Source organism: Patella vulgata, chromosome 7, assembly GCF_932274485.2.
Source record: "Patella vulgata chromosome 7, xgPatVulg1.2, whole genome shotgun sequence".
In the NCBI taxonomy this organism is placed as follows: domain Eukaryota; kingdom Metazoa; phylum Mollusca; class Gastropoda; family Patellidae; genus Patella; species Patella vulgata.
In genome coordinates this window covers 13,265,281-13,337,369 of record NC_065885.2, presented here as the reverse complement: position 1 = coordinate 13,337,369, position 72,089 = coordinate 13,265,281, and the positions used below count along the sequence as shown (strand labels likewise).

General features: G+C 36.9%; 4 protein-coding genes across 5 annotated transcripts; 3 read left to right on the top strand and 1 right to left on the bottom strand.

Moving 5' to 3' along the window:
• Nucleotides 1-3,570: 3,570 nt before the first annotated feature.
• LOC126828135 (probable small intestine urate exporter) lies at nucleotides 3,571-18,393 on the bottom strand. Its single transcript, XM_050557716.2, has 13 exons — nucleotides 18,281-18,393; nucleotides 17,549-17,874; nucleotides 15,118-15,357; nucleotides 14,293-14,380; nucleotides 12,803-12,898; nucleotides 11,589-11,719; nucleotides 10,571-10,720; nucleotides 9,665-9,797; nucleotides 8,150-8,300; nucleotides 6,741-6,831; nucleotides 5,440-5,641; nucleotides 4,469-4,716; nucleotides 3,571-3,746 (listed from the first exon to the last, which is right to left on the bottom strand). Exons 1-13 carry the CDS (start codon nucleotides 18,324-18,326, stop codon nucleotides 3,585-3,587), a joined length of 2,064 nt encoding a protein of 687 aa, XP_050413673.2. The 5' UTR covers nucleotides 18,327-18,393; the 3' UTR covers nucleotides 3,571-3,584.
• Nucleotides 18,394-20,586: 2,193 nt separating this feature from the next.
• Nucleotides 20,587-33,538, top strand: LOC130010360 (amidase-like). Its single transcript, XM_050558307.2, has 11 exons — nucleotides 20,587-20,809; nucleotides 23,655-23,762; nucleotides 25,272-25,398; nucleotides 25,693-25,865; nucleotides 27,088-27,227; nucleotides 28,167-28,367; nucleotides 29,172-29,246; nucleotides 29,479-29,638; nucleotides 30,267-30,329; nucleotides 31,453-31,740; nucleotides 31,864-33,538. The coding sequence occupies exons 1-11, from the start codon at nucleotides 20,791-20,793 to the stop codon at nucleotides 32,055-32,057; spliced, it is 1,548 nt and encodes a 515-aa protein (XP_050414264.2). The 5' UTR covers nucleotides 20,587-20,790; the 3' UTR covers nucleotides 32,058-33,538.
• A 1,822-nt stretch (nucleotides 33,539-35,360) lies between these two features.
• On the top strand, nucleotides 35,361-47,589 carry LOC130010413 (amidase-like). Of its 2 annotated transcripts, XM_056102396.1 has the most exons (11): nucleotides 35,361-35,472; nucleotides 38,045-38,152; nucleotides 38,566-38,692; nucleotides 39,274-39,446; nucleotides 41,333-41,472; nucleotides 42,105-42,305; nucleotides 42,588-42,662; nucleotides 43,257-43,416; nucleotides 44,916-44,978; nucleotides 45,734-46,021; nucleotides 46,217-47,589. In XM_056102396.1, the coding sequence occupies exons 1-11, from the start codon at nucleotides 35,430-35,432 to the stop codon at nucleotides 46,408-46,410; spliced, it is 1,572 nt and encodes a 523-aa protein (XP_055958371.1). In that variant the 5' UTR covers nucleotides 35,361-35,429; the 3' UTR covers nucleotides 46,411-47,589. The 2 variants fall into 2 exon arrangements, with proteins under 2 accessions (XP_055958371.1, XP_055958373.1); XM_056102398.1 differs by lacking the exons at nucleotides 44,916-44,978; nucleotides 46,217-47,589 and having other exon boundaries at nucleotides 45,734-45,858.
• Nucleotides 47,590-52,639: 5,050 nt separating this feature from the next.
• On the top strand, nucleotides 52,640-70,836 carry LOC126828514 (amidase). Its single transcript, XM_050558309.2, has 11 exons — nucleotides 52,640-52,756; nucleotides 60,724-60,831; nucleotides 62,504-62,630; nucleotides 63,232-63,404; nucleotides 64,068-64,207; nucleotides 65,155-65,355; nucleotides 65,980-66,054; nucleotides 66,527-66,686; nucleotides 67,104-67,166; nucleotides 68,726-69,013; nucleotides 69,863-70,836. The coding sequence occupies exons 1-11, from the start codon at nucleotides 52,741-52,743 to the stop codon at nucleotides 70,054-70,056; spliced, it is 1,545 nt and encodes a 514-aa protein (XP_050414266.2). The 5' UTR covers nucleotides 52,640-52,740; the 3' UTR covers nucleotides 70,057-70,836.
• The last annotated feature ends 1,253 nt before the right edge of the window (nucleotides 70,837-72,089 follow it).

Sequence of the window (72,089 nt, the reverse complement as noted above, 5' to 3'; positions counted from 1 at the left end):
GTCGACGTTTTTTCTGATATTAGTTTGAATCTCACGCCGCTACAGGCTGCACTTGATTAAATGTAAGCACCCTTTTAACGTTTAAAAATAGTATTATCTTCTTTATGTGGCTGTGGTAAAATCCGGAGCAACCCTCTTGTAAATCGCACATTCTAACTGGAAATATGACGAAGTTCCTATTTCTGCTATGTTTATGTAATTAAGTCTTTAGTTGTGCTTTAACATGCAAGGAGATAACCCAAGACTATGACTGGTCTATTTCATATGTTCTGCGGTACCTTTACATTAATAAAACAAGCCATACGGATCATTATAGGAGATTAGCTAAAGAATTGACAGTTCTCGCTACAATAGTTAAACATACATTATGCAAGAGCTAAACCCGTCTATTGCGGGTCTTTCTTTAGGCCTGAAATGTTATCTAAATTATTAATTAGACATTAATTAACTTATCCAGACCATAATCAACTCTACATGGCATCGCTAGCCTGCGATTTTAAGTGGATTGTGAGCCGATTTACTGCATAACTTTCCTTCTCGATTAAACGATTAAATGGATAATCGAGACTATGCTGTTTATCGTACTGACTTTAGTAATGATGACCGAGGCTAGGCAGAAATTTCATTCGTTTAGTTCTCGGTTCATAGTGGATCAATTTGAATGAAATTTTCAGCAAATTGTCTTTACGTTATGTAGTTTTTAATTATTATAGTGAGAACTGCCAACTCGTTATCGAATCTCCCATAATGTATCTTTAAAAAATAGATAACGTAAATAGAATATGCTGAAAATTTCAGTCAAATTGCTGTACTCTGAACCGAGACATTAACTTTTGAATTTTAGGCAAGCCTCGATCATCATTACTAAAGTCGGTGCGATAAAGACAAAGTCTCGATTATCCATTTTTACGTTTAATCATCCTTCATAAAATGTATTCCAATCCGCTAAATATCGCAGGCTAGCGATGGCATCGAGAGTTGATTATGGGCTGGATCAGTTAATTAATGTCTAATTAATAATTTAGATAACATTTCAGGCCTGAAGAAAGACCTGCAATAGGCAGATTTAGATCTTGCATAATGTATGTTTACACATTTTCCCCCATTAATCTGGACAGTTCATGTGTCTCAATATTATAGGAACGGTGGGTAGGGAGTTATACTCATTGAAATGTTTTGCAATTTGTTTTTCTTTATCGAGTCCGTACATCGTCAAGTATTCTGTCACTCAACAACATATTGTTTGTCACATGGTTACATAAAATTGAATCAGTTATGTTGGAATAATTATAGTGAGTCGTTCTTTATTTTTGTCCGCTTTTTTTATTTCAAAACATGTACGTTTGTAGAAGATATTTGCATGTACCACACTGTGAGCTGGAGTCAATTCTTTCGTTTTAATTTTTGATAAATCTGAGAAAAAGCATCAAATAACCTGCCAAGGACCCGACTGTGTGTATTCTTAAAGTCATTGGTTTCGGTCCATATTCCAGGCCCGTAGCTAGCACAAAAATGTTGGGTGCAAGGGCTTCTGGGGGGCGCCGATGGGGCTTCTGGGGGCGCCAATGTACCTACACGTGACGGTCTAGGGTGCTCTCCCCCAAGAATATTTTGGAAAATAGGGTTTGCACCTGAAGGGGGGAACTATGAAAACGCCGGAAAATGTCAATTTTGAGGCTGAATTTGCGATATTAAGACACCCCACAGATCACGCCGTTTTAAGCGTCCCATCAATCAAGTTGTGATGTTAATTGTGTGATTCATTATGAGGCGCCTTACAATTTGGGGAACATCTCATATATAACGACATGATTGGCTAGGCTCCCATAAAACCAAGCGACATTGGTTGGACACGTTGGCCGTTGGCTTCGTATTGCAGAGGTACTGAGTTTATTCCACTCTCATATACTGGATGGGATAAATGATTTAGATAAAAGTTCAGTACGACATCGAATTTCTTTTATTTTAGTGCGTAGTGCGTCGATTCGAAGCAATTCGGAATTATTACATAGGTAGCCAGTGCATCCGCCCAAATAAGATCGACATAGTGCGACAGAAAGAAGGAAGAATATAAGATATTTAGCGAATTCCTATTTAAACGATATTCCAGCAATCGAAGGCAGTATTGATGTCATAATAATAATAATAATAATAATAATAACAATAGTAATAAAAACTTTATTTAACGAGGTAACTTATTTAGTTTGCAAAAAAACTAATCTTCCATAAGTCCCTCCTAAGCTACAAAGACATATATACATGTAATATCAGGATAAGTTCAAAATCATTTGAAATGCAATGGCATTTTAAAGTGAGAATTTTAGCAAGTCACTCCTCAACTACAAAATATATATATTATACAAGTAAAATATAGGAAGAACACTATAATGAAATACTTAGATCGATTAAATCCTTCTGAAAATTGTATCAATGTCTTTCGATCAAATAATCAATCTGATATTCGATGGTTGTTCATATTGGTCGATGCGCTAAGAAATTTTCTTTTTTTACTTGACAATTATCAAGGAAGGCAATTATTTGAAATATAGATTTTTAAGGAAACATCGGATAGAATAACTATATATAAGAGGCTTACTGGATGTCGAATTAAAAAAGGTGGGCTATCAACACGACGCAATAAACGAGTTTCTAAATATGTGACGTCAACTATCACGTGTCGCCATTGATGTCGAACAACATGGCTAAATATCTGTTTAATTCGTGAAGGTGTATATACCTCTATGGTTTAATTTTGATTGTAGACGTATATTTCTATGTTTTGATTTAATAAGGACAACCAAATATATACTCTTTACCCCCACAGAGATTCATACATTATCTACTACATTCTACTTTTGTTTTAGCACCTGGATTAAATTGAAGCGAATATCATTGGCAATATATGTATATGATAATTATCAATTTTTCAACTCTTGGGACATTATGACGCAACAAGGTATATAATCAGTAACTTGTTAATTGTACCTTTGCTGGGCCCCGTTCCAAGTCAAATTGTAAATTTATGTCAATACCATCATCAAAACCTCTACATCGTTGCTAGGGTAACCATTATTATATAACACTTGGCCTTAGACATACTAGTGTCATCAGAAATGGGGTTTAACGTCCTACTGTTCTGCTCCGACTGGGCTATACGAGCATATGCCATGCAATGTGCTATGAGGGAATTTTTGCCAGGACCTCGGCGCTATAGCCTACCCTTTTATCTAATTCCAACTGCCAAAGGATCTTTTAGGTGCACGCCAATGTGTACACGGGGCTACGGTTTTTCGTACCATCAGAACGACTAGACAGCTGTCCTTGTCAAGCTCTCCGTCCTGCACCACGGACAAGGGGTAACCACTCCGGAAAATCCCGATAAACTTTCTTGGCCAACGCCAGGATCGAACCCGCGACCACCTGGCTAGCGAGCCAGGGTCTTACTCACTTAGCCATCTTGGTCCATTGGAATGACAAAACACCATCAATAAATACAAACTCCAAATGAACAATGTTTTGTTTTATAATTTTATCAAGAAATAAATACTATAAAATATGCATAAAAATTGATTAAAATAAAAAGACTAAAGGTGTGTCTTATAAGTTTCATCGGGTACATGGTCAGTATTAATCTGTGATTGGTTGTAATCCATAGGCCTCTTATCTGTATCTAGCGGTATAACTGATGACGTTATATCTAGACCGTTTGCTCGTTTCTCGCAGTTGGGTGAAGCATTAGCATGAACCTGAAAATAAATAATTAATTAAACGAAGTGGAATAAGTTCCAGGGCACAGACGACATAAGTAGTTATATATATATTGATGAGGTATTGTTTAGATTTAAAAAATCAATCTGGGGTTTTAAAGAGTGACATTATTAACTCCGAGGGAACATGTTTCATGTCAGATTCCCATTCTCGTGCGATGCGTTACGATACGATTGTCTTTATTGAGTCCACGATCTGCTACGGTGGGATAAGTTTCGATACGATCATCACGATTGATACGACTGGTCTCACGTTTCGATACGATCATCACGATTGCTACGACTGGTCTCAATATATGATAAGACCCGATAGGATCACCACTATTATTCCATTACTCCACGATTAAAACCACGACTTCAATCGTAGCACTTCGAATCGTGATACTTCGAACCTAGCATAAGCAAGGGAGCTACGATGGCTAGGTTGGTGTGGCCAAGAATGACCCACGGGGGATTTGCTAGTCTGGACTTGCCTTGTCAGTGGTGCAGGACGGAGGACAGGTAAAAGAAATGCACAAGTCTTACGGAGGGACAACTAAACCCAGATGGAAATGGATATAAGAGCCATCCTACCAGTAGTGCAACATATCCCCCACAGATGACTCCATTCCCAGCTTTATTGAATGCGTGTGCAGAAGTGCACGACGTGAAACTCCATTTCATTTAATTTCCTTATTTCATCGATGTATATTTATATTTACCATTGGCTGTGTGAAGAAGGGCGATTTGTCTACAGCTGACTGTGGTGACTTGGGTGTTTGTATGGGTTGTTTAAACTTCATCACCATCTGTGGAGTTCCAAATACTGAAGGCTGAACAATGGCAACAGAGACTTCGGCTGTTCTCGGACCACTGCTACAACCCGTAGTCGTACTAATCGTTCTTATACGCCTTACTGATCCATTTGATTCTCCTTTGTCTTTCCTCATCCCATCAGATGACGGTATATCTATATTAAAATAAAAAATATATATTATATCATAAAACAAAGGGTAATTAGGTTCGACCAAAACATGATTCTGCCATTGACTTCATCGTTAATTCTGGTCTCTTTGCTGGGCTCTAATTTTTCCCAAAATGTTCGTTTCGTTGTAACTCGCTCTAGTTAAGACTTAGTACCATCTGGCAATGTCTTGTTCCAAAGCTTGCATATGAGAGTGAAAAATGTGAGATTTACAAATTTCAAGTCACAGGTAATCAGCTAAGGTCTAAAGAAGAGAAAAAAATCTTCCTTCTCAGAACCAACAACTAAAAAATTTCTTGTCATTTCGCAAAATTGATTTAGTTTAATCTGATCCGTCTACATCTTAAGTATCAAGTGAATATTGATGAAGAGGCTGCCTCTTTACTCACGAGGTCTGGGGATTCTTCCAGGTGATTCCCGTCTTATCAGTGGTGCAAGATAATACGGAATGGCACGGAACAGCGTCTGTACGTTTGAATGAGATCCCGTTTATACACTGATTATCGATGAAGATACTATCTCGTTAACCAGGAGCTAGGTCTCGGATGGTTTCCGGTGAAGTTCGAAAAATATATGGAGTGGTTTTCCCCTTGTCAGTGTGCAGGATCGTGGGAATGACACGGGACAGCGTCTAATCGTTCGGATGACACGAATAAAGTTTATTTGCATTTTCATACTATAGGTGTGGCGATATAAGACATGTTATACCTATTTCAAAAGCCATATTATCCAAACCATCACCATTAACATCTTTATCCTCCACGTCTTCGTCGCCAATTTCTTGATTTGACTTTTCATCTGCCCAACTTTGTAATTCAGCACTACCCATTATATTGAATGTCAGCATACCAGTAGTGTAGAAACCAGCCAGAATAAAAAACACAATTCTCCATTCTACTTCTCGCGTACCCTGTAAGTTACATAGTAACATCAATAACCATATGTTGGTCTTAAAATAACAAAAGGATAATGTTGATAGGAACTTGAATTCCCGTGCGTTTCTTTCCCTCAATATTTACCTTGAAGTAGCTAAGTCTCTAACTTAATATCATCCAAAGTCTTCGACATTGAAAACACGAATTATTTGTCAATTTAAATCAACATAAATGTGGTGATCTTACCGGGAAAAGATGGGCTTTCTAATATCCAATATATAAGACAAAATAATCATTTTACTATTGCTACACGAATAAAAATATATGCAGTGTCTGTTTCTATGGTTTAAAGGAGCTAAGTCGCTAATATCTTGGACCTAGACATTGACACAAATGGGTCGCAACGCATAAAATAATGTAATATGAATGTATATAAACTGATTTACATTCAATCGTTTCCCTTTTTACTCTAACTTCAAATCAGTTATGTTCGGCGAAATACGCTATAAGTCTCAATGGAATGGCAACCTCTAGCGCCTGGTTATTCCAATCTACATCGATAGTATCTATTGTGCATGCTCCCCAGATAAGAATATGCCGTCACAGTTAGACATGACTTGTGGATTATGTTAAGCCTCGTTCTTCGAGTCCCTTGTTACAAATGACGCTGAAACGCATTATCGTGTACCAATGGTAAAATGTTTATTTTGTCTTAAATATTGGATATCAGAAGCTCACCCTTTCCCGGTAAGATCACAACATCAATGTTGATTTAAAGTGACAAATAATTTGTGTTTTCAATGTCGAAAACTTTGGACGATATTGTGTTAGAGACTTAGCTACTTTAATCTAAAATATGCAGTCATTTGAACTTCAACAGGTAAACACAGTCGTGAGGGAAAAGCAGGTCTACCTCAGAGCAGCGAAGTATAATGACGGAAGAAAACTGTCTTCACGGTTTAGCCCTTGGAGACCATTTCTTCACTGTTTTTGGATGTCTATAAATTGCATCTACACGCGGTACATAACAATGTACGAATGTATTTGTTGTCATAAACTGACGTAGGCAGATTATATAAGGTAGGCAACTATATTATTTATTCACAGCTGTTTCAGGATTTATATAATACTTACACCATAGATTAACATGGATGTTACCATTGGCGCTAATATACCCAGAACAGACCCCATCACAACGAAGCCACCAGTTATAATACCAGCATACCTTTAACACAAAAAACAACAAAACAACTAGATTTAAGAAACTGCTTATATTAAACGGTGGAGTTTAAATTATGGATAATTTCATCTTCGGTAAACCCAGGGGGTGTCATTCCGTTCGACTTCACTAACCCCTGGGTTCATTCACGAATTCAAATTATCTGCCCTTGATGATTCCATTGGCCGCGTAGATGGATGCTACGAACCAATCAAACAGCAGTTTACAAACCAGTCTTAGCGTTATTATTTACGTTTTCAACAAAATAGCGACACCCGGTTATGAGAATGTTTGCAAGACATTTTATATCACACCCTTGACATACACACCAAAAAAAAAGATGTCATAAAACAAAGCAAAGTGTATAACAGCTAATCAGATTGTTGGAACAAGATGCGAGTTACTTCCCTCACTGTATTTCTACTTATCGAAGTTTTTGATTTTTCGACAAAGTTAGACAATTATACACAGCGGGTACTTTGAATACGTGTCTCCCCTGTGAATGGACCTGTTGGTTAGTGGAGTAGAAGGTAATGATACCACTGGGGATACCGAGACAATATAGGACACGACTCTAGACTTGATTCAGTCAGAGTGTAGTGAGCGGCACTGATGAAGGCAATATCAAAAATATATATATCTTTAAGAGAATAAGAGCCTTAAGGTAATTCCATATGAAAATATTAGACAAAATCCGTGGTTTTGTTTTTAATTTGACAGCAACCCCGTTTCTAGACTTGTCAGACTTTCAGAGACCTGCCAGTAGAACATTTGATTCAATATAGTCTGGCTCAAAGGAGTGCCTCACTTTTCGACATATGCTCTAGCTTAAATATTTGCGTATGTAAATGTGCGCTGTGTGAGACCAAGGTGGCGAAAGGCATGGGTCCGTAGTTGGGTGACACAGGGGTGTCGCAAAAGCTGTGTCGTTTTTGAAGGTTTTGCCAAAATCCGCGTTATCGTAAAGGTGACGCAAATACTTACGCCATTGAAATATATAAAGATTTCTATTTCTATAAGTAACACAGTGTTGTGAGATATGACGCATCAGCTGCCGGAGTACTTGGGGTATGTTTGCCTTACTCTTTGCCGCAACCGACCGTCTAAAACCCCTTGCGGCGAAACTGGGTTGGCACCAGAGTGATGCTATGGTTGCGTCATCTGCCGTAAATGTTGCGTAGGTGTTAAGTTTCGTCACTGTGGCGCCACCACGAAGTCTCCCTACCTATTCCAGTATAACGCCCGCCCGTATGAGAATATTGGATGGCGGTAATGGAGTCATGACGGGAGATCAACACAGATCATTATATAACTTAAAGCTAACCTTGGTGCGATGTCTAGAGGGATTATAGCGGATGACGCCATTGATGCCGATTGGAAGAACATCAGGATAGCAATTACAGCAATGGCGACCGTTCGATAGTCTTCTGGTATAAATGTTAGTAAGCCTGCTGTCGTCGCACTGGTTGTAAAACCTATAAAAAATACAGAATATTAAATAGAAAGACGCTTCGTAAAGAATCATGTTAGTATCTTCATAAGTCTGATAATTCACCTCATGCTCATTAATGCCCCCGCCAGACCGGGGTCGCGTCCTTACTGCGCTGCTGCGACCGTACGGTGACCAGAAAATGCACAAGGTCGCCGACAAACGTGAACACAACGCTCAAAAATGTCCCCAAAAATTAAAATCTTCAAAAAAGGTCGTGTTCTCATAGCTTTCCAGTTCAGATCGCAGAACCTTGGCGTTTGTTTTGAACATGCTCAAAACAAACGCCGTGACTCGGCGATCATTGGTGACAATGGTGACCACAGCACGATAGCTGGCGTTTCCACCACCCTTATGGCAATCTTAAAGCGCTCTAAAACCATTTTCCGTCGCCATAGCAGCGAAGTAAGGACGCCGCCCCGGTCTGACGGGGGTATTACATATACACATAGGAACCCGATTTGACGTCTTACGTTTCTAACCAATGTTTACTGTGAAAGTTCCTCGTGTTTCACCTTGTCAGTGGTGCAGGGTCTATCAAGGAAAAGTGTCCTGTGATTGTTAGAAATCAAAATAAGAGTTTGTCGTAACCCCATTCCATTACATGTGTAGCTTTGATTTGTTTGCATTAGGAAAATGTATTTGCAAGGCAAGAGTAGAATGCTTGAGAGTAGTTTTGTCTTTGTAGATAGTTCTTTAGTAATTCAAGAGTGCTTACTGGTGAGTGAATTACGAGCACGTACTGTTCACCTTTTGTGTCTGGAAAAGCCATTAATTTAAACATTTAAAATATTCAAAGATTATCGTTTGAACTGACTAAAACAAACTGTAGCGATATTAAACTGGCCTGTTACTCTCGCACAATGGTCTTTTAAAGAAATAGTTGCATATTATCTAAGAAAGTCAAAACACGATCATTTCTGTATTTTATTTCATAACAGCTTGTCAATTCACTATTATACAATCATAGGATTCATTCTGATATTGTTCTAATAATATCATAATCGCAAATTACCTCCCTTGTTTTCAATTCTTTCCCCCCCCCCCCCCCCCCCGAAAAAAAAAACAAATTTCAAACCACAATGTTTGCGTTTCAAATTGAAAATGATTTATTATTCAATTTTTCAACTGAGAATAGTGAATTATATAATTAATGTTTTTTTTATTTAACAATAAAATGTAGGACTGTAGAGTTTTCATGTGTTTTAAGACTTTATTTTACCATATTTTAAATAGAATTAATAAATACACCTATCGCTTTAAACTACCTAAATTCTAATTACCAATATTTTTTCAAAAGATTACTGTTTTTAAATACATAGCATGATTTTATTTGACAATTTTACTTACCAATAGTCTGGATAATTTTTCTGATTTTAGTTACACCTAACTTGGTCTTCCTGAGAAGCAGATCTGATATATATCCCCAAAATAAGGATCCAAAAAATCTACACATAAAAGGTATTGATAATAACAGGCCAGTCTGGAATAAATAGACAAACAACAAAATATTTCCATTCCTATTCTATATGGTGATTTGTTTTACAAGACAATGTTAAAACCATGGTCAATTTACAATCAAAGCTATGTAACACCCTGAAATGGAATATTGTCAGTTTCTAAACTTACTGTCGGATTATAGTCCATTAATTCGCACAACAGCTTATAAACTCGCCTAACCCTACTATGTCACACTGACTTTTCTTGCTTAACAAACATTTCGTTATCTGAAATCGTCATGTCGGCCATGGAAGTTGTAGTTGTAGAATCCGTTAGTATCAATATGAAGGACAGGAACTCGGTCTATAGAAATAAAGTACGACGTCAATAGATAAACTCGGGATACTGTTAACATACACTGGTAAATATACAAATAACCTACCACGTCAATAGATAAACCCAGGGTACTATTAAGATACAGGAGTCAATATAGAAATAACCTACCACACCAATAGATAAACCCAGGATACTGTTAACATACACTGGTAAATAAAGAAACAACCTACCACGTCAAGATAAACCCAGGATACTGTAAAGATACATTCACTGGTAAATACAGAAATAACCTACCACGCCAATAGATAAACTCAGGATACTATTAAGATTCACTGGTAAATATATAAATAACCTACCACGTCAATAGCGAATCCCAGGATACTGTCAAGATACACTGGTAAATCCAGAAATAACCTACCACGCCAATAGATAAACTCAGGATACTGTCAAGATTCACTGGTAAATATAGAAATAACCTACCACGTCAATGGGGAATCCCAGGATACTGTTAAGATACACTGGTAAATACAGAAATAACGTGACAGCACACCACATGTTACAGGTCTGAACAAACACAAACGCCCATACTGCTCGAGATGTGAGAAGTTTACACCATGGTGGACTTACTTTCTGTAAATACAAAAAAAGATAATGACACAATAACCAATGTTTATTCAATCTGATTAAAATACATATATATATTTCGTTTCGTTTTTTATACTTTCGATGACCTACACTACATGGAGATCTGATCGGTTGCAGTGGAAGGTCGCGTCAGAGGTCATACGAGTGGCTTTTGACCTATTGATTAACCACAGTTCCGTGTACCTCACGCCAAGAACTCGCCGTAACAGACCGTTTCATTGGCTAATCCTTCACATCATCCAGAACGCGAGTTATATAAAAACTCTTCCAAGTCCTAGTATAGTAAAGACAAGTAAATCGAAATTCTGAACTATAAAAAAACGGAACGAAATAGGATCTGTGTTTTAATCAGATTGATGTTTATTCCTCTTCTTTCCTCCGATTGTCCTATAAAACAACAACATACCGTGGCATTTCGTATTAAATAAGCTAAATCGCGATGTTAAGTGGTCTTTGAAATTGGACAAGATACACAAGCGAATAAAGTCCGATTGGGTCAAGATCTGTGTGCTAAATGGACGATATTGTGGACTACATGAACTAAATAGACAAAATGCTGTTACAGTGTACATTGTGTAATTTGTGCTGTTTTCATGGGTTTTCCTTAAGAAACAGATTATTCATGACATATCATAATTCAACCATTTTGTATTTTTGCCATGAATGTATCTGTTTCTTAGAATAATAAATAAATAAATAATAAGTCGAAATTTGTGGACTAAATGGACAATACTAAGTCAAAATCTGTGGACGATGTTGTCACTGAGCCGAGATCTGTGCACAAGTTAACGAATAGCATTGAACATTATCTTTTAATTATGCTAACTTTACCGTGATGGAGCAATCGTTTTACCTTCTTATTGCCCATACCGGTTCTATTCTCTTTGATATATTGCTTCTCAGCCTCTGATATAAATGGATGTTCTTCCGGTGTGTTATATACAAACACCATCCATAGAATACTCCACAATACGGTCGTGCCACCTGTAATATACCAATATATACTTTAAAGCCTATTAAAGAGAGAGAGAGAGAGAGAGAGAGAGAGAGAGAGAGAGAGAGATGGGGTTTAACGTCCACTCGACACAAAATAGGTCATTTCGGGACTAACATTTGGTTTTTAATTTTATTTCAACAATTCGCTTGCGCGTAAGGGTCTTTAGCAGTGTGAGGAAACCGGAGGACCCGGAGAAAACCCACGAGGTTGAACAGGCGACCCTACTCCTCGTCACGTACACCCGGGGATTCAAAGTTGATTAAAGAGGTAATTACTATTATTCCTCATCATTTATCTCTTCTATCATACAAAACGTCGAACATGGATATTAAACATACATTATGCAAGAGGTAAATCTACCAATTGCAGGTCTTTCTTAGGCCTAAAATGTTACTTAAATTAATAATTAGACTTTTATCAACATAAAAAACATAATCAACTCTCGATGCCATCTCATGTGTTCGATTTTCATTGGATTTGAATTCGATCTGCTGTTTAACGTCCGTTGATGTGGATAATGTGGATAATGGAGACTTTGTTAGTTATCGTGACAGTGGCAACAATGACAATCTCGGCTACAGTGAATTTAAAATAATGTTTTCTCGGCTTAGAGTAAAACAATTTGACGGGAATTTTCCGCATACCCCTTTACTTCATCTATTACAGTGAGAACTTCCAACTCTTTATTCAATCTTTCATAATCTTTAATTTTGAATTTCTAATAGTTTAAGCTCCTGTACTTGCAATACTTTAGGAATAATGGCATTTTGTTTATCCCTCTATAACAGCACTTACTGTAAACCAAAGTTATTTCTTCTATGCCAAATAGTTTAAGAATTATAGTTTTTAAACTTTGTATTTGAGAAAGTTGGAAGTTTGTAAGAATCAATAAATTTGTAGAAAAATATGTTCTACTCTTAACTCATGCAAATCCTGTATCAGTTAATAACAATATGGTTGTGGAGTTAAATATACCCAATTGTTTGATAAAGAAGCCTAAGAAAATTTGGGAGATGATATTAATGGGTCATCAAATGTAATTATAAATAATTTAAGTGTACTTCACTTACCAAATAAATAAAATACAAACGGCCAACCATTATCATACGGTATTGTACAGAGAAAACCAGAGACCAATGACGAGAACATGTTGGCGAAATTTACTCCTGTAAATAAAAAGGACGACAAGTTAAAGTTCGGGTATTAATTAATTAAACATACATTATGCAAGACATAAATCTGTCTATTCCAGGTCTTTCTTTAGGCCTGAAATGTTATCTAAATTATTAATTAGATATTAATTAACCTATCCAGACCATAATCAACTCTAAATGGCATCGCTAGCCTGCGATCTTAAAGTGGATTATGATCCGATTTACTGCATAACTTTCCTTCACGATTTAACGATTAAATGGATAATCGAGACTATGCTGTTTATCATACTGACTTTAGTAATGAGGATATAGGCTAGGCGGAAATTTCAAACGCTTGGTCTTCGGTTCATAGTGGATCAATTTGAATGAAATTCTCAGCAAATTGCCTTTACATTATCTAGTTTTTAACTATTATAGTCAGAACTGCCAACTCGTTATCGAATTAACCCATAATGTATCTTTAATTAAACACATCTAATTACGGTTTAGGTAAATCAGTTACTATCAATGGTCTATTGGATGTCATTGCCAAAATTCTGTGTCTTTGAGCGTATGGAGATTTCATAACAAGAGGATACTTATTGAAACGTTCTTGTGTATAATAGGGGGGTTGGGTGGCCGAATGGTTAGCACGCGCGCGCTGTATCATACGGTCTGTCATTGAGTCAACTGGCGGGGTTTCGATTCCCCGGTTGTACGTGACAAGGAGTAGGGTCGCCTGTCCAACCTCGTGGGTTTTCTCCGGGTCCTCCGGTTTCCTCCCACTGCTAAAGACCCCTACGCGCAAGCTAATGATTGAAATAAAATTGAAACCATGTGTTAGTCCCGAAATGACCTAGTTTGTTTCGAGTGGGCGTTAAACCCCATTTCTCTCTCTCTCTCTCTCTTGTGTATAATAAACCAGTAATTGTTGTCCACTATAACTGTGTTAGTTTTGTAGTCTTTCCAATAGCTAAATGCCACTAGAGGGTTATTTTTCCGACAGTCACTGCCTGTCCCCTAGTAGCGGAGTGTGTTTCTTAGTTTGGTTGTTCACCATTTCAAGGAACTGTCTGAACTTGTTGAGATTATGAGTCTGAACTTGATCAGATTATGAATCTGAACTTGTTGAAATTATGAGTCATTAAATCCCTTGTCAAATATTGCACTGTTTTTAGCTTTTTCTGATTTCATTGTTTTCACTAATATGAACAAAAAATTAAGAACAATGGAAATGCAATTTTTCAAATGATAATAGACTATGTTAACAGTTGACTGAGACAACATTTCACATCAGGGTGTGACCTATATGCGCACTTGGACAACCAGCAACAATGCACGATCTCCATTTTGTCCAGACCCAAATGCGTTGTAGTTGAAGTGAAAACAATTATGCCTGGGGTGCTCGAGACTATAGTTATGCTTACCCGATATACTGAATGACACGAGAGTAACTCGTTCTAACTGTGGAGCCCACTGAGACCAGATATCTTGGAAAGCTGCAATATTACTAACCTAGAATATTGTATAAATTGTTTTATTCATAAATAACACACCTTTCATTTGTTACTCTTGAGTTTTCAGATATTTGGTAAAATTCTTGCGATCCTAAGTGGTCTGGAGGTTGGATGGCCGAATAGTTAGCTCGTGCGCGTTGTATCACAAGATCTGTCATTGAGTCAACTGGCGTGGTTTTGATTCTCCGGTTGTACGTGACAAGGAGTAGGGTCGCCTATCCTCCGGTTTCCTCCCACTGCTAAAGGCCCCTATGCACAAGCGAATTAATTAAATAATAAAATGCGCGTTGTATCACAAGGTCTGTCATTGAGTCAACTGGCAGGGTTTCGATTCCCCGGTTGTACGTGACAAGGAGTAGGGTCGCTTGTCCAATCTCGTGGGCTTTCTCCGGGTCTTCCGGTTTCCTCCCACTGCTAAAGATCCCTATGCACAAGCGAATTATTGAAATAAAAAAGAACCATATGTTAGTCCGGAAATGGCCTAGTTTGTGTCGAGTGGACGATAAACTCCATTTTTCTCTCTCTGCCTACTATTACAGCGAACATATATTTAGAGAAATGGTGCCTATCAATAACGGGGAGCTGTAGCAAAAGGTAATAGGTAGCATCTGCGGAAAATTGGCTCTTTTCCCGGAACTTCCACATCCATCTCAAATATCCATCTCTGAGATGCCTGACTAATAAACATGGATTAATCCGGAAATGTCACAAAAAAAAAAAAAAAAACAAACTAACCGTAAAAACTCCCAGGAAGAACCTAAGAGTAACCAATGCATAGACATGCAATCTTGTCATCTCTGGTATCAACAGACACGAGATACCGGCTGCCATCATCGCAATACCCACAACTAATCTTGCACCAAATTTCTGGGATAATAGTCCGCCGAGGAATGGTGCAAAAAATCCACAGTACATGGTAGCAGAGAGTATAGTACCCCGTATAGATCTATCCCAGTCAAACTCATATTCATTCAACTAAAATTATAACAAAATATAACATATACAGAATATACATTATCTGCTGCTCCTCCAGATAAGACAGTCGAAAACAGATGAGCTACAAGCTGCTCAATCACCTAAAATTATAACCAAATATCACATAGTACATACACAATATACACTATCTGATTCTTCATTATCCTCTGGATATGACAAACGAACGAGGTCTGCAAGACGGGTGATGTGCTAAAAGCCATTTAATTTCGTCACCCACTCACAGGAAGTTAGCTGTTAAAATATGTTCTTGATAGGGTATGCATATCTTTCTATCACATCGACACCCGTCAGTGGCGATTGCTGAAAACCGCGTTAAAAGTGAGATAATTCTAATACCTCATGATTCGGACTAGTAATGCAGTTTCTCTCTGACACGGCAATTTTTGTAGTTTTGGTGAATATTTTATAGCGGTAATCAAAAATGAATTAAATCATAACCTAAAGATTCTTTTGACGGGGATCTTTTTGTCAGATGAGAGATAAGAGCTATATTATTGTGTTTATAACGATTAAGATCATCTGAATGTTTATAAGCATGTGATAGGCCAAAGAAATATCTTGAAATTTAACATTGACATCAATGGGGGAGAATTACTAGGTCCATATATAACTTTAACTTGTTTATCAAATGTACTTTAGTTTCCTTGATTATTGCTCTCATTCACATATAATGTCCTGTTGTTGCTTATTGAAAGGAAATTACTCATGTCAGTCAATATGGTTTACATTAATCTACAGATATGGGTATTTCACCAACAAGATCCATAACAGATTACTGTTAGGACTCGCGTTGTGTATCTATTTTTATTTCAGCCGTTAAGACGTTTATCTACCAGAAGTAACAATGCATCAGTTCGTTTCTACATTTTATATCAAGAAATGGATACATAGGTTATATGCTTAAGTTACATTACAATACTTAAAATTAACATGTCCTTCTCTCCACACCCTAATTTGCAAATCGAGACTACTGACGGAACACACTACATCATATGACTCTCCTACGAATCAATGGAGTCTACTCAACCCAGATGGTGTCACTTGAACCTCAGAGGTATCTATCTCTCAATATATGTCTCCTCTGTCGAACGGCCGGTGCTCTGATCGTTTGTATTAATATTGCTAGAATTTTTGCTCTTATAATTAATGATGGTAATGTCTTTGACCAATTGTGCTAAAGGGGCACTAAAAATATAAGTGACGGGTTGACACATAAAAAGAGTTATAGAGCCAAAACATAGGTGGTTCTATGTGTCAACAAAATACATGTGATTGGAAATTTACCTATTGCATCATTTGGTTTAAGGGACCAGTCATATCAGTAATTGCACAGGTTCAGGGTCATGAATACACTAGTTTTGTGCGTGTTGTTCATAGGGTCTATAAAAGAAATCATGGCAAACTTTTAAGCCAGATTTCATTTGATTCCGGAGAGATTACCATCTAAGTTCCTAGACAGCAGTTTGATTCCAGTAGAGAAAAGATGTAGCAATTTCTATCAACAGACTCGGTCCAGCTGCAGCTGTCTGGCTGGCTGGTGTTTGAGAATGACTTTATTACTGTAATCTATACTATGCTTGTATCCATTGTATCCATGTATCCGACTATGATATATAAAATGTAAAAACGAACTGTTGCATCGTTATAACTACTGAGAAGACAAACGTCTTAAGAAAACAGTAAGAAGTAAATACACAACGTGAAGGGGAAGCAAAGACGACAGGTGAAAATACAAGACGACCACAAGGCTACTAAAATATGTAGTAAGAAAAGATGCATGGGTCATACGTAGGATGTGGCGATCGGAAACAATGGCCCGCTCTCCACGTCTGATAGAAGACCCATGGTGCTACACGTTTTCTACCTTTAGGTATCGGCTTTCAATTATCTAATTGGTCAATAAATATGACGTAATAATTATAATGATTGGTTACTAAGCCAAATGATACAATAGGAATTTTCCCAACACAGAATCGGCTATGGTTTGTTTTTATAAATCTTTTAAATCTACTTACGTTCCCAGTTTGTTTAAATTGTTTTAATTTACTTACGTTCCCTCGAAGTCTGGTCAGATTCCAGTTTGGTGTCCTATTGCTGCTTGTGAGGAGAGAACTGGTGTTTTTTTTTCGCCGCCAGTACTTACAATTTAAATTGTTTTAAATTTACTTACGTTTCCTTGAGGTCTGGTCTCATTCCAGTATGGTGTCATATTGCTGCTTGTCGGGAGTGAACTGGTGTTTTTTTCGCCGCCAGCACCAGCCATGCATACAATAGCCATTGCCATGGCACCTCGCATATTCATCGTGGCAAAATTACCCAGACTCAAAATCATAGATATCCGCCAACGCCAAGAAAATAATTTCTCTTTAAAGGTGGGTAATTTTGGTTGTGGTGTTGGTGGTGGGTCTTCAGTTTTAGACTTATCCACAGCATTAACCTGTTCTGATGGAACTGCTGAATCTTCGGCATCTTCTCCCACGGGGATTTCATTTTTTCCTAAAATTGAATTTATATATCCGATCGGATGAATTAACCAAACCAATAAAGGTCTATGAATTAAACGCTAATCTAGTTAAATCATGGGCTTTATAATTCAAAGCTCCGTTTCTTACTTTTCCCATAATGTCAAAAAAGCAGATCAGTTTTCTACACCTGATGCGTCAGAATAATTTAAGTTACATTTTTTCAGCTTTTTTGACTATTCGCCATATAAGATCTACAGTATAAAAAGAGCGCCCTGCTATCCACTTCATTTTCTCCTTATTGCTTTTCCAATCAAATAGCGGTGCCATGGCGACATATTTTAATTAATTTATCATGAAGTTTATCATGATTATCATGACTATTGTAAGGCAATAATTAAAATTCCACATTAAATTATAAAAAATATAATAACACTTACCGTTTATAACTAGCTTTGGTAAACCAGGTTTAGAATTAGGGGCCATTTTTAAACAATGCTTCCTCTGAGATCAGGGGTCGGGATTCTAATGTGGTGAAATAAAGTTTATCCGCTGATGGAATGACTAAGATTATTTTCAAACAAGATAAAGTGTTATATATGTCGAGTTTAATTTGTTCCGCTCGTGTTTATACATTATAAGATAATATAGAATATTATAATTAGTTAAATATTCTTTATAATAACTTCAGTGTATATGAACAGTATTCTTAATCTCTTAAGGTAAATTTTGGGGAAACTTAGCTAAAGTTTCGTGATGTAACTTCAATACATAAGAGGTCTATAATATAAACACTTAAATATAATGGGTATATTATTTTAAAATCAAATTGAAATTACTTCATACCTGGACAATATTATGTTTAATAAGTAAATATAAACTCGTAGTCGACCAATAAACATTGCATAACGGACAGTCGTAATAGGAAGAATGCCACAGGTATCATACAATGATGTTAAAAAAACTAAAAGATTACTAAGATAAGCAGGTGCAATGTTTTTTTTAAATACATTTTTATTCAATTGTAAGAATTATTGGAAGCCAGCGCAGTTTATATGGAAAAGGTGTGATATGACCCCTGTATATAAAGAGAGGGAGAGAGAGAGAGAAATGGGGTTTAACGTCCACTCGACACAAACTAGGTCATTTCGGGACAAACATATGGTTTAATTTTATTTCAATAATGCGCTTGCGCGTAGGGGTCTTTAGCAGTGGGAGGAAGCCGGAGGACTCGGAGAAAACCCACGAGGTTGGACAGGCGACCCTACTCCTTGTCACGTACAACGTACATTCGGCCATCAAACCCCCCCCCCCCCCCATGTATATAAAGGGTTTTTTGTAATAATTGATGCTGTAGTATACGTTTACTACATACATACTTTGATTTGAAAATAATATTTTCAAGGATTACTAGTACATACGCAATTAACTCATTCAGGGCACGCCGTTGTAAAAAGGGATTGTCAACAACATCGCCTTCAATATCTTAATAATACTAGTCAGCTGTTATTACATCACATTTATGAATATTCATGACCAACAGTTAGTGTGAATTCATCAACTATTACCCTATCCATGTGTATGGCCAAAAGATTTGTGATTTCTGTCACTCCCGGGATGTGGGGGGGGGGGGGCAATAGTAAGCACGTGCGCACTGTATCATAAGGTATGTCATTGAGTCAACTGGTGTAGTTTTGATTCCCCGGCTGTACGTGACAAGGAGTAGGGTCGCCTGTTCAACCTCGTGGGTTCTCTCCGGGTCCTCTGGTTTCCTTCCACTGCTAAAGACCCCTACGCGCAAGCGAATTATTAAAATAAAATTGAACTATATGTTAGTCCCGATATGACATAGTTTTTGCGGAGTTAAACCTCTCTCTCTTTCTCTCTCTCTCTCTCTCTCTCTCTCCCCTCTCTCTCTCTCTCTCTCTCTTACGTCCACGAAAGTGAAACAGGTGAGGTGGGGATGGGGGTGGGGTGGGGGTAAGGGGTTGTCGGGGGGAGGGGGGGGATTTTCACTACTACCTACTTGTATATCGGATTCGTTCTTCGAGGGGTCGCGATCAGATGTTGGTATCCTGAATGGGGTCGCAACTGATATAGTATAGTTATTTTTGTTGTTCAAAATAAATGTTTTAAATTTAACATGCCAGTAGCAAGTCTCTCTCATCGTCATCGATATCTTAGAATCTGACCACAGCCATGTTACATTAATTTACATAATATAGTATACGTATGTCATTTATGGTACACCATTTATTAAATATTACCCACGAGATGTTAGCTTAACCTATTATGATGTTTAAATGGTCTTGAGACCATCTCTTATTCAAAGAGTTAATCTTTGTAGATTTATCTATAATCCCCTTATCATGTTTAATTTAGTTTCAAGTAAACTTCGGAACTGATGTTAAGGTTTGCTTTATATACGACAGAAGACATACGGTCAATATTCTTAATGTGCCAGTCTTTAATAAACGTTTGAACCTTCATCAGCGTGTATAGTTTATTTGGAACTGCTACATTATTTTTAGATCACTCAGAAAATGCTGTGATAACGTGAAATATTCTGAACTAATAGTATACTGAGCTACATCCCAAAGTCATAACTACTACCAATTACTTAGCAAATGGATACACGTTGTCACAACCAACAACAGATTGGGAACCATTGCTTTACATTATGCACTCTCAGGTCCATGGCAGTTAAGTTTAGTTAACGGTAAACGTCCTTGACTTCTGACAGCTTTATTCTGCACGCCAAAGTACAATAATATGTTCACTGTGTACCGTTATAGTTGTTGTTGGTGTAAGCTTGCTTAAAACTTTACGTCTTCTTCCACCTTGGGTGATAACGCTGACAAGGCGTTATAGCTACGGATACAGACGGACGCTGTTTTATTATTCCACAGTAAAGGTTGACTAACTAAAGAACAACAGTACAACCAAATCAATGATGGCCACTGGACAGGGTATGTATCTTTGCTCAATCCATAACACAACAGAGACTGCATATGTAGATTTGTTTAAATAAAACACCAAAATTAGTCTGACAAAGATAAATCGGGATTTTATGATAAGTTATAACCATGATAAAAAAGCCACTGGAATGAAGACACATTCAATACCCGAATATCAGGATATTGATTCGTAGCAAAACACCCTATACAATACCAGTGTAGTTGTCCTAAATAGAGCGTTTTGAATGACATAACCCATTTCATATAATATGAAACACTGTCGTAGTCTACACACTTCGTTTGGTTTGGGTGTTGTTTTTGAGGTGGTGGTGTGGGGCCACAAATACAGCCCAAACGCTGTAGCATTACCTACAAGCTGGCTGTTTAATAACTATAATTAACGTTCCTGATAACCAAATAAGGAATATTATTAATGTTGTTGTTGATCGTGGTGTAGAGCTTTAGAAGTTCTTTATTTGGCAAAACGCAAAAAAATCGGCTTTGCAAAACTTTTTCTAATAAATTTTCCACGCCGGCTCGAGTGTTATAATTCATAACAAAATCTTAAAGTGTGACGATTTCGCTCAAATTTACAGTCTGGGGTGTAATTCATTGACATTCAAACCATACACAGGGTTAATACTAAATTTACACCCATGAGATATAAATGAGATTAGTATTCGTTTATTATTGGAAACATTTACTTTCTGAAAATAACACATCGCAGGTAGTGATGTTATACATGAGACAAAGATTGTAGTAATACCGCACTTCTTTGTTGACTGTGTTTCCTTTGTGATCGTAAATATAACTACAGGTTAGTTTGTTGATACAACTTTATTATTAAAACAATTTGAACCAATATTCATCGTTCTTCAATAACTTGTATATAGCTTTTGATGGCTGCTCGGAAAGTCTTGGTGAGCTCTGATAGATTTCGCCCAACTCCCAAATATGGAATAAACATACCCATACCCCAAAGACAGGGAGGAGAACATTAGCGTATTTGGTCTACCAAACATATGTCATAAACAGACAATGGTAAGGACTTTACCAAAATATCACTGTTTTTATATGTAAATACATCACTCAAATTCATGTGCGTACGTGAAATTTAACTCTATAGAAAGTGTGAATCTAATAATTAGTTAAAGAAACAATATGGTCGCAAAGACTATTGTATTACAAGATAACCTTTCATGTCGCCCCAGTGTACAACACAACACATGTATTATCAAATTTCAAGGAGATAAGAAATAAGGGGTTGTATAAAAGTCAGCTCATGGGGAATTTCGGCGTGGTTTCCTGCTTGTCAGTGGTGCAGGACAGAGGGCCTGGCAAGGGGCATCGTATAGTCTTTCGGATGGGACAAATAACCGAGGTCCGGTGTACACAATTGACGTGCACGTAAAATATCCCCTGGCAGATGGAATTCGATATAAGAGTAAGCCGTAGCGCGTTGTCCGGGCAAAATTCCCCCCATAGAATATTGTATGGTGTATGCAGAAAAGTAGGACGTTAAACCCCATTTCATTTCATTTCATTTTGTATAAAAGTGCACGCTGTCTTATAATCGTAAGATATATAATGTATATATATAGAGAGACTAGACAACCGTCTTAATTGATGTCGCAAGTGTGATTGAGTTACACGATGACTTTTTCGTCTAATCTTAGTGCAGTTGCATATTATAGATTTTTACACTGAAGCACCATTATGCAGAGCTCTCATACCGTTTGTTGTCACTGAAAACCAGTATTTTATATTTGTGTTGTTGTAATGTTGAGGGAGCCACGCTGGCAAAGTGAGTAAGGCTCTGGCTCGCTAGTCTGGAGGTCGCGATTTCGATCCCGGTGTTGGCCAAGAAAGTTAATCGGTAATTTCGGCGTGGTGTCCCCTTGTCAGTGGTGCAGGATGGGGTTCCGGACAAGGACAGCTGCCTAGTCGTTCGGATGGGACGGAAAACCGAGGTCCCGTGTACACATTGGCGTGCACGTAAAAGATCCCTTGACAGTTGGAATTCGATATAAGAGTAAGCCGTAGTGCCGCTGTCTGGGCAAACTTTCCCTCGTAGCACACTGTATGGCGTACGCCCGTCTTCATTAGCCCAGTCAAAGCAGAACAGTAGGAGGTTAAACCCCATTTTATTTGTAATGTTGACCTAATAATCTTACAGATTATGTAACTGTCGAATAACGAAAAACAGGTCGCTCGTTTTTCGATATTGGCGAGTAACAAAAAACTACCTACTCGTGTTTCTGTCAAAAAGACAGATTTCAGGAAAGTATAGAGAATAACTGAGAAACACATTTCATTAAATCAAAAAATCACCCCCCCCCCCCCCCCAAATAAATAAATAAATAAATAAATAAACAAAAAAAACCCCCAACAACCCCAGATAAAATCATGTATAAAGATGCAGTGGATTCACAAAATGTCTCCAAAACACTTTTCATTGAATCGGTTTTCTAATAACTAATAAAAACTGCGCCTCCTACTTGTTTTTCGATATTGGCGAATAACGAAAAACGAGATACTTTTTATCTAAAACGAACTAAATAAATCATAAATGAGGATGCCTGAGCAGTGGATTCACATAAAACTTGCTCTTACTTCTTGTTTGTCGATATGGCGGGGGGGGGGGGAGGAAATGAGGTTTTGTTTTCCCTCCGAACAAGTACCCGTAACTGTGCACTATATAGCTAATAGTTGATTAAAATTGTCTATGTATACCCGTAGGTTTATATAAATGCATTAAAATTGTCTATGTATACTTGGAGTTTTATATAAATTTATTAAAGTTTTCTATATATTAGGTTTATATAAATTTATTAATGTTGCCTGTGTATACTTGTAGGTTTATATAAATCACCAGCTGTTTGTCCACCTACCGAAGATGATTTACAGAAATTATCAGAAGAATTAAATTTAAAATGTACAACAGAAGAAATACAGGCTATAACAGGTAGACTTGGTTATCTTTGTTACAAATATTGTCTCAATAATCTAACGCAGTCATAACATAATCTTAAAGACTTGACGTTCATGTGTATGTTGTCTGCTCATTTATGAAATGAAATGGACTTTAACGTCCTGTGGTGGAAGTTTTGCCTGGACAACGGCGCTACTGTTTATGCTATATATATACTCTTAAAAAAAGTAGGGGATATTGAAATGGAAATACCTATGCAGGTTGCGATATGATAAATAGTCATGGACATTTGACATGCTTTGAAAGTATGTTCACAGATGAAGAACTTATTGCCCCAACAGAACCACTGAGCTGCATTTACGACACGCAATAGCGCCATACACGTGGGAGGGGTTCATTGTCAAATTTGACACTCCAAGGAAGGGTTGATGAAAACTGCCGCGTGCTGGTTTATCTATCCATGTTTGCTTTCCTCATGGTTCTTGCATACGATGTACTGTTTAGCGTATCTTTGCTTTAGTGTGTTACGTTTAATTTGATCGGGAGACGTGTTCGTCGACGTCAACGTCAACCGACAACACTGCAAGAACTGGCCGTGGCACTTCAAGAAGAGTGGGGGGTCACATTGCCTCAAATCGTGATTGGACGGTTGATTAGGAGCATGCCACGACGAATTGCTGAATGTCTGAGGACTGGTGGAGCAATTACTCATTATTAAAACAAAAATCAAAACCGTCCATTTTCACTTTGGACGATGTATCTCTTTGTGAGTGAAATGGGGCCGTCAGATAAGCCGCCCACATGAACTGTTTATGTTCACGTGTAGGCAATTGGCCTGTTATTAACATACACTGGTTACCTCTAATAAAAACAGCAATGCATTTCCGCAGTTTTGTATTGTTTCTGAATATCCCCTACTTTTTTTTAACAGTATATATGAATAATAACGTTTGGTATGTGTTTATTTGAAACGCAATTAATTTGTTTCAATATTGGGAGAATAACAGAATATGAGGTCTAGTCGAGTCAAGGCTAATTTGTTTATTGTTTTAAAACATTAGTGGTGTACAATTACCAAATATATTCTTTCAAGACCAATGTCCATAATTATTTGGGTGATTCTTGACGACATAAGGCGTAAGTAACCATTCATATAATTGATCGCATAAACATTGGCATATAAAAGAGCAAAGAGCAAAACCAGGGCTCGTATAGTCAGACCCCATTGATTCTTTGGAGAGCCATAATGTGAGGATTCCATCAGCAACCTCGCTCTGCGAGTTTAATTGGATTCAGGTAGACTGAAAGACATGTTATTTTGTGTAGTCTATGCTTGTAACATGTATTCCGCTTCCGTATAAAACGTTAAGAAAAATGTTGTATTGTTACTATCAAAAGCACGCTCTTATGATAGTACACCAGATACATTACATATAAAAGATATCACTCTTTCGCTCTCCGACCCCGAAATTTCAAGATAATTGGTTTAAGTGGGGAGTAAGAATGAATAGTGCTTGAAATACAAACTATTTTAAATTTTAGCACAATTCAAAAATACAGCAACTTCCTATCAACGGTTGTCAGAACTTCCAGAACCCTCACTTCCTGTTAAATATCCAAGAGTTCCAGGTTACAGACCAGCAGAAAATGACAACCCATATAATGCATGGTAATATATATTTAATAGTAAATCAACCTTCATTAATATAATTATTTAATTCCTAGAAGCTCAGAAACGGTGAATATATAGATTTATGTCCCCCCCCCCTACCCCAACCGACCCTTTAACTCAGCGCCCACTTAAAAGGATCCTTGACAGTTAGAATTCGAAATAAAAACAGGTCGTAGCTCCGCAGTCCATAGAGCACGGTATGGTTTATGTCCGTATTCATTAGCCCAGTCGGTGCAGAAAAGTAGGACGTTAAACCCCAATTCATTTAAGTTCATATTGATATTTTATCAGGAGTTGGAAATGTGATATCAACGGTGCCTCTACAGGTAAATTGGCAGGTAAAACTGTGGGTATTAAAGACAACATTGCCGTAGCGGGAGTACCTATGATGAATGGTAGTAAAATATTGGAAGGTTATGTTCCAGAATTTGATGCTACAGTCGTCACTAGAGTCTTAGATGCTGGTAAGAATTACTTAAACACACAAATCATATAACAAACGTCTTGGATCTGGTAAACTACCAAACTGATTACAATACAGATCTATATTTCGTTTCTTGTTTTTATACTTTCGATGGCCTACACTACATGATCAAGATCTGACAAGTTGTACTCGAAGGTCGTGTCAGGGGTCGTACGAACGGCTTTTGACCCTTTGACGTCAGACATTGATTAATCAATCAACGTTGGCGGTTCTAGTGGTTTACCAACAGTTCCGTGCATGGCACGCCAAGAATTCGCCGTAACAGACTATTTCATTGGCTTATACATCACTTCAACAAAAACGCCGGTAATATAACAACTCTTCCAGATCCTAGTGTAGTAAAGACAAGTAAAACGAAATTTTGAACTATAAAATAACGAAACGAAATAGGATCTGTGTTTTAATCAGATTGGTAAACTACCGTTTATTGAGAAGTAAAGTGGTCACTGGAAGACCGCGTTTGTTTGATGTATTATCAAAGTCTCTGCACTAAATAAATTGTGATATCTAAGATTATGTTGCATTGACTCTGGTATAATATACATCCGAATAATATATGTGATTCATTTAATGTGATATCTGATTTATTAAATTTGATATCTCATTTATTAAATTTGATAGCTGATACATTAGCAAATATGATACCTTGCATTTAATATGATATCGTATACGCTGCACTTATCATATCTGATACCTTGTATTTAATTTGTTATCGGATATCTTGTAATTAATATGATATTTGATACCGTGTATTTCATATGATAGCTGATACCCTGTATTTAATATGATATCAGATACCCTGTACTTGATATGCTATCGGATACTTTAATTGTATTTAATATGATATCGGATATCTTGTATTTATTATAATATCTTGTATTTATTATGATATCTTGTATTCATTTTGATATTTGATACCTTGTATTTAATATGATATCTGATATCTTGTATTTATTATGATATCTTGTATTTAACATATCTGATACCTTGTATTTAATATTGTATCTGATACATTGTATTTAATATTGTATCTGATAATAATATCTGGTAATTATTAATTAATGTGAGATCTGATACCGTGTATTTCATATGATAGCTGAAACCCTGTATTTAATTTGATATCGGATATCTTGTATTTAATATGATACCTTGTATTTAATATGATCGCTGATACCTCGCATTCATTACACTGTGTTTTCTAGGAGGAAGAATTCTGGGCAAAACAGCATGTGAGGACCTGTGCTTCAGTGGATGTAGCAGTACTTGTTCTAGCGGACCAGTGAGGAATCCGGTTGATGAGACCAGAACTGTTGGTGGATCTAGTTCAGGCAGCGCAGCCCTGGTCAATTTTGTTTTATGTATTTATTATGACCGTCGATCTGTCCTTAACATTTCATGCTAGCACAATGGAAGATACAATATTTCATAAAGCATTTCTAAATTGACAGTTATTGTCAATAAAAGTTTGATTTAGGATGCAGACCACAATTAAATTTCACCACTTCGGTACGATTTGCTAGTAGTTCGCACCTTTATAGCTATTCTCTCTCTCTCTGCCTATTCCCACCTTTTGCTTGGTCATTGTTGTTGATTTTGTTATCTAGAATGAAAACAGGGTTTTCAATTACAATTTCTGCCAGGATTTGGGAAATATTCATGATTTAGAGGCGGAAGGATAACAGAGTTAAAAGATTGCAACGGTGATATGTACGATGGATAGTTACATGCTAAACTAAGCTAGTTTAGGTTTGTGTATCACAAAATGTCATTGGTAGTGACAGCGTTAAGTTCATCGAAACTTTTGGGGAAAAGTTTGAGACAGGCCCAGAGACCAGAATTAACATTGAAGTCAATAATGGGGAAATTAATGGTGGCCTGCCTCCATAATGGTCTCCAGATTTATTCCCCTTTGTTAGGAAATCTTGTTAGCTGGGGTTATGTCCCGAACTTTATATTCGTTGTTTATGCTATTGAACGGAAGAATCTTATTGATGTTGATCAAAAACTTCGACCCGCCATTCAAATTTCCCGGTAATGTGACACAGAAGAGTGGCGATAGCCTAACATCACGGTTTTCTTAACTATGTCCACATTCCGCCCATTCTTAATGCCGTTGCTTGTAAGCGAACTGTTAAAATAAAATATAACATGAGTTAGTCCCGAAATGATTTGGGTTGCGTCAATGTTATTTGCAAAATATGTTCCCGGGATAGGATTATTTTAAAACAATATAAATATTGTCACCATGAAATATTCACATTTTTTACACTGTAATGGTCAGGTTGCTGGTAAGGTGGTAGATATGGCTATTGGAGGTGATCAGGCTGGTTCCATCAGAATACCAGCATCATGGTCAGGTATAGTAGGAATAAAACCAACCTGGGGTCTTGTACCATATACTGGTGCCATGCCTATAGAACTTACAGTTGATCATCTCGGACCAATGGCAGCTAATGTTCACGATTGTGCTCTTCTCTTAGAGGTGGGTTTTATTTACTGAGATTATTAAGTGCACTAACGGTATTTACAATTCAATAAAAAAACCCCGCAACCAGTGGATTTTGTCTGATGCAAAAATAGATGGCATTTTAATACACAATCCGATTTAAATACAGGGGCCTGTTTCACAAAGTTTTAACTAAGATAAAATCCAAATTTTAGTAATTTGATTGGATAATATTAGGTTGATTTTAGTGCTTAGCCAATCAAAATTGAATTATGTACTAAAATTTAGATTTTATCTTTAGTTAAGATTTCGAGAAACAGGGCCCTGATCTATATTTCGGTTCGTGTTTTATACTTTCGATGGCCTACACTACATAAAGATCTGGCCGGATGTACTGGACGGTCGCAGGGCTTTAGTCCTATGACATCAGACATTGATTAACCAATCAGCGTGGTTTACCCATAGTCCCGTGCATCACACGCCAAGAGCTCGCCGTAACAGACCGTTTCATTGGCTAATTCCTCACTTAACCAGAACGCCTGTAATATAACAACTCTTCCAGATCCTAGTGCAGTAAAGACAAATAAACGAAATTCTGAACTGTAAAAAACGAAACGAAATAGGATCTGTGTTTTAATTAGATTGGTTATTACATCGATGACACAATGAGAACAATTTTATAGTTTAGTTTATAAGTAAACATATAAATATACAAATGCACTTAAATTACATCTAGGCATTGGAAATCAGCTCTAGCCTCATATAAAACAACCCAACATTACTCCAATTACTATTACGGCCTAGGTGTATCTGTAACTATATATATTAATATATTGACAGGTTCTCGCTGGTTACGATAAAGGTCGAGATCCAAGGCAACCACGTGATTTAAAAGTTGAACCATATACCAATTTAGTAAGTTCATGATGGAGGAAGACTACCTCATATCCTTTACGACTTTTCCTCCCGACATTTTCTCTATAGAAAGAAACTTCCCTGCCATATATTTAAACCTATAAAGAAACTAATTACGTTTATACTACATTAAGCTGAAATAATAAAGTACGCTGGAAATTTTTAGACTGGAGTTTGCAATCATTAGAACATTAACCCCATCCATTCATTCGTTCATTTATTCATTGTGTAGTTAGATAAAGGTATCAATGGGAAAAAGATTGGACTGCTACAAGAAGGTTTCTCCAATTGTGCAGAACAAGACGTCGCTCAATTGGTAGAGCAGGCTGCCCTGACATTAACAAAGGCTGGAGCTAAAGTTGAAAAGGTTTCGGTACCGATGCATTTGGATTGTAAGTTCTTTTGATCTCAATACGTCACTCATGTAAATGCACAACATGTGTAATCATTAAACTGCCTCATGCACGAAATCTACATTTAGACATATTCTGGAAGTGAAATATATATGGAGCAAAGCAATCCGCATCATATTTCTACTAGAGCGGGATTATCAATGGATATTATATTCTAAGTTATCTGGCATGTATCCACATATTTTTAATCAGAGAGAAAAGAGAGAGAGAGAAATGGGGTTTAACGGCCACTCGACAAAAACTAAGTTATTTCGGGACTAACATATTGTTCAATTTTATTTCAATAATTCGCTTGCGCGTAGGGTCTTTAGCAGTGGGGGGGAAACCGGAGGACCCGGAGAAAACCCACGAGGTTGAACAGGCGACCCTACTCCCTGTCACGTACAACTGGAGAATCGAAACCCCGCCAGTTGACTCAATGACAGACCTTATGATACAGAGCGCACGCGATAACCACTCGGCCATCCAACCCCCTATTTTTAATCAACAGAACGTAAGAGTTGTGGCCATTGATAATGTTGAAGGATATATCAAATATTCCACCAACATCTCATAAATTAGGTAAATTAGTAATTCCTATATAAATACTGTATTTGATTTGTTTCAGCATTCGCCATTTCGACAGGAGTAGCCATACAGGGATCATACAATAACATGATCGTTGGAAATGGTTAGTGAAATAAAATGATATGAAATTGTGTTTAACGTCCTACTGTTCTGTTCCGAACTGGGTTAATGAAGACGGGCATATACAGTGTGCTATGAGGGAAATTGTTTCCGGACAGCGGCACTACGGCCTACGATTATATCGAATTCCAGCTGACAAGGGATCTTTTATGTGCACGCCAATATGTACAGGGGACCTCGGTTTTTCGTCTCATCCGAACGACTAGACAGCTGTCCTTGCTAGGCCTTCCGTCCTGCATCACTGACAAGGGGGAACCACGTCGGAAAATCTGGACGAACTTTCTCGGCCAATGCAGGGATCGAACACCCGACCTCCAGGCTAGCGAGCCAGCGTCTTACCCACTTAGCCACCGTGATCCCCTGGGAAATGGTTAGTAATCTGTAAACATTAAGCTGTATTCAAAACGTCTTCTATTGTCCCAGGCATTGGTGTTTTGGGAATAAAATCTCTTCACCGAATACTCAGGGCCCTGTTTCTCGAAATCTTAACTAAATATAAAATCCAAATTTTAGTAGATACTTCAATTTTGATTGGCTAAGCACTAAAATCTACCTAATATTATCCAATCAAATTACTACTAAAATTTGGATTTTATCTTAGTTAAAATTTCGTGAAACAGGCCCCAGATCATTCGGATACTAACTTAGAGTATCTATGACCACCATGTGCAAATCATTTCCGCTTACTCTTCTACGACTTCCAACTGGCAAGATTCTTGTAACAAAGCCTACTCTACCCAAACAACTACAGATCGGTTTGAAGGCTCTCGAATATTTTTTTCGAGGTTTTAATTGCGAAAAGTGCAATGAGACAGTCAGACTGCAACGTTTTTTTTTATCGAATATTAAAATAACTTTCAAATTAGTGACTGAGCAAAAATGACCTGTGACATGATTTCACCGGTTGCATTCGTGATTTTCAAAATCATAACATATAAGGAATTGTTAAATAGCAGGAAACGGCTACGAATAGAAGGGTTATTACGCAACGTCGCCTCAGGGAGCATTTTTCCGGGGACGGTGAACTTGGCTGTATGATAATACTAAAGTTGTTAAAATGATGTGTTTGACTGGGGAATATATGAACAGGAATTGTTTAATTGCAGGAAACGGCTACCAATGGAAAGGTTATTACGCAACGTCGCTACAGGAAGCATTTTTCCGCGGACGGACGACTCGACCGTATGATAATTCTAAAGTTGTTAAAATGCTGTGTTTGGTTGGAGAATATATGAACAGAAATTATGGTAATAAATTTTATGCGAAAGGCCAGAACCTGACAACGGTATTAACCCAAGCCTATGATAAAGTTCTACAGGAATATGATGTCTTAATTCTACCAACTTTACCATACAAGGCAACAAAACTTCTACAAGCTGATTGCTCAACTTATGGTAAGTGCTTAGTGGGATCAGACTATACGCAATAGTCATCCAACCCCCCGGCGGGGATAAAAGCCTCACTGTTGGCTTGTTAGTATTATTATGATGATGATGATGATGATGTTTCTATTTCAGAATGCATTGAGACATCACAATCGATGCTTATTAATACAGCGGCAGCTGACCACACCGGTCATCCCGCACTCACTATAAACGCGGGAAATATTGGAGGACTTCCGGTTGGTATGATGATCTGGGGACGTCATTTTGATGAAACAACAGTATTACAAGTCGCACGAGCGTTTGAGAAAATTCGAGATGGCGAATAAGAAGGACGTTGAAGATTTAGTTTTATATTTTCCGTTTTTCAGAATATTGAAAGATATAACTATTTTAGGGGTATAATAAAGTATAATTAGGATAAAGTTACTATAAGCACGGGTTTCCACAAGGGGTATCTATTACATCATATTCCAGTAGGCCTACAAGTATATTACGCAAACACAATTGGAAATCAAAGAAATTTTTTAAAACCATAGTTTAATATGAAAAAGTCAACATCACCTGTATTGATTCATAAATCAGAATATACCAAGCTCGTTTTTTTATTTACAATGATCGACTGTCATATTACCGATGAAACAGGTGTAACACCTATTGTTAAAGTAGTGACTTCAGAGGTTTTGATGAAGATAAAATTACGTATAACTCTATTGACTGTTTATAGTTTATTTAGTCTATGTTATGTTTATAGTTTATTTAGTGTATGTTATGCTTAGTCTATCAAGGTAGACATAGAATAGGGTAATTGCTGTGTGTGGGGATTCTGTTTGAATTTGATATAGATTTAGGCCAATTATATAAAGGTCCCTTGGAAAATATAATTATTCACTCAGTGCCGTAATGGCCCCGGGTAGTCATTCTACCCCACCCTTTGAGCTGAATTCCTACAAAGACCACTACTGTTTCAGAAGTAGGCCTGGATTCTAGGCCCATCAAACTCAGACTGCAGATTATATATTTTGAGAGAAATGGGGTTTAACGTAAACTCGAAACAAACTATGCTATATCGGGACTAACATATGGTTCAATTTTATTTGAATAATTCGCTTGCGTAGGGGGTCTTAGGCAGTGGGTGGAAACCGGAGGACCGGGAGAAAACCAACAAAGTTTGATAGGCGACCTTACTCACGTACAAGCGGGGTATCGAAACCTCGCCTTACAGGCTATAACTGTTATAGTTTCTGTGTATTTAGCATATTGACAAGGATTTTAAAATAATACAGTGTTCAATAGTTTTATCTACATACACGTGCACAACGAAATGTGAAGTCAGATGCTATGTCCACGTTTGACAAAGGAACAGGCAACGTCACACTCGTCTCTTTAGTGCCGTGTCACACGAAGATGACATCGTAGTGTTACAGTCTTAGATTTGACGCCGATGACCAGAATAGATGTGACAGCATAGTGTCACGCATATGTGGAGTCTTGGCAAAATATAGACTTTGGAAGGCCATGTGATTCGGTATCACAGTGTCATATGAAATGAAATGAAATAGGGTTTAACGTCTTAATGTTCTGCTCCGAATTGGACACAGTGTCACATACACTGTCTAAGGACAAAAATAAAAAGGAATGTTTAACTTGACATGAATGTAAGGAACATGTAAGAAGTATTTCAAAAAGAAAAAAAAATCCGATTGATTAGACTACAAGATGTACATTTTTGCCATCAATTCTCTTTTTTGTATATTATGTGTAATATGTTATGTAGGACATTGAAAATCATTAAATATGACAAATACTACTTTCTGCGTCTGTGTTTTCATTTTTTAACATAAGAGGAAAGAAATAAACATAAGAAAAGACCTGGATGGAAGATCAGGTCAATAGATCCAATGTCGTGGTACCACAGTCCGTAAATACTCTATCAAATGTTTGAAAAAATCTCGTGGAACATTTATTGTGCAAAACACCATTGCATAATATCTTGTAGAATCATTACATTATTTAAATATTTAAACATAATCTAGAATCCTTACACTATTAATCCAGAATCCTTACTGAAGAACGTAACCTAGGTCAAGAAATGTTCTAGAATCCTTCTCCTATTGAAATATCAGGAGATTATTTAGAATCCTTACGATATTAAAATATAAGAAGATAATCTAGAATCCTTACACTATTAGAAACTGGAATCTTTATCGGGACAGTTATATAGTTCAGTTTCATTTCCATAATTTGCCTGCTCCTAGAGCTTTCTAAATTATTAGAACATAATCTAAAATCCTTACAATATTAGAACAACCAGTCATATTTCTGCGGCATCATATCCAAGGTCTGTATATTTTAAGAAACATATTTGACTAAAACATTCGAACATTATTAAAAAGATTTCGGTTTAGATTAGATAAAGATTTAACGATAGGGTATTGCATAATTGTATGTTAAGAGATGCAACAAAATCTAATTTCTGTGTGCAATATGCTTGAGAGCAGAAATGTATGTTTTTGTATCTTATGAAATATTTTTGGGGTTTCGATTAAGAAATTGATAGTTTGTTGGCGCATTTATCTACACAGCAAACCGACTATTTGTTAGGGGAGGAGACCCGGTGGGTGTCGATGGTGATTAGTGGGGCAAATCTGGACCCGAATGTAAATTCAATTTCAGCAGCTACATCACCCTTACCAACAAACAAAAGTTTCCACCCACATGGCACCCCGCCACTTGACTGAGATAGTACATATTGTCGTTTGGCGTAACCGTGATCTTATCAATACTAAAATCTCTTGAACTTTCCGTGCCGTATGAGGAAGCCTGAATAGAGCAGGTATCCAGTCCACAGATACCTTGTGTAAACCACCCCAACCTTGAAGAAAGATAAAAGTGAAACCCTGTATTCATTAAAACGATTGATTAATGTGCCACGCTCCCTTCCTTAACCAATAGATAGACTCTGATAAAACTTATCAATTAAGTTGAACATCTAACGAAACATGTTTAATTTACCTATGACCCAGCTTCCTTTGACCCTGCATCCTCGGTATCCCTAGTGGTTTGTTCCGTTCTACAACACGATTTCACCGTTAAAAATGATGGCGGCAATTTCTTCATATTATTGTTGTATACAAATGAATTCGGATCGTTATAAAAGCTTAAGACTATAATTTCTCAGGCCCATTTTTATTGACCCTTATAGATGCATTATTTTAGAGCTAAATCTGCCTATTGCAGGTCTTTCTTTTGGCCTTAAATTACAAATCATTACTAAGACATTTATTAACATTATAAGACCATAACCTACTTTCGGATGCTCGAGATTTTTAATGGATTTAAACTAGATCGTCGTTTAATGATTTAATTAAAAAATGGATATTCGAGACTTTGTTTACAATCGTAACAACGGTAGCAATGGCAATCGAGACTCCACTATTCTCCAAACATGTATAACTTCGCTCAGAATGAAGTAATTTGACAAACATTGTCATATGATTTTTTTTTAAAAACTATTATAGCGCAAAAGATGTCAGCTCTTTATCTAAATCATACATAATGCATCTTAAAGTTAATGTTGACCGTCCTTGATCTCTATAAGGTTTATTTGACACGCTAAAAAACAATAATATATTCACGCTGCACAGTTAGTAACAGATGCATATATTATTTAGGCTTCAACAGATAACGCTGACTAACCAATGAACTACATTACAACCAAATCAACGATGGCCTCGGGACAGGGTATGTATCTTTCTGCTAAAAATAATGCATGCGTTACCGTTTTTGTATAAAACAACGTCATATATAAGACTCGAGATGAAGTAACGCCATCTGATAAAGGGTTGGGGTTAGGGTTAGGTAAATCGGGATTTTATAAACAGTGTGGGTCCGTCATAAACACGGGTATTCATAACTACTACCAACGGTAGTGAATTAAAACCGCAGGTATGTACAGTCAACAGTAATATCAATGATCATTTTTAGGACCGTCACAAAAACGTTTTTTTTTTTTTTTTGTTTTTTTTTTTTTTTGCGGCAGTATCCCCTGTTCTGTAGGATGAAATAATGTAGTATTAGGTGGCTTGTACAGGCTTCAAACATTACACAGCGCAAATAATATACCATTTTAAAATATCTACATTATTCTGTAGATTTTAATAGAGCTTTCTGTAGGAAATTCTACAGTTATAAAGGTTAACTATAATATTCTATACTTTAGCACCTGGTTCACTTCTTGTTTCTGAAGGAATGGTTACTATAGACTTGTATATAAAAACAAATTGGGATAACGCATAGTTGACTTTTGATTTCATTTACATTGATAAACTACTTCACTTTTCTCTCTGTAAATATACATCCTAAATTTTAACGTAACCAATTTCTTAATCCTGTTATTCTTGCGCCCTAAAATCATGAATCTGTCGATTTTACATTAAAACCTCAACTCAAATTACCATATTCTTGATAACCAAATAAGTGATATTAACGTTGCATTCAGACCACCAATTAAGGTCCTCATCTCGGTTCGAATGTCATGCCAGGTTCTGGTGCATATTTGTGGATAACAGAGCTAAATGTGGGTTACGGTACTATGCTACTGTACATTTGTGTATCTCAAAAATTCAATGATCAAGATTTACATATAGACTTTTAAGTAAGATGTGGGGAGGGCTCAGGCCAACACAATTATAGGATCCGGGCTGAGAGACCAGAACAGAATCAGTGGTGATCTGATCTCATTTTGAACGACATTTTAACCGTCTTTTGGTCTCAAAACGACCTACTTATGTTTATGTGGACGTCATCAATACATTTTTACGCCGGCTCGAGTGTATTAATTAATAACAAAATCTTAAAGTGTAAGGATTACACTGAAAGTTAGGCTCTCTGGAGTAATTCATAGAAAAGTAAACCATATTTAGGGTTAATGCTAAATCTACACTCATGAGATATAAATGTGCTTAGTATTCGGTTACTATTGAAAACATTTTTTTTGTTTCTGAAAATAACTAATCGCAGGTAGTGATATTTATCATGAGACAAAGACAACCGTTCATGTCGTTCGAGTGTACAACACAACACATATATTTTAAAAATTTCAAATATACTTCAAGCACAAATGAAACAGATGGGTATATGTACAAAAAGTGCAGTATATCTTATAATCGTTAGATATATCATATGTCAACAACAGACCCATATATATCATATATAGATACTGTCGAATCAACAACTACTTGTCTCACTTGTGATCTATGGAAGGATAACGTTGCCAATATTATTTCAATGTTCACGGTGCAAAATGCATGACAACAGTTCAAAATATGTATTTGAGTTTTACAATTTGAAATCCCCATTGCTCCACAATATCAATGTCACAGTGTTAAAATACATAATATACTTTTCAATAATACAAAACACAGTACGACAGTTATTTTGCACATTACACTTCTCCATTCTGCATTTTGCATAATAGACGAATGCATAATAGAACTAAGCATATCTTAGTTAGTTGTATTTTACGTCCGCTTCCACCGAGGTGATATCGCAGACAAGAACTTAGCATATTAGAACATATACCTTTTATGGGATCTATGAGGAAGCTCATTTGCATACGGAAAAATGTCCGGATTTACACATTGACTTTAATGTTATTTCTCGTCTCTTAGAACGGTTCTAACTTTTTCCCAAATTTTCTTTGAGAACGCTTTCTACCACAGATGGAGCAACATGTGGTAACTTCTTGCTCAAAAGCACGTATGAGGTTCACCATGGAAAACTTGCGATACACAAACTGGATTTAAAGACCACTGAACATGCAATTTTTCACACTACATTTCAACCTACTCAAACTCTCAACTCTCCTATCATTCCGCCTCAAAATCATTAATATTCGCCAAAACCTGACAGAAAATGTATTTTCAAACCCCTTTCTATGAATCGCCATGCAAAAGCGGGAAAAGGGTAAGGGAGAGAAAGACTAAAAATAACTTTCGCCCTTCATTGGTGACGGCGTGGCTGCGTGACGGCGTGACGGTGTAGGAATATTTGGTGAAATGTGTCCTGTATGCCATTACAGATTCTTAAACAGTTACTGCCGGTGAACCACTATCTCTTCTGAAGCTGATCTATTACGCTTATATATTGGGTTACACAATGGCCACATAGGGTAACCTGTGTATACTGGTAGGTTTATATAAATTTATTAAAGTTTTCTGTGTATACTGGTAGGTTTATATAGATTTATTAAAGTTTTCTGTGTATACTCGTAGGTTTATATAAATTTATTAATGTTTTCTATGTATACTTGTAGGTTTATATAAATCACCAGCTGTTTGTCCACCTACCGAAGATGATTTACAGAAATTATCAGAAGAATTAAATTTAAAATGTACAACAGAAGAAATACAAGCTATAACAGGTAGACATGTTTATGTTCCAAATATTTCTTTTGATAATCTTGCGAAATCATAATTAAAATCTTAAATAATTGACATTCTTGTGTATTTTGCTCTGTGCATGTGTATATATGAAATGAAATGGGGTTTAACGTCCAGTCAGTGAAGTATTGACTGGACAGCGGCCCTACAGCCTACCCTTGTTGCAACATAAATGGTTCCTGTAGAAGCACGCTAATGTGCACACGGGACCTCGGTTGATCGTATCAGAACTACTAGATACTGTACCTTACAAATTCTCTCTGTTTTATACCAGGTTAAACCACGCCGTCTTTATTATCCTGATTGATGCTGGACGTTAAACACCCCCACCCCCCTTTCTGTTTCTCGAGTAAGAAGGAATAGTGCTTGAAATACGATATATTTTAAATTTTAGCGCAATTTAAAAGTACAGCAACTTCCTATCAACGTTTGTCAGAACTTCCAGAACCCGCACTTCCGGTTAAATATCCAAGAGTTCCAGGTTACAGACCAGCAGAAAATGACAACCCATATAATGCATGGTAATATAATTAATAGTACATTGTTGGTCATTAATATAATAAATCGTTTTGTAAATGCTTTAATAAGTTTTATTCCTCAAAGTTAACACTCACTAAAGCGTTGAAACCTCATTTGAAAACAAAACGGGGATTTTATACTCAAATCGACAATGGTTAGGCGTAAAAGGGACCCTGTTGGTTAGTTGTCAGTTACTAAGAAGACATATGACCTACACCCACACCCATCTACTCCCTATACCACTGAAATACTAAAATACCTTCAATACCTCAAATACCTTAATTGTTGGGAGCAGCGCCGGCTCCCAAGCCCGGAGTTCAGTTCTCTGGTTCCCGGTGTTGGTCGAGAAATTTGGCCGGGATTTTCCAGCGCGATTGCACCTTTTCGATAGTGGAAGAGGAAGGCCTGACAAGGTCAGATGTCAGTAATTCGTATGGAACGAAAAAAACCCCCAATATCCCGTTTGCACATGGGCATGGACGTAAAAGAACCTTTCACAGTTGGGATTAGAGTAGCACCGATGTCCGGGCAAAATTTCCATCAAAGCACACTGTATTATCATAACATGGCGGTCTTTTAACAGGAGTTGGAAATGTGATATCAAAGGTGCCGCTACAGGTAGATTAGCAGGTAAAACTGTGGGTATTAAAGACAACATTGCCGTAGCAGGGGTACCTATGATGAATGGTAGTAAAATATTGGAAGGTTATGTACCAGAATTTGATGCTACAGTCGTCACTAGAGTCCTAGATGCTGGTAAGAGTTACTCTATTACAAAGTCGTAGAATAAACGTCCTGGATCTCGTGAATTTCTGTAAATTGAGAAGTGATATTATTGAAACACCGTGTACGTTTTTATACGCCCACATTTTCATGTGGACGTATATTGTCGTCGCCCCTGTCCGTCCGTCCGGCCACAATTGTTTGTAATCACTTTACAGGTCACAATTTTTATCCGATTTTAATGAAACTTGACATATAGGTTTATCACCCTACGATCTCATGTAGCTTCATGGATTATGACCCCTGATTGTACGAAAAATGACGTTTTTAGCTTGTGAACACTGTAGAGGTCACAATTTTCATCCGATTTGGTTTAAACTTGAAATGTATGTTTATAACCCACAGATCTCGGTTCCTTTCGATATGCGCGCACATCGGACCATAACTTCCTGAATTATGGTCATAATTTTTATCCGATTTAAAACACCTTTTGAATATATCACCGTTACATCCTAAGGATGGTCGCGTTCGAATTTCGTAAAAATCGGACCGAAACTGGCGGACAACATGGCCACCCCTCGTTCGCAAAATAGTGTCAAAATATTGTGTATCAGGGTTGTGGACCCTCTGGAGGTCACAATTTTCATCTGATTTTGATGAAACGTGAAATGCATCGGGAAATAGACTACAACAGGAACACATATAACAATATTAAATCCACCATTCAGTGCCTCTGCCATGGCAGCGACTGAACTCGGGTGAGTCCATGCACTCGTCCAAGCCTCTCTTCTCTTCCCCGCTCTGTCTGTCTAACTGTCAGTAAACTCCTGATTATATAGCGCCGGAGAATAAATAAGACTCATGATCATACATGCAATTGTCTCTTTATCACGTCATGGTATGCTTACTGACCAGTGTACATTCCTTTAAAGTCACGTGGAGCTTGTACACAGATCACATATAGTTTGTAAATGATATATGAGATTAATTACATGTTTAATTAGATCATAGCCAGTTCGTGCCTTAACAGAAGTTTATACAGAGTTGAAACGTCAATATCATATATTATCAAAAACCAGCTGAGGTCATAAAGTTCTAAGCATCTAAATGATCGTTCAATTTGATGAAAGTTATCGATCACTTTGTCACACTTGTGGGTAGTCCCAGTTCCTTATAAGGTGCCAGTATCCATTTTCGCACCTGTTTAAAGGTATATAAGGCCATGTTTTAGAGACATGTTTAGAGGAGCAGAGACGAGCGCATAATATAGTGATGTACCGTGTTGATGTTATAATTTATGTTCCTGGTGTCTTAAAGTAGCAATGTACCCTGTGTATATTAGTGTTTATGTTCCTGTTGTTCCAGTTGTTCTGGTTCCCGGTGTAAACAAATCCTGTATGTACGATACTGTTCTGTACTATTAGTGTTACAATCGAATATGATATCTGATTCACTTCATTTGATATCTGATTCATTTAATTTGTTGTCTGATTGATTGAAATTGTTATCTGATATATTGTATTCGATATCTGATTTATTGAATTCAATATCTGATTTATTGAATTCAATAGCTGATTTATTTTTATTTGATATCAGATTTATCGAATTTGATAGCTGATTCGTTTGATTTGATAGCGGATACATTATCAAATATGATACCTCGCATTTAATATGATATGTTATACATTGTGTTTAATGTTATATCCGATACCTTGTATTTAAATATGATATTTGATACCTTGTATTTAATATGATAGCTGATACCCTGTATTTAATATAATATCATATACCTTGTATTTGATATGATATCGGATACTTTAATTGTATTTAATATAATATCGGATATCTTGTATTTAATATGATACGTTGTATTTAATATGATAGCTGATACCTCGCCTTCATTACAATGTGTTTTCTAGGAGGAAGAATTCTGGGTAAAACGGCGTGTGAGGACCTATGCTATAGTGGATGTAGCAGTACCTGTTCTAGCGGACCAGTGAGAAATCCGGTTGATGAAACCAGAACTGTTGGTGGATCTAGTTCAGGCAGCGCTGCTCTAGTCAGTTCTCCCTATGTACTTTTTATGTCCGTCATCTGTTGTGATATGTACTGAGTATAATGACGTTTTAGTATGCCACTTCAAATTTGTATTTCTCAAAATTTCATTGTCAACCTCATACAAAATCTGTCGATAGTGAAAAGCGTCCAGCCCACCGAAAATTTCAAGAAAGGTTGGAGCCGGGCTCAGAGACAAGAATTAACATTGAAGTCAATGGGAAATTAATGGTGATCTGCCTCTAGAATGGTCTCCAGATTTATTCCCTTTTGCTGAGAAAACTTGCGAGCTTTGGTAACGATCCGAACTTTGGACTGGTTGTTTATTCTATTGAAAGAAAGAATCCTTTGTGATGCATGTGTACGGTATTCAATCTGTCATTCGATCCTAGGGGTCAGTGGAGAGGGGGGTGGGGGTCAATAGCCTTACCTGATGAATTTTCTTACCTTTCTCCACTTTGTCCCTTCAAGTGAACGGTTGAAATAATATATTGCATGTAGTTTGCTGTTGTGTGAACATCATTTGTATTTGATGTTACCGGGATAGGATTTTTTAAAACAATGTAAATATTGTCACCTTAATATATTTTAATGCCCAAAAATAGTTGTTAAACATGTTTTATTTATAATTGTAAGGTGGCTGGTAAGGTGGTAGATATGGCTATTGGAGGTGATCAAGGTGGTTCCATCAGAATACCAGCATCATGGTCAGGTATAGTAGGAATAAAACCAACCTGGGGTCTTGTACCATATACTGGTGCCATGCCTATAGAACTTACTGTTGATCATTTAGGACCAATGGCAGCCAATGTTCACGATTGTGCTCTTCTCTTAGAGGTGAGTTTATTTACCAAAGTTATAAAATGCACTAATGGTATTTTAAAAAAAAGAACAAAAGGCAACCAGTGGGTTTGGTCTGATGCAAAATAAATGGCATGTTAATACATGGATGACACGATGAGAATTAGGCGTTGTTTATTTTATAAGTGAACATATAAATACAAAATGCACTTAAATTACATCTAGACATTGGAAATCAGTTGTTGCAGTATACCCCCCCCCCCTCCCTCCCCTAAAAAAGACCTGCCTCAATGTATATGTATATTAATTTGTTTTCAGGTTCTCGCTGGTTACGATGAAGGACGAGATCCAAGGCAACCACGTGATTTGAAAAGTGAACCATATACCACTTTAGTAAGTTTATGATGGGAGAAGACTACCCAATATCCCTTTGGGGTAATGATATAAGACGGGCTTACGCTATACAGTGTGCAATAAGGGAAATTTTGCCAGAACAGCGGCGCTGCGTCATACACTCATATCGAATTTCAATTGCCAAGGGATCTTTTACGTGTACGCCAATGTTTGCATGAGACCTGCTTTTCCCGTCCAATCCGACAGCTGTCCTTGTCAGGCCCTCCATTCTGCACCACTGACAAGGCGAAAGCACACTGGCTCGATCCCGAAGAACTTTTTCGGCACACACCGGGATCGAGCCCGTGACCTCTAGGCTAGCGAGCCAGCGTCTTACCCTCTTAGCCACCTTGTCTCGCTTTGCTCTAGACCCCCCCCCCCCACGGCCTGTAATATATTTATATTTAAGCATATAAAGAAACTAATTACATACATAATACATTTATATGCTAAAAATGGTATACACTGGAACTTTTTGGTTTGAGACTGTAGTTTGCAGACGTTAGGACGTTAAACCTCATTAATTCCTTCATTCACTCCTTTATTCATTCCCGTCTTCCTCCCTTCCTCCTTTATTCATTCATTGTATTGTAGTTAGATAAAGGTATCAGCGGGAAAAAGATTGGACTGCTACAAGAAGGTTTCTCCAATTGTACGGAACAAGATGTCGCTGAAATGGTAGAACAGGCTGCCCTGACATTAGCAAAGGCTGGAGCTAAAGTTGAAAAGGTTTCGGTACCGATGCATTTAGATTGTAAGTTCTCTTGATCATAACACGTCACACATTTAGATTGTAAAATCTTTTGTTTTAATATGTATAACACGTGTAATCATTAAACTGCCTCATGATGCACGAAAGACACTTTAAGCGCAACATATATGAGAGAGAGAGAAATGGGGTTTAACGTCCACTCGACACAAACCAGGTCATTTCGGGACTAATTTTATTTACATAATTCGCTTGCGCGTAGGGGTCTTTAGCAGTGGGAGGAAACCGGAGGCCCCGGAGAAAACCCACGAGGTTGGACAGGCGACCCTACTCCTTGCCACGTACAACCGGGGATTCGAAACCACGCCAGTCGACTCAATGACAGACTTTATGATACAGCGCGCGCACGCTAACCATTCAGCCATCCAACCCCCCTATGCTAATTGTAAAACACCTTGCTCTTAATATGTATCTTGTGAGGATAGAAACTGCCTCATGTGGGTGAGATTATAGCTCAGTCGGTGCAAAAAAGCAGGAACTTAAAGGGCCAATCCCGATAATATTTTGGAGAATAAAACTGCTTAATTTTGTGTTAAAATCCCTTAAAATTCTCTACCTTAGGTCCGAGCAACTAACTCAACATATGAGATACGTTTTCCAACAAATTAAACCCGTCAGTCTTCATCTGGAAATGGAGACCGGTGCCCCAAGCTGTATTATGCGGTGTCTGGATGTAACCAGACTTTTATTTTATAAAAATAATGTGTAGGTGGAATTTACCTTTCGTTATCAAGTGCAGCACATGGGCCATTCATTGTATAGACCTTTGACGGAACGGGAATCGATTATCAGGCCATCCAACGAAAAAATTTACCCGAAATCTTAAAAGGGTTACGTGTCCGGATAAGCAGTTTTGGCGTTCACGCCCAAACGACTCTATATTTTGAGCTGAAATTTTGAGGCAAGGTAAATACACCATTCCTCTATATTTTGGCGCTTAAATTTCATACGTATTCAGACTTTTATTTTTGAGACTCTGTTCAAATCGGGACAATCCCTTTAAACCTTATTTTATTTATCCATCCATGTTATATGCTAACTTCACTAACATCTATCCATACCTTTCTTATCACCAGAAATTTAGAGTTATGGCCATTGCTTTTGTTGACTGATATCTCAAACATCTCATCAAAGTAAATTAGTAATTCCACATACATTATTCAAAGCTAAATCTGCCTATTGTGGGTCTTTCTTTAGGCCTGAAATGTTATATTAACTATTAATTAAACATTAATTAACATGACAAGATCATAATCAACTGTCGATGTCATCGGGTATCTGGAATATTATGTAGATTAGAACGGTTCAGCCATATTGTGATTTAATTAAAAACTGAAGAAGTGAGGCTTAGCTTCGATTTGATTGGAATATTCAAAATATTAATTTTGCATTATCAATTTTCGAACTATTATAGCAGGAATGGTTAGCTCTTCATTTAAATCTTACATAATGTATCTTTAAATACCTTGTTTGATATGTTTCAGCATTGGCCATTTGGACAGGAGTGGCCATGCAGGGGGCATACAATAACATGATCCTTGGAAATGGTTAGTAATCTGTAAGCGTTGAGCTGTATTTAAACTGTCTTGTATTGTTCCAGTCACTGGTGTAATGGGAATAAAATCTCTTTACCGAATACTCAGCGAGAAAGTTCATCCAGATTTTCCGGTGTGGTTCCCCCTTGTCAGTGATGCAGGACGGAGGGCCTGACAAGGACAGCTGTCTAGTCCTTCGGAAGGGACGAAAAAGCGAGGTCCCGTGTACACATTGGCGTGCACGTTAAAGATCCCTTGACAGTTGGAATTCGATATAAGAGTAGGCCGTAGTGCCGCTGTCCGGGAAAAATTTCCCTCAAAGCACACTGCATGGCGTATGCCCGTCTTCATTAGCCCAGTTCGGAGCAAAACAGTAGGAAGTTCCGAATACTCAGATCATTCGGATACTAACTTAGAGTATCTACCACCACCATGTGCAAGGCATTGCTGCGCATTCTACGATTTCCATCTCGCAAGATTCAAGATTCTTGTAACAGGGCCCACTGGAGATTGCCACACCACCCATACAGCTAGTGCTGATCACGAATATTATTTTCAACCCACACTGGATACTAGTCGAATACCTAGTTCTGGGTTTGAGATTTTAATGGCGAAAATGAAATGGGATATTCCGACTGCAACGTTTACGTTGAGCATTAAAATAACTTTTGAATCAGTGACTGAAAACAATTGACCCGTAACATGATTTCAGCGGTTGCATTCGTGATTTTCAAAATTATGACATATAAGTAATTTTTTAATTGCAGGAAACGGCTACCAATGGAAAGGGTATTACGCAACGTCGCTACAGGAAGCATTTTTCCGGGGGCACAGAACTCGACCGTATGATAATTCTAAAGCTGTTAAAAGGCTGTGTTTGACTGGAGAATATATGAACAGAAATTATGGTAATAAATTTTATGCGAAAGGCCAGAACCTGACAACGGTATTAACCCAAGCCTATGATAAAGTTCTACAAGAATATGATGTCTTAATTCTACCAACTTTACCATATAAGGCAACAAAACTTCTACAAGCTGATTGCTCAACGACTGGTAAGTAGAGATTTCTTTATTGTGATAGCTTGGATGTGCATAGAGGCAATTTGACTGATTGGGGCTTTGGAACACGATGACTTTGATTCTAATTGGGCGTGGAGCGGGACAGACAGCAGCCACGCTGTTGTCTTGTTGTTATGAGGATGATGATAACGATGATGATGAACGATGAAGATGTTGTTTCTATTCCAGATTACATTGAGACAGCATCAACGATGCTTATTAATACAGCAGCAGCCGACTCAACTGGTCATCCCGCACTCTCTATAAACGCGGGAAATATTGAAGGACTTCCGGTTGGTATGATGATCATGGGACGTCATTTTGATGAAACAACAGTTTTACAAGTGGCACGGGCGTTTGAGAAAATTCGAGATGGAAAATGAGAAGGACGGCGAAGATTTAGTTTAGTTTTATATTTTCCGTTTTTCAGAATATTGAAAGATATAACTATTTTAGGGGTATAATAAAATATAATTAGCATAACATTACTATAAGCATGGGTGTCAAAAAGGGGTATCTATTGCATCATATTCGAGTAGACCAACAATTGGACATGAAAACAATTACTTTAAGGGCCAATCTCGATTATAGTTTGGAGAATAAAACTGCTTAATTTTGTGTTAAAATTGCTTAAAATCGTGCACATAAGGGCCGAACAACTAACTCCATATATGTGACACATTGTCAAACAACTTAAACCTGTCAGTCTTCATCTGGAAATGGAGACCGGTGTCCCAAGCTGTATTATGCTGTGTCTGGATAAAACCAGACTTTTATGTTATAAAAATAAGGTGTATGTGAAATTTACCTTTCGTTATCAAGTACAGCATGTGGGCCATGCACCGTATAGACCTCTAAAAGAACGGCAATAGATTATCAGGTCACCCAACCAAAACAAATGACCCGAAATCTTAAAAGGGTAACGTGTCCGGGTAAGCAGTTTTGACGTTCACGTCCAAACGACTCAATATTTTGGGCTGAAATTTTGAGACAAGGTAAATACACCAGTCCTCTATATTACATACGTACACGGACTTTTAGTTAAAAACATAGTTTAATATGAAATATCACCTGTATTGATTGATAAATCAAAATATACCAAGCGCGTTTTATAACGACACGGGTGTAACACGTAGTGTTAAAGTAGTGATTTCAGGGGTTGTAATGAACGTGTATTTGGGTATAACGTCTATAGGTTATAAATAATATATTCTACTTAGTTATCAGGAGTAGACATAGATATAATAGTGTATTTGCTGGATACAGACACTTCGTGAAGGTATTCTTTTTCAATTGGGGATATATTTAGGCTAATTAATAACCCTGCAAAACATATTCGGTCAATGCCGTTAGAATGTCGGTGATCAAAATATAGCCTCGGGTAGCAGTGAGGGGAAACCGGGAGACCCGGAGAAAACCCACGAAGTTAGTCAGGCGACTTATCCCTTAGTCTATTGGTAGTCAGGTACAAGCGCAGTATCGAAACCGCACCCTACAGATAATAACTTGTAATAGATTTTGTAATTTCATAATTGTTATAGTTTTCCTGTATTTATGTGTTAACAAGGAGTTTAGAACAAAACAGTGTTCAACAGTTTTATCTACTGAACAGAACACGTGAAGTGAAGCCAGAAGCTAAGGCCACGTATAAAAAAGGGCCAGGATAGTGTCTAGTTCTTGTTTAGTGTTGCATCCTGAGATCTGATGCTCATGACAGTATGATTCCCAGTGGTATCGTTCCATTCTACTCCACTAACCTCTGGGTCAATCCACGGGCTTTTGGGAATTCAAATTATCTGCCCTTGATCGTAGCTTGATTCTTCGAACAAATCAAAAAACAGTTTACACATTAGTCTTAGCTTCATTGTTTACGTTCAGCACAATAATCTTAGTTTCAATAAAATGCGAGTTACTTCCCTTCACCCACTCGATTAGTCGATAAAAATAGCAGAATTATCAAGGGCGGATAATTTGATTACGTGTCTCCTCCGTTGATGGAACCAGAGGTTAGTGGAGAACGGAACGATACCACTGTCACACATCCCATTATTTGGAATCCTATACGATTTTGATGCAACTTAAAATATATGTGTCTATCCCAAAGTTCTCGGTCCCTTCGATATTCGCGCACATCAGACTGTAACTTCCTGGATTATGACTAATGATGGTACGAACAATCGCGATTTAGATGGTGGTCTCTCGATCCTACATGTCACAACTGTTATTCGATTTTTAAAAACAGTTAAAATCACAGTTAAACCCTAGTGACGGCTAAGTTTGAATTTCGAGAAAATCGGATCAAAGCTGCCCGACAAAATGACCGCTCCTCGTACGCTAATACCAAGGTTGTTGACCCTCTAGATCTCTAGCAAAATGTGGGGGTATTTTGAACATAAGAAAAGACCTGGATGAAAGATCAGTTGAATAGATCCAATGTCATTGTACCACAGACCAAAAACACTGTAGCAAAAAATCTAATGGAATACAGTACTTTAGAGCTGTAAATTCTCTCTTCGGATATAACAGACTTCGAATGATTCTTCAATTCTTTAATATACCGGAACATAAATATACATATACCGTCATACAGTACTGACAGGCCAGTTACTGAACTTAGTAAGGTATCCTAACTAGTGACTGCCTTCAATGTACAAATTTTGTTATATTTAAGGAAAATCAGATAATAGGATAAAGGTAAATATTGTAATTAAAACTGATATGTCGATAGATGAACAATGCATAAAAGATTAAAGGCTCAATACCACTCTTGTTGTAACTGAATAATATGTCCCAATCTTTATTCTGGTCAACAAATTGTCCTATTTTAGAATATTTCAATTAATTGATGATACAAATTTCATCTTAACACACCTTATTTAAAAATTTTGAAAAATTCAACATAATGGTTTAAAAGGTCTAACGTAAACCTTTTCAAATGAAACTTAGATTTAAAATTATTTTCGAACCCTCTGGACAAGTAAAATAGGATGTAATGGATAATTTACACAACAGGTAGGACACTTAAACATCTAGTACTTAGATAGAGATATTATTTATTTTCTGGAGCTTTCAAGCCAGCAAGAGTGTTATTGTCCCTTTAAACGATATAATAAATCAACAAAAACAATAGATGGGATTAACGTCGTTACCCAATGACGGCTTGAAAAGTGGTGATAGTTAATCTTAAAGCGGTTGATTTAAGAAACATTGATTATGTTAGCGATTGACAGATTATCACACCATTATAATTTCCTCTGTTTTAGAAAAGACGCGTCCATGCGTCTTAATAAACGATACGAAAAGAATAATATATAAATATTGAATTCGTAAAGTTATAAGTTTAAGGAAGGACTAAAATTAAACAATCGAGCAAGGGAGACACAGTGTGAACAGGGCACGCCTACTGTCTGTAGACGCTTAGGCCCATATTTTCGAAGGTAGATTAGTGCTAATCATAGATTTAATCTCTGATTTTCTGACCAGTCATTTTCTGGAAAGCGGACTAAATTTTAAACTAAGATTTATATAAACTTGATTAGCCTAATCATTGAGTTAATCATTGTTCGAGTATACCATAAAATGTGATATTCTGGAACGTCGACTTGTACTTAATCTTTGACAAAGTCACCCCAAATATTTGTCATCTCAGCGGGGTAGTTGAAGAAAGGATTACGTCCATGGATATGCCATTATGATGCATTCAGTTATGCAGTTGTGAACTAAATAAGCATGAAACGACATTTATTTTGAAATGAAATGGAGTTTAACGGGCTAATACAGTTTGCCATCAGAGTATTTTATCAAGGACAGCAGCACTACGGATTATTCTTATTTCGAATTCCGACTGTAATGGATTTTTCGCACCTTACGTTCTGCACCACTGACAAAGGGTAACCAACCAGACAGGATAATCCAGATAAATCTCCTGGTTAGCGAGTCAGGATCTTGCCCACTAAGCTCCCTTTATTTATTTTCAACCCCATGCATTCCCCTTTCTCCATAATTCACACACACTCTTCGCGCATTCTCAAATTACGCTGTCTATCTATAATTATATATATTTTCGATTTACGCCAGCCCCCCCCCCCCAAAAAAAAAAACAAAACAAAACAAAGTGCAAGAAATTTTCGAGGATGCATGTTCCTGAAGCAATAATCGAGAGTTTACAACCTTGATATAATGTACAGAAAAAAGCCCGCGGCCTTTCTTGTTTGTTACTGAATTTTCACCCCCGCCAAAATTGGCTACGGTCCTTTTCACAAGGGTGGATACATGAGTTTTCAAAAGGGGTGGGGTTGGCTTCAGCATATTTGGTGACACTTTCAAGCGTTTATGTAGAGAAAAAACACAAGGCAAAGTCAACTAGAATGACATTCATTGCTTTAAAATAGTTTGTTACATTCTTTGTTGCCGTTTCATATGTTCACACAATATTACCAACAAAGAGGTATAAGAAATGAAAAAAATGAAAAACAGCCAAGTTCAAAACCAAGTTTAGGTCTTTGAAGCTTGATAATTACAAATATATTGTTCATATTTTTATATAATAAATGATATAATATTTAATATATCTCATGAAATTTTATGTAATTAGCACTCAGTTGTATGTATAAAAATTGCAAAAGCAGTATCTAAACGGCTAATGAAATTCCACTGAAACATGAAATAGACACAATTTATGTTTATATAATGACATGTAATACGGGGCGATGCGAACAACTTTATTAAAAATGATAATTACATTTTCATCTTCTATGTGAACGGCCTAGGTCTGGGGTCTTATTTAAAGGGCCAATCTTGATTATATTTTCGTGAATAAAACTGCTTAATTTTGCGTTAAAAGCCCTAAAAATGACCTACCTTTGGGACGAGCAACTAACTTAATATGCTTGATACGTTTTCAAACAACTTAAACCCGTCAATCTTCATCTGGAAATGGAGACCGGTGTCCCAAGCAGTATTATATGGTGTCTGGATAAAAGCAGACTTTTATTATATAAAGAATAACGTGTAGGTGAAATGTACCTTTCGTTATGAAGTACAGCACGTGGGTCATACATTGTATAAATCTTTAAAGGAACGGCAATAGAATATTAGGTCACCTAACGAAAACAAATTGAATCAACCCTTAAAAGCGACTTTGATGTCGACATCAACTGAAATTTTGAGACAAGGCAATAACACTATTCCTTTAAAATTTGGCGCTTAAATTTCATACGTACACTTTTGTTTCAAAGACTCTGTTAAAATCCGCGATGTTCCCTTTAAATAGAAATATTGCAAGTTTATACAACATTGACAAATAATGATAAATTCGGATCTTAATCCGAGAGCATTTTCTATTGTAGTGAAGACAATTACAATGTCAAAAGTTTGTGGGAGTTCAATTTTTCAAGAGAGAACTTTTTTATTCGTTGCCTTTGGGATATTTAATTGTGCAATGGATTTTATTTAACCGGAGTTGATTTCAAACACACAGATAAGTTTATAATAACCAAAGTTAAATAGTTTGTTCATGTTCAGACAGTAGGTCGCTTGTGGGAAGTGTGACGGATAACAACTACTGAAATTCACTGTCCCAATACTAAAAACTTCTACAATACAAAAAATTTCATACTTTGTGAACTCAGGTAGGTCGCTTCTGGGAAATGTGATCTTATCAATACCAAAATTATTTGAACATTCAATGCAAACAAACTTGTCATACTGGCCAGCCTACTCTATATTGAAGTCCGAATAGCACAGTGACACATGAGCAAGCCTGAATAGAGTAGGTTATTCAGTCGACAGATACCTTTCGTAAACCACCTTAACCTTTAAGAAAGATACAAGTGAAACCCTGTAAATCCTCAAAGGAATTTTGTCTTCATTAAAACGACTGAGTAAAGTGCCACGCCCCTTCTTTAATCTATACATATAGACCTTCATTGATAAGACTTATCAATAAGTTAAGCCTCTTACGAAACTTCTTTAATTTAGATAACTCATATGTTTGGATGACCCTTGGTTACATAATTATATTTTATAATGATGCCATATTTAGATAAAGTTTTATAGCAATTCCTCACATCGTTAGTCTGTTAATATATTTATTGAAATTTGTTATGCAATAAATAAACTATACTATTTACAGTAAATGGATATATTTAGCCTGTTTATAATAATATATAGCCTATTCAAAACATCCGGCTTGGGTCGATTTGTATCAGCCAAAAATAGAACATTGAAAGAAAACGAAAAATTAAAGCGAATTAGATAGGTTCTTTTTAAAAATTCAGTGAGCTAGAGTGTCAAAATAATATGTTTAGAGCAAAAGCCAAGCCTGTGTTGAAAACTAGGCAAGACGTGATTGATTTACTGCAAAATAGCGATACGGTTGTGAATGTTGAAACTCTACACTTACAATTCAACTGTGACATTTTTTTTCCGGCATTAATGTTGCATGCAAATGAACTTAATTCGGATCGATATAAATGTGAAGTTGACACGCAACGAGCTTTAGACTAGTAATATATAGTATCAATATATATATATATATATATATATATATCGTGTGACCCGTATGGTACCTTTAACGTCCTTGACCTCAAACGGCTTTATTCTGCACGCTCAAGTACTGTGTACTGTTATAGTTATAGATGCAAACGTTATTCAGGACTCCACAGCGAAGACCGACTAACTAAAGAACGGACAACAGTACAACTATACCAACGATGGCCTCGGGACAGGGTATGTATCTTTGCTAAATCGATAACACGAGAGAATGCATATATGTAACTGTGTTTATATAAAACAACACCATATATACGACCCTAGATAAATTATCGCCATTTGATATACTCTAACGAAGATAAGTTGGGATTTTATGATCAGTTTATGTCCTCCATAAATAAGGCTGTGTCACTGTTGGAGAAATAAACCGCAACAGTATACATTCATTAAAATACAGATGTGACGTCACCCTTTGATGTTGGCGTACCATTATTTCAAATAATCGTACGGGCAACTTGCCAATAGTACTTTATTCATACCAGTGATAGGATGACCCGCGTACTCTACAAAAAGTGGGTCTCGACACGGCTAAATGTGCACGCTTCAGTTGCGTGTCTCGAACTGATTTCTGACTACCCCGCACTCTCTTTGAGTCGATAAATAGCCATGCACGTGCAATTCTCTACAAATATATCAACTATTACAGCCGTAAAAAATCTATTGTTGACGATTTTGAATAGCAGTAAAATTTAGCTTCTTGGTTATTACAGCAGCTTTAGAAATTACGTTTGTTTTATTTTTTAAATTGCTTTATCATTAACTGTACCGTTAAGAGCGGCATCTTTTGGTTTAGTACAAATAATATCTCTGAAACACTCGGGTTAGACAGGAACGTGATACTAGCAGTATGTTTCATTTTACTTTTACAAGTTTCTTAAAACAATTGTTGAGTTGTCTAAAGTGCTTATTTCTATATTCAATTTCTTGTTCTAGCTTTCTGTTATGTTTCGTAAAAAAGTAGTCTTGATTATCCCGACCTGTCAATCAGACGTAGAATGATCGATAGACTGGTTAAGCGAGACTAATTTCAAAACAAGGGCACGTAACCTATTTTTTACTCAAAAGTGACTGGATGTTATGGACGACACTTGGAACCAGTTTTCAGTCTATTATTTCTACATGATTAATGGTCATAGCTTATTAAGTACAACATGATCGTTTATTTAGTGACTATAATTGTGTGAAACTGATTTGAGGCTTGGTATATATATAAATATTGTGGCGTAATTGTCGAGATATTTGGAGATATTTATTTATGGTGGGTTACCCTACCAGTGAGATATTGGACTAGTGTGACGTAAAAGCTCGTGCGGAGTGTCAGTATTTTAAGATGTTTAATGGTCTCGAGCTTCCGACATTGCGTAATATATTGTAAAAACATTCGGGCCTACGTATGGTGGCTGATAGTGGCCATGTTAAATCTCGCCCTTTTCATAACGCGACAGCACGACATCACGACAGTATTGACGCAATCATACGACACTTTATTCTGTCGTATCATCGTGTTATTTTTATCGTAACGTCGAGATGTCGACTTATTGTCCTAGTCTCTTTCTACAAGTCACAAAAATACAGCTGTACTCATTACATCATATATATAGGCCTAAGTAGTAGATTTGATAAATATAAAAGAGATAGTAGGAAAATGTTGATTAATTATTTGTTTTCTCAAAATAATGAAACATTTTGTGTCCACAAGTGAATTATATTTGGTATTATATTTAAAAAATCTAGAATTACAATAGCAGGACCAAAGTGAGTTAGCTAAGTTAATTCCTTGAAGAAAAAGTGGTGTCGGGAGGTATCGAACAAGTAAGCATTCATTGCCATGTGTACGACACCCACCAATATTTATAGATGACTGGAGCGATAGTTTAAAAATGATTTCAGAAGACAGGGTGGGAAGGGGATTGTAAAAAAACCAAATCGGGTCACATTCTTTAAAATCACAGCATTATCATAGTGCAGCACGTCACCCCAATAGTTGCAGGAGTTTTTTTGAATGAGGTGGAGAAAACGATTCGCAGCCTGTCATTGAGTCAACTGGCGTGGTTTTGAATCCCCGGTTGTACGTGACAAGGTGTAGCGTCGCCTGTCAAAACTCGTGGGTTTTCTCCGGGTCCTCCGGTTTCCTCCCACTGCTAAAGACCCCTACGCGCAAACGATTTATTGAAATAAAATTAAACCATATGTTAGTCCCGAAATGACCTAATTTGTGTCGAGTGGACGTTAAACCCCCCTCTCTCTCTCTCTCTCTCTCTCTCTCTCTCTCTCTCATTTGACATCACTAATGGGATTGAGGCCTAGATGGGTAAAAATAGGCCCAGTAATATCTTCAACTATGAACACACTCTAAAAGCCTCATACCCCCCCCCCCCCCCACGTCACCCAAATAGATGCAGGAGTTTTTTTATGAGGTGGAGAAAACGATTCGCAGCCGTTATTGACTTTATCGCATATAGGCTTGCATCCGTTTGACATCACTGATGGGATTGGGGCCTAGATGAGTAAAAATAGGCCCAGTAATATCTTCAACTATGAATACATTATAAAAGCCTCATACCCCCCCCCCCCACTCCACGTCTCTTATTTAGTTTTACAAATAATTCCAGAATCAATAAAATGGTATCAATGATGTTTGATACAACTGGAATATAATATGTCAAAAATTGATTAAACATGAGAAATATTATTACACTGCGACTCCCCCGCAAAATATCAAGCACCAAAAACAATTAAATCGAGGCCTAGATGATTACACACTATGAAAGCCTCATACGCCCCCCTCCCCACGTCTCTTATTTTGTTTTACAAATAATTTCAGAATTAATAAAATGATATTAATGATGTTTGATACGACTGAAAAATAACATGTATAACATTGATTAAACAACATAGGTAGTAATGAGAAATATTACATATTGAATCCGTATTAGTGATAGCGTAGATTTACTCAATACGTTTTTTGCAATAGATCATCATTTAACTTGAAACAAGGGAAACAGTCGATCGAAGAAAACAGATTTAAAAAAAAAAACAGGTTTCAATGTGACAGTAGTGCTTCGGTCATGCATTTACCTCCGAGAGTGCAACCCTTTCTTTGAAAGTAATGATTGTGCCAAATTTGAACAAATTCCATCTAGATTCGCGGCCTGTAGGTAGAGTGTTGACAGATCAAATGTAAAAAAAAAAAACCCCAAAAAACCCCCAAAACCCCAGACCTATAAAAATATATTTTCTTAAACTCTTTTAATTTTGAAATTATATTGTTTTCACATGTGCTAAGTGTTTTAGCGAATATTTATAGAAGGTAATATAATCCTTTAGTGGCATTTAGCAATTGGAAACATAACAAAACTGACACAGTTATATTGGACAACAATCACTGTTTTATTACAAACAAGCACAACGTTTCGATAAATATACTCTTATCGTTATCAAGCACAATGATAACAATAAGAGAATACTTATCGAAACGTTGTGCTTGTGTATAATAAAACAGTGATTGTTGTCCCATATAACTGTGTCAGTTTTGTTTTTTTATTTATAGAAGGGTCTTGTAGATAAAGACTATAGCGCATGTGCAGTTTTAAACTTCCGAGACGACAAGTCAAAAAGTCGATGATACGACAGTTTAGTGTTTTGTCGTACTGTCGTATCATCACGACAAAATAAGGTCGATGATACGACAAAATCAGACGATCTTACGACAGTTTGTTCTGTCGTAAGATCGCCCGATTTTATCGTAAGATCGTGTGATTTTGTCGTGCCGTCGTATCATCGACTTATCGCCACTGTAAGTCGATGATACGACGACACGACAAAATCACACGATCTTACGACAAAATCACGCGATCTTACGACAGAACAAACTGTCGTAAGATCGCGTGATTTTGTCGTGTCATCGACCCAATTTTGTCGTGTCGTCGTATCATCGACTTATCGCCACAACAAGTCGATGATACGACGGCACGACAAAAAGCGAAACTGTCGTATCATCGACTTGTCGACTTGTCGTCTCGGAAGTTTAAAACTGCACATTGCACATGCGCTATAGTCTTAATCGACAAGGCCCGTTCTATAACTATTCGCTAAAACGCTTGGCAAATGTGAAAATAATATAATTTCAAAATTAAAATAGTTTTAGAAAATATATTTTTATAGGTCTGTTTTTTTTTTTCGTTTTATCTGTCAACACTTTACCTACAGGCCGCGAATCTAGATGGACTTTGTTCAAATTTGGCACAATCATTACTTTCAAAGAAAGGATGACACCCACGGATGTAAATGCATGACCGAACCACGACTGTCATATTGAAACTTGTTTTTTTAAAATCTTTTTTTCTTCGATCGGCTGCTTCCCTTGTTTTCAAGTTAAATGGTGATCCATTAGAAGGAACATTTTGAGTAAATGTATCATTGATACGGATTCGAAATGTAATATTTACTACCCTATGTTGTTTAATCAATTTTAGACACATTAATTTCCAGTCGTATCAAACATCATTGATAGGGACCTGCCATTTTATTGATTCCGAAATTATTTGTTAAACAAAATAAGAGGGGGGGGGGGTGCGTAGGGGACTTTCGGAGTGTGTTCATAGCTGAAGGCAATACTGGGCCTATTTTTAATCATCTAGGCCCCGATCCCATTAGTGATGCCAAACGGATGAATACGCGATAAGGTCAATAACAGCTGCAAATCGCTTTCTTCACCTCATAAAAAACCTCCCCTGCACTTATTGGGATGGCGTGCTACACCAATGCAGTGATTTTCTGTGATCTGATTTGAGGTTTTATATAATCCCCTTCCCACTCTAATAAAATAAATTGGAAATCTTCTAAAATCGTTTCTAAACTATCGCTTCAGTAATCTTTAAGTATCGGTGGGTGTCGTACACGAGGCAATGCATGCTTGTTCGATACCTACCGACACCACTTCTTATTCAAGGAATTAACATAGCTGACTCACTTTTGTCCTGCTATTATAATTCTAGATTTTTTGAATATAATACCAATAATTCAATTTTGGGCGCAAAATGTTTCATTATTTTGAGAAAACGAATAATTAATCAACACTTTCCTGTTATCTCTTTTGACGAGTCTTATTGTATCTAATCTGATGTAATGAGTGTAATGAGTACAGCTGTATTTTTGTGACTTGTAGAAAGAGACTATGCCAATAAGTCGACATCTCGACGTTAGGATAAAAATAACACGATGATACGACAGAGTTAAGTGTCGTATGATTGCGCCAAGGGCGAGATTTAACATGGCCACTATCAGCCACCATACCTACGGCCCTCATGTTGTTACAATATATTACTTAATGTCTCGCTCTCGACCATTAAACAATACATAGTAATACAGTAATACTAACACATGCATGGCCCGGGTAATATTTACCCAAAGCAAAACGTCCTATTGAATACCAGTGTAGTTTTCGATAGGGTATTGGGGGGGGGGGGGCGCATCCCATTTTCTACAGAATGAAATACTGAAATACAGTCGTAGTCTACAGACTTTGATTTGTTTCAATGTTGTTTCTTTAGGGCGGAGCTGGGGCGCGGGGGTGGGAGTGACTTGTAGTAAATATTAGCCCCAAATACAGAACAAATACTGTAGCATTACCTACATGTTGGAGGTTTTATATCTAGAGAAATACTATAGCATTCTGCAAATGTTTTAAAATCTATAGAAGCTTTGATGTAGAGTCGACGAAAGTGATTTTGGTATATACGCATATGCAATATGCAAGAACTAAATCTGCTCTTGGCGACGTCTTACTTAAAAGCATGTATAAGGTTCACCATGAAAATCTTGAGTTAATATATGCGTCAATATATGTTATCCTTCTGCATTAAAATCATTAATTATTCACCAAAAATAAACCCACTTTCGTCGACCCAACACCAAAGTCTTAACACAAATTACCACATTCCTGGTAACAAAATAAGAAATATTAATAGTCTAGATTAGATTAGATAAGATGTTTATTGCATCAAAACGTCCATTATGGACAGAATGCATACATATACATTTAGACATAGTCATATACATTTAATAATGCATATTACATAGACAACACATACATGAACGCACAAGTAATACATCCACATGAACAGTATAGTACATGTATATCTACATGCATAGGGTTTCAGTTACATGTAGTTGCCACCAAATTTGATTAAGATCTCTTATCAAAAGTCAAAAAACACATATAGAGCCACTGCCTTGACGATCGATTTTAGTGGGTTAAAGAGATTAATAAAATTGTAGGGAATCTCATATGACGTGTCATACATATAGTACTACCATTGGATGCAGACCACCAATTAATTTCTCTATCTCGGTTCGAATGTAGTTCCTGGTTAGAATTGATATTATCTGACAGATTTAAGGTTGGTTACGGTACTAGGCTACCTCAAATTTGTGTATCTCAAAATATCAAAGATCAACCGTATACAGACTTTGGATTAATATGTGGACAGTGTTCAGGTCAACAAAAATGTGGGTGCGACTGTAATAATTGATAACATAATCTTAAAGTGTGACGATTACACTGAAATTTATACTCTGTGGTGTAATTAATTCAGGGTTAATGCAAAATTTACACGCATGGGATATAAATGGGCTTATTAGTATTCGGTTACTATTGCAAACATATATCTGAAAATAACGCGTCGCAGGTAGTAATGTTATTCATGAGACAAAGACAACCTTTCATGTCGCTCAAGTGTACAACACAACATTTATATTATAAATTTTAAAATTTGCTTCAAAGACAAATGAAACAGTAGTATGTAGTAAAATAGCAATCTATCTTAGATATATCATATGTCAACCACATACCCACATGTATCATATATAGATACTGTTGAACCAACAACTAGTTGTCTTACTTGTGATCGAGTAACAAAATATCTAATCTTAGAGCTATACGGACACAGCTCACCAAATATTTCTACGCCGTCACCCACGAATGTAGGTCGAAAGTTATTTTTAGTCTTTCTCTCCCTTTCCCTTTTCCCCCTTTTGCATGGCGATTTTTGTTGACTTTTTGGTGTAGAATCGAAGAAAAAGGTTTGAAAATACATTTTCTACCAGGTTTTGGTGAATATTCATGATTTTGAAGCGGAAGGATACAAGAGTTGAGAGGTTGGTTAGGTTAAAATATAGGGTCCAAAATTGTATGTTTTCTTGTCTCTACTTCCAGCTTGTGTATCTCAAGTGAACCCCATACGTGCTTTTGGGCAAGAGGTTGCCACATGTTGCTCCATCTGTGGTAGAAAGCGTTCTACCCAACGAAAATTAGAGCCGGTCTAAGAGACGAGAATTAACATTAAAGTCAATGGGCAAATATTTAGTGATCTGTGGCCATACCATTACATATTCTTACACAGTTACTGCCCCTTAACCACTATATCTTAGGTAGAACTATCAATCTGTTCGTTGTCACTGGGTAACTTGGGTCACAAAATGGCGACCGTGGCCGTAGTTGGTCTGACTCGCTCTATATAATTATGGATCTGGTTAATCATATCTCGTGTGTAATAAAAGTGCCCGGTTGAAGTTGACACAGGTAATCCAAACTACTTGAAGTTAGTATTAAAGGGCATATTATAGCCTCTAATGCCCAGGTCATAAGATAAGAACATACGGGGTCAAAATAATAGGACGTGACATATGTGATTTTGTGTTTGAATCATTTCTTTAAATAGAACACTCCAAACATTTTCTCTGGTAAATTGGAAAAGTGATCTATTATGTGATTTAGCGCTATTCGGAAACATCATTTAGTTCAGATATACAGGTGTATTCGATTTTGTTGAACGCATGTGGGGATTTAAAAAACGGCTTCTTATTATCAAGCTATTGTACTTGAAGATCTTCTTCGTTGGTGTTAAATGCCCATAGGTAGTAATATTGGAAAACCAGGTTTCTGAAGTTCAGGTACACCGCGCGGATAGGTTAATAAAGAGAATCCGTGATCAAGTATGTAGAGAGTATGGCATGATATTGTAAACAATTTTAGCTTGTCATCCCAACAAGCCCCAATGATAGTGCACTAATAATTTATTAGTTGTATATGCATACTTATAGGTTTATATAAATTTATTAAAGATTTCTATGTATACTTGTAGGTTTCTATAAATCACCAGCTGTTTGTCCACCTACCGAAGATGATTTACAGAAATTATCAGAAGAATTAAATTTAAAATGTACAACAGAAGAAATACAGGCTATAACAGGTAGACTTGATTGATTATGTTACAAATATTTGTTTTGATAATCTAGCGCAATCATAATACAATTCGTGTGCATATTTTATGTGCATGTGTATATATGCAATGCAATGTGGTTTAACGTCTTATGAAGGAAATATTGCCCGAGCAGCGACTATACGGCTTACACGGGATTTCAGATTTTCGTACTATCCGTACTTGCCAGGCTCTCCGTCCTGCACTACGGGAATTCCATGTTCCTGAAGCAACGACCACGAGTTTTACAACATCTACTACGCAGTTAAGGCGAGATCTAGCCTTATATTGAAGGGGGGTTGGATGGCTGAATGGTTAGCACGTGCGCGCTGTATCATAAAGTCTGTCGTAGAGTCAACTGGCGTGGTTTCGAATCCCCGGTTGTACGTGATAAGGAGTAGGATCGCCTGTCCAACCTCGTGGGTTTTCTCCGGGTCCTCCGGTTTCCCCCCACTGCTAAAGACCCCTTCGCGTAAGCGAATTATGGAAATAAAATTGAACCATATGTTATCCCGAAATGACCTAGTTTGTGTCGAGTGGACGTTAAACCCCATTTCTCCCTCTCTATAATATCCCGGATGGTGCTGGAAAGTAGGGCGTTAAACCTCATTTCATTTCTCCCTCTCTCACATTCTTATCTTACTTTCCAGTTGTCATTTCCTCGATCATAAGCGTATTCAAATGGTGTGACATTTATCGACATAATATACATGTTTTATCATTCATTTATTATACATAATGTGAATTGTCTTCGGCTTCATTAGTATTAATGTAATGACGGTTGCCAGGTAATATTGATTGGTTAGCTTTATCGCAAGAAGACAAGTTTATGTATTTTTAGACTGCTTGTTGTAATAAAATATTCACCATCTGTTATTTCATTTCATTTGGTTGATTTTGATATTGATGAGAGAGAGAAATGGGGTTTAACGTCCACTCGACACAAACTAGGTCATTTTGGGACTAAATTGATATTGATGTATACCGTAAAATCATAATATAGTAGTTACATATACTATTGAAGACACTAGTTATATAAATTACATGAGAGCTTTATTTCCCTAGTGTATGCTAGTTCCGAAATAACCTGATTTGTGCAGAGTAGATATTAACACACAAGCACCCCTTACCAAATGTTCACTTCCTCTGAAGTGTGGGGGTTGGATGGCCGAATGGTTAGCGCGTGCGCGCTGTATCGTACGTTTTGTCATTGAGTCAACTGGCGTGGGTTCGATTCACGGGTTGTACGTGACAAGAAGTAGGGTCGCCTGTCCAGCCTCGTGTGTTTTCTTCGAGCCCTCCGGTTTCCTCCCACTGCTAAAGACCCCCTACGCGCAAGTGAATAATATAAATAATATTGAACCATATGTTAGTCCCGGAAGGAGCACGTTTGTGTCGAGTGGAAGTTAAACGCCATTTCCCCTCCTTTTCTGAAGTGTTCATTGCTACCACACTTTAGAACCAATTCCAACAACACGTCTTTTCAAGTGTTATAAAAATTTCACCGAGGTGCTCATTTCATTGACACTTCTAAAAGTGGTCTCATTCCACAGCATTTCATCGTCACCCTTTCGCTCCCATACCTCGGAATTTCAAAGTAATCGGTTTAAGTGTCGAGTAAGAGAGGAACAGTGCTTGATATACAAAATATTTTAAATTTTAGCTCAATTTAAAAATACAGCAACTTCCTTCCAACGTTTATCAGAACTTCCAGAACCCGCACTTCCGGTTAAATATCCAAGAGTTCCAGGTTACAGACCAGCAGAAAATGACAACCCATATAATGCATGGTAATATAATTAATAGTAAATTGTCGGTCATTAATATAATAAATTGATTCCTGGAAACTTCGACACGGTTGTAAGCTTTCATATCCCATATTATTGTAAATTGTCGATCATTAATATAATAAATTGATTCCTGGAAGCTGCAACACTGTTATAAGCTTTCATACTCCATATTATAGTTGACCTTCACAAAAAATGTTTTATTGAAAACAGATTTGAAAAGAAATTTGAATATTAAATACAAACAAAACAATGACTATATAGGATTTGTCTTATAAAATAATTAAAATTCGACATTGATTTCTCGTAAATTGGTCACTTTTGGTATTTGACGGTATTAAATTAAAACAAAACCGTGATTTTATACCAAAATCTGCAACGGTTAGTTTTTAGTTACTAAAAAGACGTATGACCTACATATTGGCGTGCACGTAAAAGATCCCTTGGCAGTTGGAATTGGATATAAGAGTAGGCCGGGCAAAATTTCCCTCAAAGCACACTGTATGGTGTATGTCCGTCTTCATTAGCCCAGTTTAGGAGCAGAACAGTAGGACGTTAAACCCCATTTCATTTCATTTCATTTTCCACATTGATATATTATCAGGAGTTGGAAATGTGATATCAAAGGTGCGTCTACAGGTAAATTGGCAGGTAAAACTGTGGGTATTAAAGACAACATTGCCGTAGCAGGAGTACCTATGATGAATGGTAGTAAAATATTGGAAGGTTATGTACCAGAATTTGATGCTACAGTCGTCACTAGAGTCCTAGACGCTGGTAAGACTTACTTTATTACAACATTTTATAACAAACGTCTTGGACCTTGTGAACTGGTCACTGGACGACCGTGTTTGTTTGTTACATTAAATAAATTGTGATATCTACTATGCTACAATGAATGTGACATAATAAACATTCGAATATATGTGATTTATTGAATTTGATATCTGATACCTAGCATTTATCTGATTCATTTTTACATGATTCATTTTACATGATATCTTATTCATTTTACATGATATCTGATTCATATTACATTGTATATGGTATATTTAATATTCTTTGTAGTTAATATAATATCTGATAAATTCCTTTTAATGTATCTGATACATTACATTTTAATATGATATCTGATACATTTAATTTCGTATGTATCTGACACATTTAGTATGTGACTGATAAGTTTAGTATGATATCTGATACATTTTATATGATATATTTAATATGACATATTTAATATCTGATATATTTAAAATATCTGATATATTTAAAATATCTGATATATTTAATATGATATCTCATATATTTAATATGGTATCTGATACACTGAATATGATATCTGGTGTATTTAATATGATGTGTTCAATATGATATCTAATACATTTAATATAATATGTAATGCCATTGTATGTAATATGTATAATATAATGTGATGTCTAGGGGGAAGAATTCTGGGTAAAACAGCGTGTGAGGACCAGTGCTTCAGTGGATGTAGTAGTACCTGTTCTAGCGGGCCAGTGAGGAATCCGGTTGATGAGACCAGAACTGTTGGTGGATCTAGTTCAGGCAGCGCAGCCCTGGTCAGTTTTACTTGATGTATTTATTATGACCGTCGATCTGCCGTTAATAATTTAGACGATTCAACAGTCCATCGTTTTGAAATTGATAATAGACCGTCATTATATTCACCATCCTATTGAATTTGAGCAATTTCTGTTAATAACGTCTAGAGTTGTGGCCCTTGTATCACTTTGTTGAACTTTGTGAACGCTCTAATGACAAAAGTAAACATCCGAGCTCTATGCATCAATTAGATTAGTGAAACGAAGAAGCCAATTGAATTTCAGCAATTTCCGTTAATTATGTCTATAGTGGTCTTTGTTTCCTTTTGTTGAACCTCGTGAACGCTCGAACGCCAATAGCTATCGTTCGATATGTATGAATTAGTGAAACAAAGAATCCTTTTGAATTTCAGCAATTTCTGTCAATTACTAGTAGAGTTATGGTCCTTGTTTTACTTTGCTGAACGCTCGATCGACAAAGGTTATCATAAGATCTGTATGGAATTGATATGCATTATTTAAATTAGTCCAACGAAACAACCTGTCGAATTGCAACAATTTCTGTGAACTACTTCTCCAGATTTAAGGCCCTTGTGAACCCTCAAATGACGAAAGTTATAATCTGCCTTGTATGAAATTATCTGGTAAATCCCCCCCACCCCACATATATATACACACATAGTCATGCCTTTTTGTGATGTAGTCCACGTCCGTCGATTCGTCAATACAATTTCCAGGGTACGTGACAAAGGAGATGGTCGATAGCCTAACAGGATGAATTTTCTCAACGTTTTCCGCCTTCCGCCCATTTTTAAATACCCTTGCCTACAAGTGAACTGATAAAATAAAATAGCTGTATTTAATGTTAACGGGATAGGATTTTTTAAAACAATGTAAATATTGTCACCATTATATATTTAGTGACCAGAAATAGTTTTTAAACATGATTTATTTATAATTTTAAGGTGGCTGGCAAGGTGGTAGATCTGGCTATTGGAGGTGATCAAGGTGGTTCCATCAGAATACCAGCATCATGGTCAGGTATAGTAGGAATAAAACCAACCTGGGGTCTTGTACCATATACTGGTGCCATGCCTATAGAACTTACAGTTGATCATCTCGGACCAATGGCAGCCAATGTTCACGATTGTGCTCTTCTCTTAGAGGTGGGTTTTATTTATTGTCACTGCCTTATGGCGAAAGCGTCGGACTATTAACACTGACTCGTGGTACTGTCTGATTGTCGCTCAAACATTTTGGAAGACAATAATTCTGTAATATGTTAAAACTTGGTGTAGATGTTCATTGGTTGACCGTCTTGACTTGGTTTCTCGGTTAAGGCTGAACAGATATAAGCAGTTTGATTTACCGATGCTTTGTAACACGGTAACGCTGAGTCTACTTGAGTAACAATGAAAAAACGTGGTGTATAATTTCGTAATATCAGTACCTTGACTAATTTCGTTTATGAAGATCATCTGCTTAACTCTTTAGAAAAGATAAATGTTTATTTATTCATATGGTTTGCTTTAAAATATTCACTGTATTCATATAAAATGTTGATTTGGATTATATGAGGTTAGAAACTGCAAGAATGGTATTTAATGGTAAATTAAAAAAAAATCAACCAGTTGATTTTGTCTGAGGCAAAATAAATGACAATATGAAAAACAAGTAAAAGATGTCTAGGCATTGGAATTCGTTAAGTGCTAGAATACAAATAAAAACATTACACCAATTACTATTACGGCCACGGTGTATCTGTAATTGCATATATTATTTGGTTTCAGGTTCTCGCTGGTTACGATGAAGGACGAGATCCACGACAACCACGTGATTTAAAAGTTGAACCATATACCACTTTAGTAAGTTAATGTTTGTCTCCCCTGCCACGTAGATATTTGCATTAAGCTGAGAGAAAGAGAGAGACAGATAGAGAGAGAGAGAGGTAGAGAGGGAGAGGGGGGGGGGGTTAACGTCCACTCGACACAAACTATGTCATTTCGGGACTAACATGGTTTAATTTTTTTCAATAATTCGCTTGCGCGTAGGGGTCTTTATCAGTGGACAGGCGACCCTAATCCTTGTCACGTACAGACGGGGGTTCGAAACCACGCCAGTTGACTCAATGACAGGCCTTATGATACAGCGCGCATGTGCTAACCATTCGGCCATCCAACCCCCACCCCACCCATTAAGCTTAGAAAGAAACTAATTACATATATAATACATTATGCTGAAAATGACAACTGATACTGAAAATATTTAGACAAATTGATATCTGTAGTTTGCAGCAAAGTGGGGCGTTAACCTCCATTTCATTCATTTATTGTGTAGTTAGATAAAGGTATCAGCGGGAAAAAGATTGGACTGCTACAAGAAGGTTTCTCACTTTGTACGGAACAAGACGTCGCTCAATTGGTAGAACAGGCTGCCCAGACATTAACAAAGGCTGGAGCTAAAGTTGAAAAGGTTTCGGTACCGATGCATTTGGATTGTAAGTTCTTTTGATCTCAATACGTCACATATTTAAATGTACAACATGTGTATTCATTAAACTGACTCATGCACGAAATCTACATTTAGACATATTCTGGAAGTGAAATGTATCCTTTAGAGAGAGGGTATATCCGTAAAGTAACTGCATCATCTTGATAATAGAGCTGGATTATCCATCAATGCCAAGTTCTCTAGCATCTATCGACATCTTCTAACAGGACTGAAGAGTTATAACCATTGCTAATGTTCACTGATATAACCAAATATCTCATAAAAAAACCTATCAAAGCATGTCTCGGGATCATAATGGTTCCTATTAAGGCACATACCAGTTATAAACATTGTTAATTTTCACTGATATAACCAAACATCTCCTAAATGTAAATTAAGACTTCCTTGGTTTGATTTGTTTCAGCATCCGCTATTTGGACAGGAGTATGCATGCAGGGAGCATATAATAACATGATCCTTGGAAATGGTTAGTAATTTTTGCGCACTGTTTGATGTGTCTTGTATTGTTTAAGACGCGGGTGTAATAAGGTTTATAGTCTCTTTAATGAATACTGGGGTGATTTAGATACTAACACGTACACGGTTTTTGTTTCTACGGCCACTCCTACAAAGCATTCCCTTCTATTATTCCACGACTTCCTTCTATTATTCTGCGATTCTTGTACCCGGGTCCACTGGGGATTTTCATCTTACCCAAATAACTAGAATCGTGTGGGTTTGAAGACTTGGCTAAGTGAGTAAGACGCTGGCCCGCTAGTCTGGAGGTCGCATGTTCGATCCCGGTGATACCCGAGAACGTCCTTCGGGATTTTCCGGCGTGGGTTTCCCTTGTCAGTGGTGCAGAGCAGAGGGGTTGACAAGTACAGCTGTCTGGTCGTTCGGATGAAACGAAAATCATAGGTCCCGTGCACACATTGGAGTACACGTAAAAGACCGCGTGGCAGTTGGAATTCCATATAAGAATAGGCCGTAGCGCCGTTGCTCGGGCAAAAATTCACGATCATAGCATACTGTATGGCGTATGCCCGTCTTCATAGCCCAGTCGGAGCAGAACAGTAGGACATTAAACCCCATTTCATTTTTTTTTCGTTTGAAGACTTACCGATATTATTTTTAATCCAGTTGGACGCTATTCGAGTGTTTAGTTTCCTATACCCCTTGACTACCACTCTATATCCAGCACATCAGACATATTAAAATCTCGAGTACTAATGGAAACCACCAAGAGATTTCTGACTCAAGCTTGGATACGAGGATAGATCATCCATCTATCCGATATCTTTCACTATAACCTACGCGGCATATACTTTCATAGGTTTCATTATGACCTTTGGACATTCTTCAATATGGTCATTTAAGACCCTCGGGACGTGCCTTAATAGGGCCCATTATGACCCCGAGACATGGTTTGGTAGGTTATTTGATGACCGCGAGAAATGCTTTCATAGTTTCTCCACACATTCCTTCTATAAATCTGTTTACTCATGATGTATGAGGATCTAGATGCACGTATGAATTTTATATTTTGATCCTCTGCAGAGAAGTAAGAAAGTAAGGTAGGCGTGAAATCCCAATGATACACCGTAATCTGTGGTTTAATCCAAATAACCTAAAAGGAAGTTACCTTCTATATTCAATACTGATCGAACTTAGGAAATCCCAACATGACAATTTAGATAGGTATCCAGCCGTTTGATTCTAAATGCAAGGCAACGACAGTTAATTTTACCTCTTATTTTGTCGACAGTATTAAATACAATATGCTATGCAACTGTAAATCAGTATGAGCAAGAAACATGAGTAAGACAAAAATACTTAAACGAAGCGTGTTTCTAAGGCGACATGGTTTAGATAACCTGAATTCTTTACGTAACATATTTAACCATTTGCAATACAGGTTTAATTACGTACAATGCTATGATGTATTTAAACTGCAACATTTATGCCGAACCTTAAAATAACTTTCAAATTGGTTGCATTCGTGATTTTGAAAATTGGGACATATAAGTAATTGTTTAATTGCAGGAAACGGCTACCAATGGAAAGGGTATTACGCAACGTCGCTACAGGAAGCATATTTCCGTGGACGGACAACTCGACCGTATGATAATTCCAAAGTTGTTAAAATGCTGTGTTTGGTTGGAGAATATATGAACAGAAATTATGGTAACAAATTTTATGCGAAAGGCCAGAACCTGACCACGGTATTAACCCAAGCCTATGATAAAGTTCTACAGGAATATGATGTCTTAATTCTACCAACTTTACCATATAAGGCATCAAAACTTCCACAAGCCGATTGCTCAACTTCTGGTAAGTATCTAGAGATTTATTTAGTGTGCTAATTAGGATGTGCCTATATTTGGAACACGATAACTTTGATTCTAATTGGGTGAGACTATAGTTTTATATCGGTGCCTTCACTAAGTCCAATGCTGAAAGGTTTCTACTTAGGCCTAGTATCGATAAGCGAAATTATTGGTCAGGACATTGGAATACAATTACTTTTAAAGGCTCAATACCACTCTTGTTGTAACTGAATAATATGTTCTAATCTTTATTCTGGTCAACAAATTGTACTATTTAACAATATTCCAATTAATTGATGATACAAATTTCATCTTAACACACCTAATTTAAAAAATTGGAAAAATTCAACTAAATGATTTGAAAAGCCTGACGTAAAGCTTTTCAAATGTGACTTGGATTTAAAAATATTTTTGAACCCTTTGAACAAGTAAAATGGGATTTAATGGATAATTTACACAACAGGTAGGACACTAACACATCTAGTACTTAGCATAAGGGTATTTCTTTATTTTCTGGAGCTGTCAAGCCAGCAAGAGTGTTATTGTCCCTTTAACTGAGCTAGAAAGTTCCAACTTGGCATAAGTGTTCGATAGGTGAATGTTTTGACTGCGTTCAATGATTAACCTTTACCGCTAAGGATAATCAGTTTGATTTGTAGATGCGTTGTGACACAATACCTTTGATTCTAAGTATAGATACACTCGTATGCAGTTTGATTGCTCGATGTTTTTAAAATATATAAATGTGAAATTAAGTAACATACGCCATCTGACCGGTTTATTTTGGGACTTGTGACACCAGTCTCGCTGATGGCTTGTTATGATGATGATGATGATGATATTTCTATTTCAGAATTCTTTGACACAGCACTATCGATGGTAACTAATACAGCAGCAGCCGATTCAACTGGTCACCCCGCGCTCTCTATAAACGCGGGAAATATTGAAGGACTTCCGATTGGTATGATGATCGTGGGGCGCCATTTTGATGAAACAACAGTATTACAAGTGGCACGAGCGTTTGAGAAAATTCGAGATGGAAAATAAGAAGAAAGTTAAAGTTTCGCTTTATATTTTCAGTTTTGCAGAATATTTTAATATATAACTATTTAGGGTTGTAATAAAGTACAATAAGTATAAAGTTACTAAGCGTGACAGGGTTTGATCACACCTTGGTATCTCTCCCCCTATGGCTTACATCATATTCGATTAGGCCTTCAATTATTATCAATCAAAAACAAAACACACGTCGCAATCAAAGAAACCAATCAAAATATCGCTGAGCATGACATACGCAATATCAATTACATTGTGTGATAAATCAAAATATACCACGTTGTTTTGTTTATTTACAATAATCGACTGTTCCATTCATGACGACACTGCTAGGTATCACACAGTAAAGTAGTAGGTCAGAGATTTTCATGTAAATTTATTTAAAGAAGCACATCTTTTAATATCACTTATATTGTGTAATAAATCAAAATATAGCAAGCTGCTTTATTTATTAACAATAACCCACATGTTCAAGTGTCACACGTATTGTTAAAAGCAGTGATGTCAGGAGTTTTGGTGTAAAAATATTTAGAACAAAATCCGAATAGTAGAAGTAAAAAAACAGTAACATTGTAAAGTCTAGCACTCCTTGATTTAATTAATATGCAGCATGAAACATGTTTACTGTCTTCGTTACGGCTCTATAAAGCTTAACGGGATGGATTTGACCGAATGGTTCAATGTAGATTGTTATTATTTTCTTGGTCGAAGGTTGTGGTTAATATAATCATTAATTTCTTTTGAACTCCATTAAACAACATTGTATTGTTACACTTGTTTTCTGTGTCTTGTTTTGTTTTAATAGAAGTCTCTGACAATTTATTCTAAACTGTAGTTACGTTAACGGCCATTCCAATCTGATTCAAATACAGACCTTTATTTCTTTTCTTTTTTTACACTTTCGATGGCCTACACTACATGGAGATCTGACCAGTTGTTTTGGGGGGTCGCGTCTGAGGTCATAAGAGCGGCTTTTCACCCTTTGACGTCAGACATTTGATTAACCAATCAGCACTGATGTTTCTAGTGGATTATCCACAGTTCCGTGTACCTCACGCCAAAAGCTCGCCGTAACAGACCGTTTCATTGTCTAATCCCTCACATCATCCAGAACACGTCAATGATAACAACTCTTCCAGATCCTAGTGTAGTAAAGGCAATTAAAACGAAATTTTGAACTATAAAAAATGAAACGATATAGGCTCTGTGTTTTGATCAGATTGTGACGATTCCCATTTGCACCAATCCAATGAAGCCTGATTTCAAATAGTAAGTGCTAGAGGACCGCAACACTCGGCAAAGCCTATATCCAGCCGAGGACCTCTTAGATTCTCCGATAGGAAATATCATCATGAATACCAAAACTAACAGCTAAAATGTCTACCTGTGATAATCGAGTTGTAAAGTTTAAGGTTCGTTCATGTCAAGGTTTCTGTGGAGGTCGCCATGTCTGATTTGAGTGTCTTTGTGCCACGACCTCTTATTGAACAACGCTATTGTTTACATGTCAACGGTAAAGGCCCATGGCGTCAGAATGTCAGATGAACAAAATATGGTCTTGGGTCGTCCGCCCCCCCCCCTCCCTCTTGACCCCATTCTTATGAAACTAGTCACATTTTCCTAATGTGTATCCAAAGTAGGACAGGATGGTTGATAGTACGTCTATGAGTCATGCTTTCACTCTCTTTATTAGACATTGTGCAATTTGGTTTAATTTAGACAACATGTAGATCCTTAGCAGGTAACATTTGTCAGCCTGCAATAGTATGTGACACCAGGTGGAAGTCCTACAAAGACCATGTAGTGTTACAGAAGTAGGTCTGGATACGTTTATAACGTATAATGGATTTCGTAATATCATACCTGTAGTTATTATATAACAAGGATTTTAGAACAAAACAGTGTTCAGGAATTTTATCTACACAAAAGTACACAACGTGAAGTGAAGTCAGAAAATTAAATTCCACGATTGACAAAGGGTCGGAATAATATCCCATTTCGTGCTGTGTCACATAATATTTGAC

Bases quoted from the DNA above. Each gene is read 5' to 3' on its own strand.
- LOC130010413 (XM_056102396.1), top strand. From the start codon at position 35,430: ATGAACTACATTACAACCAAATCAACGATGGCCTCGGGACAGG. The intron at 35,473-38,044 runs GTATGTATCTTT...GTATACTTGTAG, and splicing joins AACGATGGCCTCGGGACAGG to GTTTATATAAATCACCAGCT. The intron at 42,306-42,587 runs GTGAGTTTATTT...ATTTGTTTTCAG, and splicing joins ATTGTGCTCTTCTCTTAGAG to GTTCTCGCTGGTTACGATGA.
- LOC126828135 (XM_050557716.2), bottom strand. From the start codon at position 18,326: ATGGCCCCTAATTCTAAACCTGGTTTACCAAAGCTAGTTATAAACG. The intron at 17,875-18,280 runs GTAAGTGTTATT...ATTCAATTTTAG, and splicing joins ACCAAAGCTAGTTATAAACG to GAAAAAATGAAATCCCCGTG. The intron at 5,642-6,740 runs GTAAGTATTATA...TGTAACTTACAG, and splicing joins CATCCATGTTAATCTATGGT to GGTACGCGAGAAGTAGAATG.
- LOC130010360 (XM_050558307.2), top strand. The intron at 28,368-29,171 runs GTGGGTTTTATT...ATATATTGACAG, and splicing joins ATTGTGCTCTTCTCTTAGAG to GTTCTCGCTGGTTACGATAA. The intron at 30,330-31,452 runs GTTAGTGAAATA...GTTTAATTGCAG, and splicing joins TAACATGATCGTTGGAAATG to GAAACGGCTACCAATGGAAA.
- LOC126828514 (XM_050558309.2), top strand. The intron at 62,631-63,231 runs GTAATATAATTA...ATATATTATCAG, and splicing joins GACAACCCATATAATGCATG to GAGTTGGAAATGTGATATCA. The intron at 67,167-68,725 runs GTTAGTAATTTT...GTTTAATTGCAG, and splicing joins TAACATGATCCTTGGAAATG to GAAACGGCTACCAATGGAAA.